General features: G+C 43.4%; 1 protein-coding gene across 3 annotated transcripts; it reads left to right on the top strand.

The window, feature by feature from the left end:
- The first annotated feature begins 456 nt into the window (after positions 1–456).
- On the top strand, positions 457–57,874 carry STAMBPL1 (STAM binding protein like 1). Of its 3 annotated transcripts, none has more exons than XM_029931684.1 (11): positions 457–553; positions 26,922–27,004; positions 32,137–32,354; positions 42,017–42,092; positions 44,057–44,152; positions 46,588–46,939; positions 48,773–48,897; positions 51,104–51,241; positions 55,578–55,690; positions 56,344–56,443; positions 57,551–57,874. In XM_029931684.1, the coding sequence occupies exons 2-11, from the start codon at positions 26,975–26,977 to the stop codon at positions 57,605–57,607; spliced, it is 1,305 nt and encodes a 434-aa protein (XP_029787544.1). In that variant the 5' UTR covers positions 457–553; positions 26,922–26,974; the 3' UTR covers positions 57,608–57,874. The 3 variants fall into 3 exon arrangements, with proteins under 3 accessions (XP_029787544.1, XP_029787546.1, XP_029787545.1); XM_029931686.1 differs by lacking the exon at positions 457–553 and adding an exon at positions 6,649–6,711; XM_029931685.1 differs by lacking the exon at positions 457–553 and adding an exon at positions 9,406–9,645.
- The last annotated feature ends 2,604 nt before the right edge of the window (positions 57,875–60,478 follow it).

Raw genomic sequence — 60,478 nt, 5'->3', positions numbered from 1 at the left:
TCGGGGTCTGCCGGTGAGTGGCCGCGCGCGCGTGTGTGAGTGTGAGCGCGCCCCGGCACGCGCGGGGGTGCACGCGGGGCGCAGGTACCCGCGGGTCCCTCTCCCGGGCACGCTTGGCTGGGAGCAAGCGCGCTATGCCGGGGCTCACTTCCTTCCTGCCGGTCCTGTGCGCGGCCCGTGGGGGTTACTTTCACCTTGACCTGGGAGGCAGGAAGCGGTGGCTCCCGGTGGCGGGGCGGGACTCTGGCGGTGACCTGTGCGCGTGTGCTTCTCATTCCGACTCGGGGTGCAGCCTTGGGGAGGGCGCCGGCTTGCCGGAGGGCCACCGCGCTGCCCCGGGGGTGCGCGGCGTGGGGGCTGGAAAAGCAGACCCCGACCCACCCCTGCAGGGCGAGTGGGGCGCCTTCCTAGATGATGTTGACTTTTATGCCATTTTCCCCTCCCCTGAATAATTCAAGCCTTCACCGAAAGCTCTAAGAAGTGGATTGTCAACTGGAACGTCATTTTCCCCAACTCTCTAAAACAGCCCACACTGCTGACCCCAGAGCCTAAGGTGCTATAATTACTGGCGCGGGGCGGGGGGGGGGGGGGGTTAGTTGTTTAAGTGACTTAGGAAACAGAAGCTGATCAACAGGATTGAAAAAAGTCTTCTATCTGGTTGGCAGTGGGGGTGGGTTGGGGACGGCTTTCTGGAAATCAGTGTCTGATGTAAGACAAACATCTTTCAAGTAAGCTCCAGTGAGCACACTGCTTTCCAAACATCCTGCTAATCTCGGAGAATGAATGAAGTCCTAGGTTTTAAGGCGTGTCCAAGACGATCCTGCATATCACTACAGGGTGCTGATTTACGGTCTCGTGATTCAAGGCCCTGTCAAGGTCAATATGACAGACTGGTTCCAACAGTTAAATTACACCTGGATGTTTGATTTCCTGTTCCAAGGAGGGGGAGGAGTAGTGTTTTTTTTTTTAATAGTTGTTTTACAGAGATTGAGCCACTGTGTTCTGTTTCTTTTCATGCCTGGTTTTGGTTGTCAATCTTATATTTGTAGGATGGATGTTCAATTAAACTTGAAAAGTGTGCTGCGGGATTGTTTTGTACTAGGCGTTGTGCAAGAACGCTCGAAATATCTATGTTTCTTTTTCATACGAGTTAGTGTCTTTGAGAAAGAGGCTCCTTGAACGTTTGCTCTATTAAGTGTCTTCATTCAAAGTCACGAAATGTTATTGGAAACCTAGAAAACGGACTGGCTGCTTGTGCCTGTCCAAGTACATATACAGCACGTTGCTGGCCCCTTGGAATATACTTTAACTATGATTTATGTATCGGCCGATTCTGGGGAATTTTTAGAAGACATGTGTTTTCTTATACTCCTTTGTAAAATACAATATGCACCATTCAAATTACCAGGCAGAAGATTTTAGTCCTTTATTCATATTGCCAACTTTGGGGCTAGTTTCTTGCCTACTTTTGTACCTTTTTCATAGGACTGATTACCAGTGAGAGTCTTGGAGGGAGAGAGGACAGAACCTTGGCCCCAAGGTATGCTCCGAATAGAGGCTTCCAAACTCTGGGATTAGCTCCTGAGAAGGCCGATAAAAATAGTTAAAGGATTGTTAATATCAGCTGTGTCTTTTTACTTTCAGCGCGGAGGACTTAACGGACACAGCTGGGTCATATTCCTCCGTTAAGGACTGTTCCCAAGCCAATTTACTGCTGCAATCCAGGAAGTGAGGTTGTCTTTTACAGGGAAGAAAAGCCTGGTGATTCTTGCTCAAAATATGAGAGGGTAGAAGGAATGTGAGACGTGCCCCCCAAATTACGGCAGCCTACCTAGAATACCTTTATAAATCAGATACATTTTAATCCACTGCGTTTGTGATTCTGTCCAACGCTAGAATTTTTTCTCAACCCTGTGAGAGATTTGTAAGTAACTTCAGTTGAAACGATGAGAATGACTCATGGTCATCCTTGAGAATATTTGAATCAGCTTTTGGTCCCCAAGGCTAATGGATTGCAGCTGCTAAATAACTATTTGTTACATGAGTAACAATTCTAAAATGTTTATCTTCCCAATTTAACTACATCGTTACCTCTTCTGGTTTGGATTCTTTTTAGCCATAACTTGGTATGAATTACTAATCATTTCATCCACCTGAAGTCCAGTTGATACATTCATCTAAGAAGACTGACTTCCTCAACCAAAGGAACAGTAAGAAACCCTCCAAAACAAAACAAAAGCAAACAGGACTGTATTTGTATTTGTACCCGTTGACTTGCTCACTCCAGCTCTCTGAACATGGCAGTTGTCCGGTTGGACATGTGAGTGTACATTCAGGATTCCTGAGTTGACATCAGAATGTTCAACTCTGGAATGATCCTGATGTAGCTACATCTAGACGTGGCTTTTGTCAGAAATTATTTGCACTTCTAAGCAAATCAAACGAACTTCTAGTACAATCCTGGGCCTCCTCATGCTACGTGGAAAAGCCAGCTGCTACTCAGCAAGTTGCTAAGTCTTCAAAGCACATATTGTTTGATTTTTTACATTTTAAATGAAACCCATGTTATGTTTGCCCACTGATGTTGTTGCCTTAGACACATTCATTCAGACTGCTGGTTACCTAGTAACTTACGTTTATTAAAAGCAGCCCCTTGATATAGTACCAATAATTCATATGTTTTGATTTGCGCTAGTTAGCCTTTCAAGGTCCTCTTGGAAATGGGTGCATTGTATGATTTTGAATATTTATATAGTGTTATACCTTTTTTTTTTTTAAATAGTTCTGACTTTCCATCCTCAATCACTGGAGGTTTACTCTGTGGTTCATGATCTAATTTCAGGATGAAAGATTAGAAAGCTGTCTGAAATTTGCCAGGATATTAACATTCTAGTACATATTAGTAGTGGAAATTTTCTCCTTCATAGCCTTCCCTTTATGTCTTTCAATCATGCTTGTTTTATTCTGAACAATCAGAGAAGAGCCTTAACCATTTAATTTTTTTTTCTGTTGGATTGTGTTCAAAATAAATGCATAAAATCAAAACATGGCTTATCACTGTTTTAAAGTGACCTAAAACACTGCTATTCTCTGCTTAATGAAACGTGGCCATTCTCATTAAGTAGTTGTTCGGTAAGTAGGCACTTGAGTACTTGAACAAGAGTTAAAGGCTGTTCCTGCCACGTCTTAGGAAGGCCCTTGAGAGCCAAGGGGTGCAGTGTTGATTGGATGAGGTAGCCAATTCAAGGGAGGTTCCCTGAAAGGAGTAAGTGATGAAACTATTCTTTCAGAAGAGTATTTGGCACTTGAGTATCCGGCACGTGAGTGGATTCGTTGAAGAAGGGGGTGAGGCTGGAATCTAGGGTCAGGTAATGGCTACCTGACGGTGGTGAAGCATCCCAGTGACACTGAGTGGGGAGGGGGAGAATCTCAGGCAGTCAGACCTCATCACGTGCAAGAGGGCTGGCGAAACCAGGCACCAGTGCGGCCACTCATTTCTTCCACATCCAGCTGGTCACAGCATCCTTTCCTGCCGAGCCCTGGTGCAACCTCAGAATCATACAAACATCTGGCATATATTTATTAATAAATATTGGTTATTGAATATGTGCTATATTCCAGACACTGGACAAAACCTTAAGGTGCGTTATCTCAGGGACGATAGAGTAGTTAGACACATGAATTCTTTTTGCTATTTATTAGCTGTGTGTCCTTGGGCGAGTCACCAATGACTCTGAGCCTCTACTTCTTCATTTCTCAATTGGGATATCAGTTTCTGTCTCATAAGGTTTGGGACAGGGTTAAGTAGGTGTAAGTGAAAAGTGTTTAGAAGTTTCTGGCACCAGGCTAAGTGCTACATGTGCTGCTGTTATTATTAATTCATAAAACAACCTTACACAATAGGTATCATTTTGCAGATTAAAAAATGGAGGTACAGAGGGCTAGGAAATTGCCCAGGTTCACAGGCTGCTAAGTGATAGAGCTGGGGGTGACACCCAGACAGTGACTCCGGTGCCTGCTTTCCTAATGTGTGTGTGGCTGTCTCCTGTAACCCACACTAGGAGCTGGGATACTGCGGGGGGCGGGGAAAGTGGGGGCTTCCCATGGACACCAGGGGTTCCAATCATTTCCATTGTGGAATTTACCATCTTTAAAAGAAAACTAATACCTAGATTGTTGTGCAAAATATTTGCTAGTTTTCCTTGATGTTTTGGTATTTTGCAAATTGTGTTTTTCATTAAGTTCTTTTGTATATTTAAATTTTTTTAATATTTATTTTTGAGAGACAGAGTATGAGCAGGAGAGAGAGAGAGAAGGAGACAGAATCCAAAGCAGGCTCCAGACTCTGAGCTGTCAGCACAGAGCTCCATGGGGGACTTGAACTCATGAACCATGAGACTATGACCTGAGCCCAAGCCAGACACTCAACTGAATGAGCCACCCAGGTGCCCCTTAAGTTCTTTAAGAAGTGTTTCAATTTGTGTTTTCACCTGTGCTTAAAAAATAGGTTATTTTTGTTTCTAACAGTTAACATATGCATTGTGTATTCATTTGTTACATCTCCTTATATTCAGTGATTATTTGCTGGAGGCAGAGAGGATAGTTCTCCCTAATGAATGCATGGTATGCTATAGTGCATACATTATATATTTACATAATGCATAATGTGATACTGTGCATTTGTATAATATAGGATATATAAGCTTTCTATAATGTATATAGTATATGTATCATATAATATGTATTACATACACCTGTATATGTCATATAATATATACTATGTAATACATTATATTAGGGAGACACACAGTATATAAGGAGTCACTGGGCATAAGGAGAGATGTTATAGGCGTGCCTGGTAGTTCAGTTGGTTGAGCGTCTGACTCTTGGTTTCGGCTCAGGTCAGGAATCGAGTCCCACATCAGGCTCTGTGCTGGTGAGCCTGCTTGGGATTCACTCTCACTCTCTTTCTTTCTCTCTCTCTTTGCTCTTCCCCTGCTCATACTCTCTCACTCTTTCAAAATAAATAAATAAACAAAAAAAAAAAAAAAGGAGAGATGAGGGGTGCCTGGGTGGCTCAGTTGGTTAGGTGTCTGACTTCGGCTCAGGTCATGATATCCCAGTCCACGAGTTTGAGCCCTGTGTCAGGCTCTATGCTGACAGCTCAGAGCCTGGAGCCTGCTTCAGATTCTGTGTCTCCTTCTCTCTCTGTCTCAAATATAAGTAAACATTAAAAAAAAAGGGAGAGATGTTACAAATGAGTATGTGTACATTGTATTATTGGGCAAATACCAGCAGCCTGGACCTCTTCTATGCCGCTCACCTCTCTCTAAACTCCCGGGGTCTTGTCTTCCATTTGTGAGCCACAGGGATGTTATGATGACATTTCATAACCATTTTTTATTCAGAATATTTCATAGAATAGCAGCAAAGTGATTTTAGCTGTTTTTTTCACTTATTGAAGTTATTATGTCTAATTAGAAGAGGCCAGATTTTAATTATAGGTGGGAAGACTACCATAGCAACAAAGAATAAAAAAATCCATAATTCCTCCAGAGCTACTTTAGGATAGAATATGTCATCACTGATTTGAACATGTTACCATTACATTAGTCCCTGTAGTTCTTTTTGTTCTGATAAATAACTTTCAGAAATCTGTAACTGGCATTTTTTTTTTCATAGGGAGGCAAAAACTGTCCTTAGTCTTGTATAAAGTTAACAGGTACTATTTCGTTGGGGAAATTTTTTAAATCTCATCTTAAAAGATATTGACTGTGTCCTTTGAGTTAATTTTTTGTATAAATTATACATTATTTTACTCAAATTCAATTATTTTAAAGTGACTGTTTTTAATTTTTTTTAATATTTGTCCATTTTTGAGAGAGAGAGAGAGAGGGAGGGAGAGAGAGACATAGTGCAAGCACGAGAAGGGCAGAGAGAGGGAGACACAGAATCTGAAGCAGGCTCCAGGCTCTGAGCTGTCAGCACAGAGCCCAAAGCAGGCCTTGAACTCACAAACCAGGAGATCATGACCTATGCTGAAATTGGATGCTTAACTGACTGAGCCACCCAGGTGCCCCTAAAGCAACTATTTTTAAATTTTGTGAATTTAAACCTGATTTTGAAAAAACAAGATGGTGTTTCTCACAGGCCACCACCTGTGGTCTTGGTGAACCCTGAAGGCTTAAGGGCCTGGGTTGATTCCTGGGAGCCCGCCCGCGGGGTTGGGAGGAGGAACCCGCTCACTTGTACTCTGTTTCTGACCACACTTCCTGCTGATGTGTGTCTAGCATCCCAGGCTGGTGTGAATCAGGCAGCCCATCCTTCCGCTTTGAGTAGCCTGGGTTGTCACCATGCCCAAAAGATGCCAAGCAAGGTGTGAGGTTGAACGAGATGCTTCCTGGCCCTGTTCCCAGGGGGGAGTCAGGGCACATGAGAGAAACATCTTCTAAATTAAAAAAGAAAACCTCATTAAGGATGAAAGAGTTTGAGTTTTGGCAGAGTTGGTGTTTAACTGTATAAACCTCTGCCATACTTTTGTTGCAGTGGTTTCAAGAAACGGAAGCAAAGATCCCACTCACGCTCATACAAGAGGTAACTGTAGAGGGCCCGTCAGGATTGCTCATTTTGATTGTCTGACTTGATGACTTTCTGGATCATCTGGAAACAGGAGGCCAGTGGTGACCCATGATGAACCCTTCCTGGCTCGGGGTGAGCAATGCCAGCCTCTTCTGCCCTTGCCGGTGCTCAGAAACCCACCCGGTGTGGGCCCTTACGAGAGTCAGCTCTTTAGATGTGAGTGGCTCAGGTGGTAACCGGCTGCGCACTTGTTAAAGGCAGAAAGAAAACTGTAATGAGTAATAGCGATTATGGTTAAATTCAGCTCCTCTAAGGACCATGTGATTTTATTCATCCTGCTGCTGGAACCATAGATTTCTTGTACCAGAAATGTGCATTTCCACCACCAAGAAGGCATGGAGACAGGTCTTTATGCCTGTGGGTTCATGCTTCAGTCTTCAAGTTCTTTTTTGAGTCTGTCATGAAAGGCCATTATAGGGGCGCCTGGGTGGCTCAGTTGGTTGAGCGTCCGACTTCAGCTCAGGTCATGATCTCATGGTTTGTGGGTTCAAGCCCCACATCAGGCTCTGTGCTGACAGCTCAGAGCCTGGAGCCTGCTTTGGATTCTGTGTCTCTTTCTCTCTCTGCCCCTCCCTTGTTCACACCCTGTCTCTCTCTGTCTCTCAAAAATAAATAAATGTAAAAAAATTTTTTTAATAAAAAAATTTTTTAAAGGCCAGTATATGAACTATTCCACAGTCGTCTTTAACAGGAGAAACAAATAGACATGATGGGTGGAATGAAGTTAGAAAAGAGAGGCCTGAAATAAGCCCTTTCCTGTAAAAATGGGGCAGAGAAACTGCTCACTGAATCTATATTGTACTTCAAGCAAAGAAAACAAAATGAAAAAGATGGAAATCACTTGGAATCCTTACTGGGTGTGAAGCTCTGTTTTCCTGATTCATGAAAAACCCAAGAAATTAAAATATAGGTTTTAAAAAGAGAAAGAGAGCATGAGTAGGGGAGAGCCAGAGAGCGAGAGGGAGGGAGAGAATTGCAAGCAGGTGCCACACTGTCAGGAAAGAGCCTGATGCAGGGCTCAAACTCATGGATCATGAGATCTTGACCTGAGCCGAAATCAAGAGTTGGATGCTTAACCGACTGAGCCACTCAGGAGCTCCGAAAGTATAGGTTTTACAGGAAATGTAGGGGCCCTCAAATGCCTCTCAGTCTGTTAAGCCTCCAACTTCTGCTCAGGTCATGATCTTGCAGTTCGTTAGTTTAAGCCCCACGTCAAGTTCTGTGCTGACAGCTCGGAACCTGGAGCCTGCTTCAGATTCTGTGTCTCCTTCTCTCTCTGCCCCTCCCCTACTCATGATCTGTCTCTGTCTCCCAAAAATGAATAAACATTAAAAAAATTTTTTTAAGAGAAGAAAGAAATGTAGATGGCCATCGCATTCTTACAGCATAAAGGCAGTTTTTCTTTCAGCAAGTATAACATTATTGAAAGACTTAGGTGAATAACTATGATGATGCTTCTCAAACTGGTGTCCAAAAACCAAAATGTTCTCCACCCCACAGACTCTTATTCAATAAGTTTGGGGGGAGGGCAGAAAGCCTTCATTTCAACAACCTTTCCAGAGTGTTCTGAGGCAGCTGGTCAATAAAGCACACTTTGGGAGGAAAAAAACCCACTAAAGACCTAGATCTAATTTCATTTTCAGATTTGGGTTTTTATTTTTAAGTAATAATGTATACAGTAAGCTGCCTTGGAGTTTTATAATGGTGCTATATACTCTGTTTCATTGTCTTGTCCGTACCAGTTTTTTTAATGTTTATTTATTAGTGTTTTGATAGGGGGGGGGAGAGAGAGAGAGAGAGAGAGAGAGAGAGAGAGAGAGAATATCCCAAGCAGGCTCCACGTTGTCAGCATAGAACCCATCATGGGGCTTGATCCCTCAAACCGTGAGATCATGACCTGAGCTAAAATCAAGAGTCTCTTAAGCGACTGAGGCAGCAAGGCGCCCCTCATACCGGTTTTGTGATGGATGGAATCAGAAAACCAGAGTTGGCAGGAATGTTTGGACCAAGGGTCGCATGTCCTGAATGGCAGGTGTTGGGTGAGGCAGAGAGGGTTTCATCGAAAAGGGAAGTAGGGGGAGACATACCCTGGGAGGCAGTGGGAAACAAAGTCTGTTTATGTTCGTGCACGGGAGAAGGGACCAGATCTCTGGCCCTGAAGGGCCTCCATGGAGGAGTGTTTAGACCTCTTCTGATATGCACTAGCTTACCAGTGTGCAGTGTCCAGCAGGGGACCGACCTGATGTGCATGGGACACACAGTACCCAGTCCAGAAACAGAGGGTTAAGGAAGAGGTGGACGAAGCGAGCTGGTTTGTCACCATAAAGGCATAAGGGAGGGAGCAGGGGTGAGCCCTTGGGACCTTGAATTTGGCAGAACTCACACTGAAGATGTCTGCTAGAAATTTCTCTAACGGTGTTTCTGAAGGTCTATAGCCAGTCCCTTGCTCTTTCCAGCAACTGCATGTTACGTGTGTAACTGTAAGGCCACCCGGCCCGGCCATCAGGCCGGACCAGTTCTTCTGGATTTAAAAAGTCTCTGCATAACCACAACTACCACTACCTTAACAACACTGAGAAGGAAGACAGACACGAGTAAGCTCTGACTTATTTCTGGAGAAACTGACTCAGAGAGAAATTTGCCCAAATGCACACATCTGGGAAGTGGCAGGGCCAGGAGTAAAATCTGGAGCTCCTCAACATTTACAGACTTCACCAAAGTGTAAGTTGTCTGATTATGAAGTGACATCTCCTTGTAACAGACTGTGCGGAGATGAACGAATTGACTGTGCAAAGTCCTTCAGGATCCCATCATTGAGAGAACAGCCTGAGAAAAATTCAGTGTAGCGTGGTCAGACTTTTTTCCTGTAAATGCCTGTATCCATCAACGACCTATGTTTGAGTATTACAAGGACAGATCATACTGTCTATGTCACTCTACAACTTGCTTCCTCCCCCCCTACTTAATCTACACTTCGGACATCTTCCTGGCTCCGTGCACATAGATGTAAGTCTTTTCTCATGGCTTTGTCAACTCCAGATATTCTTTATTTTAAGTAAGTGGCTATTTTTACTTCCTAAATTTTCATATTCTTTAACCATGCTGCAATGAGAGAGAGAGGGAGGGAGGGGTGTGTATGTATGTGTGTGTGTGTGTGTGTGTGTGTGTGTGTGTGTGTGTGTGGTATATTATTTGGTCTAAGGGGAAATCTTAGAATTGGAATTGCTTGGTTAACAGGAATGCATGATAAAAATTGTCACTTTTTCCTCCGGTCTTCATCAGTATTTAGTCTGATCAATCATGAAAATGTTATGAATCAAATAAATGAAGATGTCTTGTTCAAATCTGTAGTTTCTTCATTATCAGTGAATGAAGCATTTTTCACATTACTTAGTGTCCGTGTTTCTCTGATGACTTGTTCATTCCATGTTCCTGTTGTTATTTGGATCTTTCCCTCCTTCTTACTGTTCTGCACATGCTTCTTGTGGAATTAACGGATGTTGCAGGGTCACAGGGGTCGCAAATTATTTTCCTCCTTTCCAAGGGATTGTTAAGGTAATAACTGAACCTGAAAAACAATATTTAAAAAAATTTTTTTAATGTTTTTTATTTATTTTTGAGACAGAGAGAGACAGCACGAGGAGGTGAGGGTCAGAGAGAGAGGGATACAGAATCTGAAGCAGGCTCCAGGCTCTGAGCTAGCTGTCAGCACAGAGCCCGATGCAGGGCTCGAACCCACGAACCGTGAGATCATGACCTGAGCCGAAGCCGGAAGCCCAACCGACTGAGCCACCCAGGTGCCCCTAAAAAAACATTATTTAAAAATAATGTCTGACTTCCAAAAAATTGCAACAATATAATACATGGAATTTCTGTATGTTCTGTAGCCGCTTTCCCCCAATACGAAACCCTTTCATAATCACAGTAGTTGGCAAACTGGGAAGTAATACCGTCACATTGCTCTTGTCTAACGCACAGATCTCAGCTGGCGTTGCTCCAACAGCCTTCTGGCCCAGGAGCCCCTGCAGCACCGTATTCTCTTTCAATCTGAAACAGTTCCTCAGTCTTTAATCATTGTGACACTTTTTAAGAGTGATAGCTTATTGTTTTATGGAATATCCCAGCATTTGTGTGGGTGTGACATTTCTTTGTGAGTGTGTGTGTGTGTGTGTGTGTGTGTGTAGTGGCAGATAGGCTGTGGAATTCAGGAACCATGAAGACTCAGGGTGACTATTTCCACATTTCACCAGGTTTTGTGCAATTGATGAGATGTGGGTACTGTTCGTTGAGGTGGGGGAGAAGTTTACCCCGTGCAAGTCAGAGTCACCGCGGTCTCCAGTTCCCGGCAATGTCAGCATGCACAATATTTTTGCCTATTTTTGTACTTCAGTATGTCCACTTAACTCCTAAGGTCTATAGCTCTTCCTCAGAATCCTCCCAATAACTATTTATTCTCCAATCTTCTTACCGCTCAGCCCGGACTTGGGGTACCTCATCCAGAGTTGCATATCATCCCATGGGCTGCCTTTTGCTCTCCTCTGGAACTTTATCCATTGCTGCCAGACTTTCTTCTTTCACTTTTACTGAAGGGTAACTGGCAGAGATTTCTTTCATTTAATAAGTCTATCCTATATGCCTAGTTTGGACAGATCACCTTATTGGGCAGAGTTGCGAGTTATTTAAGAAATGAAGCATAATCGAAGGGTTTCAGGGCCATTTTGCCTAGTGGTAAAAAGCAACCGTAGCCTGGTCTTAATCCTTACAAAAAATTAATTCCACACAGGTCAAAGGTATTTATTCAAAAATACCCAATCAGAAAAATGCTGGAAGAAAAGATTGGCAGACATATTGAAAAAAATTTTTTTGTTGTCAGTGAGTTTGAAGACCTTCTAAAAAATGATGAAAAACCCAGACCCCATAAAGACTAAAATTTAAATTTTTTTTGTACAAAAATTAACCTTCAACCAAAAACACCACATAAACTAATAAATGTAGAAGGAAGGATGGAAATAGAAAAGTCACCATTTTCAAACACCACAGTAATCTCTGTTTCAGTCAAGAATCATCTTTGGATGCTAAAATTAGTGGGCAGACATGTATTCGTATACTCTCTAACTCCCTACAAGATACTTTATTTATTCTCTTAATTTATTACTTAAGTTTTTAAATTTACATCCAAGTTAGTTAGCATATAGAGCAACAATGATTTCAGGAATCAGTTCCTTAATGCCCCTTGCCCATTTAGCCCATCCCCCTTCCACACTACATGATACTTTATAATTACAAAGGGGAAAATGGTATCTTCACCGGGAAGAAGCCTGGTAGGCATCACTTAACCAAGAGATCAAAGTTCACATCACACATAATGGGGCAAATTGATGCAAATTGATGCCAACTGATGCCTCCTGATGCATTGAGGAAGACACACAGTCATTTCTGAGGCAGCTTTTGTCAAAAAAAAAATGCATAACTCTCTGTTTCCTGTATTCAGTCTTTGTAGCAGCTTCCGCAGTTACCACACCTCTCTGCCTCACCCCTGCCACCAGCAGAATGTTAGTGTGGTAAGATCGGATGTTATCTCTTTAGTCATCATTGTATCACTAGTTCCTAGCACAGACTATTGGTTTATAAATAATCCTGTACAAATGCATGAGGGAATTTACTTGGAGCCAGCGATATTTGTGGAAAAGATGCCTTTAGCCTTGGAACATAGTGAGAAATCCCAGTTGAATGTCTCAGTAGAAATGGATGGAAGACATTTGAAGACACGGTGGTAAAATTCACCTTAAGCTTCAGTTTGAGTCATGAAAGAAATATGCCCTATGGAATAAAGGTATATTCACAGAAAAGAGGGAAGATGAACAGTTGAGAGGCCTGGTGAGAAAAGGCGTAGGGGAACTTTCCAGAGGCCCAGGCTGGGGCTGGTTCTACAGTAGGGAATATTCAGCTGATGAAGGGCAGGCTCTCAAGAGGGTATTTGTAACTGTCTTCGAGTAGTTTTATCTGTTTTTAATGTGCATCAAGGTCTGCTGGGCTGTTTGACAAAAACAGATCTATGGGGCGCTTTTCTCAGAAATTCTGACTTGGTGGGATCTAGAAGTCTGTTTCTTATGACAACCACACCCCTCCTCTACCGAGTAATATGGTGCAGGTGGGCCAGGAACCACACTCAGGAAACTTTACGCCAAGGTAGGGAGGTGTCAGCTACAGGACAAGAAGATAGGAAGGGAGTGAGTGGCGAGCAAACAGGGCCTTACTAACAACTTTGGCAGCACAGGTGGGGGTGGGGGTGGGGGTAGGGAGCTCTTGAAGATTTTTAAATGGACTGCCTGAAAAAGCTATGGAGGGGAAGGACTCAGCCTGTTTTGCTTGTGTGCACTGCCTGGAAGAGATTGTCTGGTGCAAAACCAAAAAATGTGATTGCCGTTCTCTGCAAGGGCGCATAGAACGGTTACAATTGCTGTGGTCAGGGAGCATCCGGAGATGGGCTCTTTGAGAAATATTGCAGCCGGCATAGCTTTTGAGTAGTAGTGCTGGGCTCCATTCATCTTGGTCAAGTACTGCCCTGAGGAAAATTATGAAAATTAAATAAAACTGATTAATCATGCCCAAGGACTGACCTTATCTCTGAGCCTCAGGCAACTGGCGGGCAAGAAAATGATGTTGTTTTTATAATGTATTCTGACTCATTACGCTTCATGAATTATATAACTCCTGGATGGTATTATTCTGTTCCAAGCTTATTGCGGCAAATAAAGGAAGTATGTGAAAATATACATTAAAGTTTAGTGGCTTAGGGATGGCCTATTTTTAGAATGCATCATTTCCAGGAAATCTTAGACTCTCAACAGCAGAAAAACAAAATTTGCATGCTCGTATGGATTTAAGATGACGAAATAATTGAGTACAGATCGTGAATTTCTCCCTGACCCTCAGATTCATTTTCTAAATGAATTCGAAATGTTTTATGATGCATATTAATTGGATCAGCTCATTAAGGAGAAAAAATAAAGAATCCTAAATTAGAACATTTATGAGCATATGAAATGCCTTTTAATACCACAATTTAGAACTTATATTAAAAACCAGCAAATATTTTGAATTGAACTGTGTCTTGGTACAATAATTATGTATTTGAATTTCTAAACTACATCTTCCAGGTGGTTGGTCCACAGACACCCAATCATTCTGCCTAAAAGACAAGTGAGGGGAATGAATGCCCTTTTATTTCTTTGGCAGAGAGAAGATTGTGAATTAAAGATCTGTGATGCTGAACTGAAATTTCATTTCTTTTTTCTTTCAATGCTTAAATACATTTATTGAAAAATCATAAAACATAGAAAACAAGGAACTATCCTCAAGAAGTTAGAAATGGTGTATTCTAAACATGGTGAATGGAATAAAATCATAAAACAAGAAATTAATAAAACAAGGTTGTGAGGATAAATCAAGCCCAAAGCTGATTCTTTGAAAACATCAGTGAAAGCCTCATTTCTGACAATATTAACCCAAAAAGAAAGAAGAAAACCCACCAATAATTAACATTAGGAATGAAAAAAGAGCCCTAACCACAGAACCATTAATAATTTAAAACATCTCAAGAGAATACCATCTGCATTTGAGACACAGATAAAGTGGGAAAAAATTAGAAAACTCGAATTACTAACATTGACTCGAGGAGAAAGTAAAAAACCGGAATATTCCCAATAACCATTAAAAAAATCCAATAAGGCAATTAGAAGTTTCCCCCCAGATACCCCAGCTGCCCCCACACCACCAACCACCTCCATATATATTCCCTGATCAGATGACTCAAAGGCATGAGATTTCATGTCTGCCGTGAATCCTATCATTCTTATCCATGCCCCAAGGATTTGACCTTCCCCTGATTTCACTGTCAACCATCAGATGCTATTTGAGCCTGAACTCAGGAACCCTACGCACCTAGTTCCGAGTCCCTGCTCTGCAGCTGGCTCACGTCCCTTACCTGTTCTGGGCTCTTGTTTCCTAGTCCGTCACTTGGAGATGATGGTGGCCCTTTGTTGACACCAAGCATCATGCTCTGTGTTCTACAGGCATCAGCTCATCTTTCCTCCTCGGCAGCTTTTTCCTTTGTTACTGTTCCCAACCCCACTTCTCAGTCTGAGAAGCTGTGGTCTTGTAGTGAGTGATTGGAGCCAGAATTTGAACCCAGTGGTCTGACCCTGGTGGTGAGTCTCTCAATTCAGCTGCACCTTCCCTGTGAAGGCTCCAGAGAGGGTTAAGATCTGGTGTGTTAGCGCAGCATTCCAGTTAACCAGGGAAGGGAAGCTTTCTGTTACTGGTGCTTACTATGATAATGATAGCTCTTTTGCTGTATTAAAGGTGACGTATAGTCCTAGAGTCATACTTCACCTGCCCAGAGCTCAGCTTGCTCTTGGCTGTGAAAGGAAAAAAAAGAGTAAGAAAATGCTCTCTGTGCAGCCTGTTTGGAAATCACGTAGCACATTCACTGTAATCAGCGTATCATTCACTCTATATATAGATCTCCCTTGAGATCCCTGTCCAGTCTACACTTTAACGTTACAAGTGAGTTTAAATTATTTTATTAGTGATCTACGACTAGAAGGACAGAAAGACTGGGGTGCCTGAAGGCTCAGTTGGTTTTAAGTGTTCAACTCTTGGTTTCAGCCCAGGTCATGATCTCAAGATTCATGAGTTCAAGCCCCACACTGGGCTCTGTGCTGACAGCGGGGAGCCTGTTTGGGATTCTCTCTCCCTCTTTCTCTATCCCTCCCCTGCTTGTGATCTTTCTCTTTCTTTCTCAAAAGCAAATAAACATAGTAAAATAAAATAAAAGGACAGAAATACTGAGATCAGAGAAGTTAAATAAAGAAGTTCTTTTTAAATTCATTCTCTGAACAAGTGCAAATTAGAAATGGAGTGAAGCATTGCCCTTGGTAGGTACATTGAAATAAGGTGGAATCATCAACAGTTAAATAATATTTATATTTTAATCAAAGAAGAATGTAATATCATGGAGATCTTGCCTTCAAAACTGGTTAGATCTCACAAACTTCTACTATTACTATTATTTTTTAAATGTAAAAAAAAAATGTTTATATCTGAAAGAGAGAGACAGAGCATGAGCAGGGGAAGGGCAGAGAGAGAGGGAGACCCAGAATCCGAAGCAGGCTCCAGGCTCTGAGCTGTCAGCACAGAGCCCAAAAGGGGGCTCGAACTCAGGAACTGTGAGATCATGACCTGAGCCAAAGTTGGACGCTTAACCGACTGAGCCACCAGGTGCCCCTACTATTATTATTTTAGTGACTCAGAATCACTACTTTGCCGTCACATTTACATAGCTGGCGAGTTCATTACGTTGCCAGAGGACCCCTACATGAGTTAGGCAGCGGCTACAGAATCCCAGAGTGCCTTCAACCATGGCACTTACACCTGACATGCTGTCAGTTCAGAGGAGAGCTGCTGCAGCTCTGCAGTCACCGAAGCAGGCTCATTCCCCTCCTTGGGATCCTCTACCCACCCACAGCTTCTTGGGCACAACTCCTGCATTGCAAGAAACAAGCTGCATTTCACATCTCGCATGCGGACACATGCCCAGCCGATGAAACGTCACGTATTTTCCAGAATGTCTCCTGGTATTAGGAAAATCTCGCTCAAAATCCTCCTAACTAAATTACCCCTTTTGGTCCCATTGTTCAAGATTTGGTCACTCCCCAGCCAGCCAAGCCCTGCGTGCAAAGGACACTGGGAAGGGAAGATGTCTCATGAGGTTAGGCCCCGCTGGCAAGGAAGACGTGGGGGTGGGGTGAGGGGCAGGTAGCTGCCTGGGAGATCACTGACAGAGTCTGTCGGAAACTAATTACAATGAAGCAAGCCGTTCAGCATCAGTCATTGCTGATGTCTGTAATAATAGAAATCAACACTGAAAGACAGAAGCAGTGAACCTCACTTCTCCGAGCACCCGGTGTGAAGGGACTGATTTTCTCTCATGTTTCCACTGTGCGTTGTAATGGAACTTTTATTTGTTACTGATGTATTACCTCGCATATATCTTATATGCTTAAGCTTCTTCTGGATTAGCGTTCTTCCCTTCCATTTCAGAGAGGAAGATAAAACACACAAAAAGATGTCACAGCCCTCCCGACTCATAAGTGGCGGAAGCTCGATTCTCCTACTGGTGTCTTTGGCCCCAAAGCCTGAGCTGTTGGTGCTAAAGGTGACCAAGCATGCCATTCTGGCATCGGGATAGTAATGATATGGCACTATGAGAAATAATTACTTTACGACCCAGGGGAGACTTGATAGCTTTCAAGGTTGCCTAGACTTACCTTGAAGTAATTTCAAACATGCGTCGGGAGTGGTGATTTGTTTAATAACCTTTCCTGTAGCAACCGCATTCTTGCTGATTGATCTAATCTAAAGCCTGAACTCAGAATGTCCTTCCCTCTAGGGATGAGAGACAAATGCCTAGTCGGTTCTCCCAGACGGTACTTACAAGTAGAGGGAAAACATGCAACAAAATGTATTTCTACTTTTCTTAATGAGTTTCATATTCATCTTATCAGTGTTGTAGGTACCCTCAAATAGGTACCCTCTTATTTGTTCAGCACATTTACTTGATCAAGCATAGTTCTGATTGGCAGATATGCACAGATGAGGATAAAAGAATCATAGTAATCTTTGGCTTCCAGGTCTGGAATTTGTATATATTTTGAAATGGACAGCATTGTGGTCATTGTGTTCCTCAAGCAGGTCCCAATCTCTAAGAACGTGACTTGGAGACGCTTCCACCAGCCTCCGTCATTTGAGGCATGTGAGTGACACTTTGCCTCCTTTTATTTAAATCAAATTATGACACTGCCGCTCAAGGCCGAGGTTATGGTCCTTTCCTTTATTTGTCTCCACCAAACCCCGTGTGCCATGTTGTTCCTGAGGAGCGTGAACTCTAGCCCAGTGGGGACAAGAAAGGCTGCTGGTGGACCAGCTGGGAGTGAGGGTCGGGGGGGGCGGGTGGCACGGGGCGCTCTAGCCTCCCTCCCCACGCCGGCGGGATGCTTCTGCTTTCCAGCTCACACCATGGCCCTCTGGTCGCCAGGTGTGCTCCAGAGAACATGGCGCCCTCGGGAACCTGCCTCGCCAGCTCCTGTGTGTGCCGGGCCTCTAAGGAGACCGTTCACTGCTTGGTGGACTCCTCTGGATTCTGGAAAATATGGTTTTGTGTGTGATAGTGGGTCAGAATTCTCAGCTTAGCCACCGAAAATGGTATTTAAAAAAAAAGAAAGAAAAGGAAAGTTCAGGGATTTGAAATGTCACAAAATAAACACTGTGCTACATCAGATGTCTTTTTCTTCATGCTTGGCAATACTTGTTGCTGGTTTTTTCTTTTTTAATGTTTGTCTATTTATTTATTTATGTTTATTTATTTTGAGAAAGAGAGAGAGTGTGTGTACAAGTGGAGGAGGGGCAGAGAGAGAAGTTATCCAGAGAGAATTCCAGACAGGCTCCCCTATCAGCACCCAGTCGATGCGGAGCTTGAACCCATGAACAGTAAGATCATGACCTGAACTGAAATCAGAAATCAAGAGTTGGACGCTTAACTGACCTCTTATTTATTTATTTTGAGAGAGGAAGAGAGAAGGAGCAAGGGAGCGGCAGAGAGAGAAGGAGAAAGAGAACCCCAAGCAGGTTCCACATCAGCACAGAGCCCTGACGTTGGGGGCGGGGGGGGGGGGGGGGGGGGGGCTCCATCCCACGAACTGTGAGATCTTGACCTGAGCTGAAATCAAGAGTCAGATCCTTAGCCGACTGAGCCCCCCAGGTGCCCCTGTTGCTGGTTGTTAATTCAAAGGCAGATTTGTGGGCTGCCTCTGCACTGTGGTGGGGAACTTGGAACTTGGTGACATGGAATGGGGACCCAAAGTCAAAAGGACTCTGCTCTTGGGCTGTAAAACTGTGTGAACATAGGGAGAGTAAACTCAGAACCTCAGAGCTGCACAGTGCCACCTTGGAGAGGCTTTCTGCCCCTCGCAGGCCACCCTCTTTCCATCGCGTCTGCCTTGGGCAAGGTTGGGAGTTGTTGGTTGGCTCCAGCAGGTCCTCATCTGCCGGCCTGCTGGGCCAGGAGTTGGCCTTAATGCGTTCAGTGTAAATAGGTACGGTGTCGACCAGTTCCCCAAGCCCTTGTGTGCCAGGATTCACGGGAAGAACACACCCCCGTATTCCTCTTTTAAAAAGTCATTTGAAGAGAAAAACGGTGCATCTTTGGAGGTGACAGCCAGGAAGGGGGCTGGGGGTGCAGGCAAACAGACAGGGAAGCAGATAGAACTCTTGAGGGGTGCAGAGTGGGGTAAGTGGGTCTCTGGCCTGTGTTTCGGAGGTCATCAAGTCGCAGGAAGGTGGGCTCCCCTTGGGGGCAGAGGTGTCAGTTTGGGCTGGAAGCAGTCTTATCTGATGAGTGTGCAGTCAGCTGGGGGCCATCATGAGCCCGGCTGTGGACGAGGGAGGTGAGCCTGGGATGGGGTGCAGTCCAGGAAGGACGCCGGGCAAGGGGATGGTGCAGCCATGGCTCCCCACCCCCTACCAGGCCAGCACCAAAGGCTGCACCTGCCCGGGTGCCCCTCGAGCTTCCACTTCCCAAGGGAGCCTCCGTGCTCCCTTACTGGTGTGTGATGGTGAGGACTTTCCATCTGCTTCAGCGTCCTCTGTGTCTTGTTCCCAGTTCTTTGTGATACTCCAAGTTGCAGTGCATGACTTCCTTGTAGCACCTGTGGTCATCTGCCCAGCTTCCCTCCATGGTGGCCGGAAGGTGAGAGGCTGGACAGCATGGTGTGGCCAACGTCTGCCTGCCTCCTGTGCTGTCATCATGCAGGTCACTGCCTTCCCCCAAGTGCCGTCTGCTTCTGGCTATGACACTTCAGTTGTTTGCCTGTCCTAATGTCCTAAGGTCCTCAGCAGAGACTCAACATTCTCCTGGCTTGACGCACTGTCACCCTCTTCCTGTGTCATCAAGACACCATGACCTCCACCCTAGATTCCTGCAGCGACCCCCTCACTGACCGCCTGCTTCTTCCCTTGCACACCCAGGGGGCTTTTTAACTTTATAATGCTGGGGTGCCTGGGGGCCTCAGTCAGCTAAGCATCCGACTTTGGCTCAGGTCATGATCTCAAGGTTGGTGGGTTCAGGTTCAAGCCCTGCATAGGGCTTTGTGCTGACAGCTCGGAGCCTGGAGCCTGTCTTCTGATTCTGTGTCTCCCCCTCTCTCTCCCCCTTCCCCACTCATGCTCTCTCTCTCTCTCTCAAAAATAAACATTAAAAATTTTTTAAAAAACCACTTCTAAAAACTAGTAAAATAAAGTTATGATGCCATTTATATCACTCCTTTGCTGAACTTTCTGAAAAGCTTCCGATTTCACTCCAAGCAAGAGCAGGAGTGGATATGGAGACCTACACCCCTCCTCACCTTCCTCGCCCCTCTGGTTTCATTTCCTTAGTCTCCTCTCTGCTTCAGCTAGCTGCTTTCTTGCTTTCTCTCAAGCATGCTGATGCTTCTACCTCAGGGCCTTTGCACCGTCTCTTCTCTCCTCTTCCTCACCTCCTTCACGCCCTTGCTTCATTTTTGGATTCAGAGTGAGACCTCCCTTGAAAAATCCCACTTCACACTGCTGTCTGCTGCCCAGCCAACCACTCCACAAGGCTCCTGTTTCCAAAAGTATGTGTTACTTTTTAACTTACTATACAATTAATGTAAGTGGTTTATTATTTATTTTTTATTAAAATTTTTAAAAATTTTTTATTTATCTTTGAGAGAGAGAGAGAGAGAGAGAGAGAGAGAGACAGCATGAGCAGGGGAGGATCAGAGAGAGAGGGAGACACAGGATCCAAAGACAGGCTCCAGGCTCTGAGCTGTCAGCACAGAGCCTGACGCAGGGCTCAAACCCATGAACCATGAAATCATGACCTGAGCTGAAGTCAGATGCTTAGCTGACTAAGCCACCCAGGTGTCCCAAGAGGTTTATTATTTATCTCTCTCCCCCAGCCAGAATGTAAACTCCATGAAGGGCAGGAATCTTTGCCAGTTTTGATTAGGTGTCACATGCCAAGAACAATGCCTCATACATCCTAGATGGTCAGTGGATGTTTGTTGAATGAATGAATGATTGAATTAATGAATGGGCATGTATTAAGAGAATTGAATGAGCTACTTATGTGTTCTTGAAGGCTGGTGCATTTGGGGGGCATATTTTAGCACAGATTTAAAGCCAAGTATTTACTTTTGTTAGACCTGGGAATGCGATGGGGTCTATACTGTAAACTTTAAGAGAATTGCTTCTTCATTCACTCAACAAATATGTATTTGTAGCAGGCACTGTTCTAAACTTAGAACAGAAGATAAAAACAAATAAATGTCCGAGGTACTGGGTCTAGTGATGCCAGATCCTCTGATACTTAATGTTTAAGAGAAGCTGAAACCTGAATTTTTATAAGAAATCTCCCAATTTTTAACTATTGATAATTAACTTAAAAATTGTTTACCATAACAACCAAAGGAAACATTTATAACAATCAAATTGCCTTTGGGGCTGTAGCTTATACTGTCTGTTAGCATGAGGGACATACTAACAGAAGGCTCGGATGCTCTAGAACCTTCTGGACTGGTACGAGGGCTCTCACAGGCTGGGCAGGATTTGGGTGAGCTGTGGGGACAGGAGGAGGAAGGGGGATGGTTTCTGCGACTCCCTGTAGCGAGGCCGGAGGTGTGGAGGCAGGACGGTGGGTCGAGGAGGGGCATGGTGGAGTGTGTTCCCACATCCTGGCTGCGCACAGTCTCCCCCAGGCTGGGCTGAATCATCCTTTCCAGGTAAAACACCCGCATCTGTCAGGACACTGCTCCAGCTGCCCACACACAGAAACAGGATTGCACAAGAAGGAAGTTGTCTCTGGCAAGTGTCTGAGCGTGACCCAGCCAGAGGGCTCCTGCTCCCTTCTGGCTTTGCCAGGGCCCCTGCTCCTGATGGGGGCGGCTCACGGGCCCGCCTTGCAGCCAGCAGGAGGGGCGGGAGCCGGTGGCCAAGGACGCGTCCCTTCCTCTGGATCCAGATGGTGATCCCAGCACTTCTGGTCACACCCCATTGGCAGGGCTTGGGGACATGGCCACATCGAAGGCCAAGACAGGCTGGAAAATGTAGACTTTCCCTGGGTGGCCATACATCAGCTAAAAATTATACTTTTCTATTAGAAAAAGACAGTGGACATCACTGGTACCAAGCAGTGGGTGGCGTTTCTCTAGGTCTCTGTGAAGTCAGGCCCCTCTGACTGTGCCCTCTGTTTTTTTTTTTTTTTAATATTTCCTTATTTTTTATTTATTTTCCATTTGAGAGAAAGAAAGAGAATAGATGGGGAAGCGGCAGAGGGAGAGAGAATCTTGAGAGAGAGAGAGACAGAGAGAATCACGCTCAGGATGGAGCCCGATGTGGGGCTTGATCCCATGACTTTGGGATCATGACCTGAGTCAAAATCAAGAGTTGGACACTTAACCCACGGAGCCACCAAGGTGCCCCCATGCCCTCAGTTTTTCAATTATTTTAATAGGACTCCAGGAGCACAAGTAGTTCTCCTCTTTTAAATTCTTCAGGCCCACTATATTTCGGTTAGACTGGAGTAGCCTGGTGAGGTTTGGATTTCATCTTGTGTGTTCACATGGTTGATCTGGAGCCGAAGTTTCCAAACTTCTTGGTTCTAAGATCCTGTGGCACTCTTAAAAATTACCAAGGATACCGAAAAGCTTTGTGTATGTGGGCCATATGGATTCAGATTTACCATATTGAAAATTAAAACAGACATTGACAGGAATATGCAAATAAGTATTCCATCCACTTACACCTGTGAGTAATGGCCATGGGGCAAATAATGTTTTCCTGACATTATGAAAATAATATTGACCTTGCACATCCCTTCAAAGGACGTTGGGGACCCTGGACTGCATTTTGACAGCCCTTTCTCTAGAGAACACAACCTGACTCTGCTGACCTGGGTAGTTGTTTGTACTGAAATTGGTAAGCACTAGGATTAGAGATGAAACAGTAAATGAAGACCAGACCACTGCCACTGAGTAGTGACTGGTCCAAAAGAAAACATGTTGACTGAGTGGTCTATAAACTTATTTCATCTTAGATTTGAAGGGAGTTGGTTTCTAGTTATGAATTAGAAATAAATTTTCACGTGGGACTTAATAGTGAACAGTTTCCGTCTCTGGCAAGTGAATACATTTTGACATTTAAGATCTAGTGAATTAAACGTTTGATACATTCAGAAGCTCATTACGGAGAAGTTGGTTTGAGTTTGGTGCACACTGAGCATTGTTTTTGGCCACTCAGCCCTGAATCTACCTTTTCTTTGTTTTTTTTGTTTTCTTTAATATAGTTTATTGTCAAGATGGCTAACATACAGTGTGTACAGTGAGCTCTTGGTTTTGGGGGTAGATTCCCATGATTCCTTGCTTACAAACAGCACCCAGTGCTCCTCCTAACAGGTGCCCTCCTCCATGCCCAAGACCCAATTTCCCCTCTCCCGCGCCCCCATCCACCTTCAGTTTGTTCTCTGTATTTAAGAGTCTCTTGTGGTTTGCCTACCTCCCCCTCTGTTGTAACTATTCTTTTCCCCTTCCCTTCCCCCTGTTCTTCTGTTCAGTTTCTCAGGATCCACATATGAGTGAAAACATATGGTATCTGTCTTTCTCTGACTGACTCATTTCACTCAGTGTAGTACTTTCCAGTTCCATCCATGTTGCTGCAAATGGCAGGATTTCATTCTTTCTCACTGCCAAGTAATATTCCATTGTATATATAAACCACATCTTCCTTATCCACTGAATCTGTCTCCCAGTGGGATCCAGCTCTCTCACTCCTATGGAAAGGTAAAGTGCCAGATGTCTGTGTTTTCTGGTGTCGGGCTGTAGGCCTGTCACCCAGGCACCTCCATCCCTTACTTTGCAGCAGAAATAGGCCACAGGTAGCAATTCGTGACCAGCCCACCTACTTTCCAGGGCAGCGGTGGGTGGTGATGCCGGAAGCCACGGACTTCTCCCCATCACACCAGTGCTGCCCAGTGATTTGTGATCAGGTCCCTGGGCACGGAGCCTCCAAGCCCTGGTTATCTGGCCTCCCTGAGAATTTGTGATCTTTACATTATCCTGTGACTTCAAGAGTCTGTGCCTTTGCTTGCAGCTAAGAACCCTGCTTGCTGCTTCGCAAATCCTGTCTCAAAATACTGTTTGGAAATCTCATGAATCAGATATACCTGGGCCCCATCCTAACAATCAGTGCCTATTGGTGAGCTTAAAACTGATGGGTTCAGAATCCTTGTGGGTAAATTCTAGGAATCTGCATTTTAAAAAGTTCTTTTAATGTTTATTGATTTTTTGAGAGAGAGAGAGAGAGAGAGAGAGAGAGAGAGAGAGGGAGAAAGCACGAGTGGGAGAGGGGCAGAGTGAGAAGGAGACAGAATCTGAAGCAGGCTTCAGGCTTTGAGCTGTCAGCACAGAGCCCAATGCAGGGCTCAAACCCACCAACCATGAGATCATGACCTGATGCTTAACCCACTGAACCTCCCAGGCCCCCTAGGAATCTGCATTTTTAAACAAGCTTCAGGTTTACATAACTTTTAGGTACAGTAAAGTTTAAGAACTGCTGTGCTAATGTTTTTAACTGTTAAAATTATTTGTTCTCCGTTTACAGATCTGAGTAACCCCTAAAAAATATTCTAGGTTTTTGCAAGTCCCTAGTCAATGACTAACTAGCATTTTCTTGTCCCCTTCCCTCCCTTCCTCCCACCCAGCCCCCAATTCCCCATAAGCCTTTTTGTTTTGTTTCTTTAACTCTTTTCATGTTTTTCTTCGTCCCTCCCTGCTTTCCTTCCTTCTTTCCTTTTTATTTCTTTCTTTCTCCCTCTCTTTCTTTCTTCTTTCCATCCTTCCATCCTTTCTACCTCCTTCCTTCCCTCCCTCCTCTCTTCCTTTCTTTCTTTCTTTCTTTCTTTCTTTCTTTCTTTCTTTCTTTCTTTCTTTCTTTCCTTCTTTCCTTCTTTCTTTCTTGGTTTATTTCTTCTCACTGAGGATGGGTAATTCCCTGAATGGGGCTGCCTACATTCAGTGCCACCAGAATTAGTTAGGGTTTTACACGACACTTAGCCCTCTCCCGGCTATCTCTCTCCCGGCAGTCTCTCTCCTGGCCGACTGTCTTCCGGCTGTCTCTCTCCCCGTCTCTCTGTTCTGCAATCTCAGATCTCAGTGTTACTCCAGGCATCACTGGAGAGAATGAAGGGGAAACATTAGAACCTGCCAACCTGACTTTCCTTGAAAGATTTCTTGGGCAAGGATTCAGGCCAGAACAAAAGGACAGGAGGGTTGAATGATCTAGGTCTGAGATTTCTAGAATTACAGAATGCTCTAATCTGAATGAATATAGGTTAAGCCCCTCATATCATAAATGAGGAACTGCAGAAAAGACCCATGTCCAGCATCACATAGATGATTAGTGGAGTAAATGGTCAAAATAAATTTAGAAGTGGGAGGTGGTGATGCATTGCCTGACCTACAGCAGCACAAAAAAGAAGGAGACTAGTATTCATTGAGGGACTTTGAACTTGAGCCCATTCACGTAACATCTCTGAGCCTGTTTCCACAACTGCAAAATAAAGATTCTAATAATAGCTAACACTTTATAATATTGACTGTGTGCTAAGCACTCCCCCAAGCACTTTCTATGCCAACTCATGAAATCCTTGTCACCACTCTATGACATAGGTCAGCTTATTTCCCCCACTGTCAGTTTGCACAAAAAGGCTGTAAAACTTACGTGCAGTCGCGTATCTCCTGCTTTACACATCACCACAAGCTTCGTGGCTTGCGACAACATATATTTATCACCTCAGAGTTTTGTGGGTCTGGAGGCTGGGCACTGCAGACCTGGGTCCTCTGTTTAGGGTATGACAGGGCAGGACTGGAGTTGCTGACCGGGGTAAGGACCTCATCTGAGGCTCCAGGTGCTCTTCCAAACTCACATGGTCCTGGTGCTCTGGTCCTTAGGGCAACTGAGTCTTCAAGGTCAGCAGGAGAAGATCTCTCGCTTTGAAAGGTTTTACCTGATTAGGCCAGGCCCACCCAGATACACTTTCTTTGGCTTAACTGAATGCCAACTGGTTAGATGTCTTAATATATCTGGCAAATCTCTTCATCCTTGCCATGTAACATAACATAAATATGGGAGCAGTATTCCATCCCCTTTGCTGTGTTCTGTTGATTAGAAGTTAGTTATAGGTGTCATCCACACTGAAGCAGGGGGATCCCACAATCCCATGGATACCAGAGGGCAGGAGTCACAGAGTTGTCACAGTTCCACCTTCCAAAGCTTAGCTTAGGCCCAGACTGACTGCACATGTAGGAGTCCATGGCTCCAGTGTCCATGCTCTTAGCTCTTAAGACCCTTGGTAGAAAGACCCTTTTTTAACCATGGAGTCCTAAGTAAGAAAACACCCAGGGGCACCTGGGTGGTTCAGTTGGTTAAGTGTCTGACTCTTGACTTCAGCTCAGGTCAAGATCTCATGATTCGTGGGATTGAGCTCTGTGCTGATAGTGAGGAGCCTGTTTGGGATTCTCTGTCTCCCCCTCTCACTCATTGCTCCTCCCCTACATGTGTGCCAGTTCTCTTTCTTTCAAAAATAAACAAACATAAAAAAAAAAGAAAGAAAAGAAAACACTTAGAAGATACACCAGGTGCTAAGCTATAACTAATCCTCTTCACACTCCCACTTTTAGAGGAAGGTCAGCTTTTTAAACATTTATTCATTTTTGAGTGGCAGAGGGAGACAGAACATGAGTGGGGGGCGGGGAGCCGAGAGAGAGAGAGAGAGAGAGAGAGAGAGAGAGAGAGAGAGAGAGAGGGAAAAACAGAATCCTAAGCAAGTTCCAGGCTCTGAGCTGTCAGCACAGAGCCCGACTCGGGGCTCAAACGCACAAACATGAGATCATGACCTGAGCTGAAGTCAGACGCTTAATCGACCGAGCCCCCCAGGCGCCCCGAGGAAGGTCTGCTTGAAAAGCAGCCATAACAACCTGCAGTTTTGTATGTTCAGGAAGGGATTTCCAAAGTCTCTCCAAACACTCAGGTTATATAAGTCATTTCAATTTGTTTATATTCTGAGCCAGAAATAACCCTAGGGTCTGAGATTTGAGACTTGAATTCTTAAAAAATAACTGTGGTTCTGCTTTTTGTCTTTGAAACAGATGAAGTGATTGGGAAGAAGCCGTCGACACCTTCATACCGTGGACTGGACAGCATGGATCAACCATTTACTGTGAATTCTCTGGTAGGTAGCCCCCACTGAGAGTTCACATATGGTCTGAAACCCACAAAGAAGAACAGAAACGCACCAAATGTGAAATGAGTCACCGTTACTTCAAGAAGTTTAGCAGTTGTTGCAATTCATCCATCTGTGTGGTCCTCTCCTTTGAGGAAGTGACTAATAAAGCCGTCTTTGCTAGAACTAAAAATAATTCTTTGGTCCACAAAAGTGTGAAATTTTAATTGCTCTGGTCAGACTCCAAGATGCGGTCCTTCAGCAGAACACCAGGAAAGGAGACCATCAGGGGTGATTTTGCAGCAGGGACCTCAGCGTCTCTCCAGATAAAAATTGGAGGCTTACCTTGCGTGGTAGGGACCCAGGGACACATTCTGTATGTCACGTGTAAACACGACTTTGGGATCCTGTGTAAATGTCTGCACACTTGAAACTTCCGTCCTCTCACTTCTACCCTCACAGCCCAACACCATGTACACCTTCTCCAGATCCATTTTGGCAGAACAAGATGGCGGAGAGGAAGTAACGGGGCGCTGGGATCACGGAGGCATATTCTGTGTCCCAGATCGTTCTCTGGGTGAGAATGTAGGCACATTATATAATCTCCATGGCCCCGTTTTTGTACTTTATGCCTTATGACAATCGGGAACAACATTTTTAATGTTCCCAGCCTGTCAGAGGGGCTTGCTAAAGGGGACCGTTACCCTTCTCCCGACGAGCCTCCCCACCTGTTGCGGCAGCCCCGTGGCCCCGTGGCCGCGTGGCCAGCAGGGTACTGAGCGCCTGGCCTCCACAAAGTTTAGCACCAGAACACAGAGAAGTACAGGGCCTGGTTCTTGCTCCGAAGTAGGTTAGGACCCAAGTCCTCGGGGCCAGGAATGCCCTTCACATGCCCAACCGCTCGGAGAGGGCGAGGAGCAGAGAACTGAGGAACTTGTTCACTTTCCGGCCCCACAAGGTCAGGGTGCTGTGGGGTGATCAAGGCGGCCTCATTCCGCCTCTTCGAGTGTCTCGTGTGTCTTCAAGAACATTATGTAGAAATGATTAAAATCTCAGTGGACATGTCAATGTAGAAATGAACAGAGGGGCTTTTTTCAGCTGGAGAATTTGTATGTCCGCCCAAGACCCTCACGCAAACTGAGTGTTAGAGGTTGATGAAGGCGTTAGGCTCTTCCCAGTTTACTTCTGAAACCAGTTTTGAGTTTGGGAAGAAGAGGACCACTCAGTAGAGGAAAACTAAATCTTATTTTTACTTTCAGGGAAAAAGATACTCTAGTTATAATCATACTGCACCTTTTTCTCTCTCCTTTATGTGGTACATTTATTGATCATCGTCCGTGCCACAAGGAATACCTACATCCTAGGGAACGAGGTTGGATGGCCAATGGTTCTTGCCCCTCAAGGAGTTTCTACAGAATTGAAAACACTGTCCACAAATAATTATAACTCATTGTGGACCATATAGTAATAAAAAGCGGACAGATTATTTTTGCATGCACAGGAGGCCAGAAAGCCCTTGTGGAAAATGTGCTAATTTCTGTAGATTTTTCTTTTTCCCAATCATTTGCTGATGTCCCCAAAGCCTTTCTCTTTGGTGAAGAGTGACATTTTCCTTTAATGCTGCTGAGCACTCCAGGTGACGTTGGTGAGAGAAAGGTGGGGCGTCATTTTCCTGTCCTGGGGTGACAAGATGGCACATGGTCAGGCCCGAGGCTCAGGATCCACAAGCTTTGATTCCTGTTTCTGAGGAGAGGAAGCTTCCGACGGCTTCTCTGCAGTTAGAAAGTCTTTTCGAAAACCAGAACGGGGCAGCCGAGTTTGGCTAGAAGGAAGTGTGCCTTAATTTAAGGTGAAGTGCTTAGGAAGGGCTGAGTTCCGTCACACCTGTCTAATCTCAGAATTCTGGGCCACGTGAGAATCGATTTAAGGTGCCACAGTCAAACATCCAGTGTATGAGTTATTCTTCATAACTTGGACCCGAAGATAGGCTCTGGGAGCTGATATGTCTTCTTGTTGTTTCTGCTTTTAAAAAATGCTTATTTATATATTTTGAAGGAGGTGGAGCAGGGAGAGAGAGATCGGGCACTGTACCTTCGGCCCAGAGTTTGACGTAGGGCTTGATCTCACGAACTGTGAGATCGTGACCTGAGCCGTAATAAAGAGTCGGATGCTAAGCGGACTGAGCCACGCAGGCTCCCCTTATCCCTTCTGTTCTAAATTGAACTGCCACCCACTCCTGGGAGCCATAGCTGGAGACCTTCAAGGCAAGGAAGCCAAGGCCCTGAGAGCTTTCTCAGGGAGAAGGAAAAGAGGGAACATGTTAGTGCCTCTCTGGTTGGTCATAGAGTACACCTTTCAGAAGAATGATTCCAGGTCTCTGGGGTCCTCTCTGCTACAAAACTGCCACCAAAGCAGTCCTCAGGGCATTGCAAGACCTGCAAAGGTCCAATTCATTGCACCCTGACCTTGAACCTTGGCTCAGTAATTCAAAGCCAGACAAAAATTGTATCTACCTTGATTTCTTGTTTAACTATCTACAGACCCTTTCATCAAATGCTCAGCCCAGACTGTAGCCCACCTACCCTTGACTGACTGAGGCAGACTTGGGGAGCTAAGTCTGCTCTGGGCTGATTCCATTCTTGCATGGAAGGATGGTGAGTGGTCTTAAACAATGATTCCCAACCCAGCATGTGTAAGTGCCTCTGGGGACATCAGTTCAAACCTGGGATCTTCAAGCCCGACTCCCATCTCTAGATGCAATGGGAGGCCTGTTAAGAATTTGTACCTGGGGCACCTGGGTGGCTCAGTCAGTTAAGCATCTGACTTCAGCTCAGGTTGTGATCTCATAGTTTGTGAGTTGGAGCCTCATGTTGGGCTCTGTGCTGACAGCTCAGAGCTTGAGCCCATTTCAGATTCTATGCCTCCCTTTCTCTGCTTTACCCCCTCCTCAAAAATAAATATTATTTTGAAAAAAGAATTTGTACTTGTAAGAAACTCCCAGTTGATGCTGATATTTCTGGTACCTGGATCATGCTTTGAGAAGCATCAGACTAAATTTATGTTAAATGTTCATTTATTTTTGAGACAGAGAGACAGAGCATGAGCAGGGAAGGAGCAGAGAGAGAGGGAGACACAGAATCTGAAACATGCTCCAGGCTCTGAGCTGTCAGCAGAGTCTGATGCGGGGGTCAAACCCATGAACTGCGAGGTCATGACCTGAGCCAAAATCAGATGCTTAACTGACTGAGCCACCAGGCGCTCCTGAGAAGCATCAGTCTGAAGCAGGGGTCAGCAAACTATGGTCTGAGGGCCAAATTCACCACTTGATTTTGTAAATAAACATTTTTCAATATAACCAGGATCATTTGCTTGCAAGCTGTTTCCGGCCGCTTTCCCCCCAGAAGAGGTAAGTGGCCGTGATGGAGATTATATGGCCTGCAAAGCCTAAAACATTTGCTATGTGGCCTTTAACAGGAAGTAATTTGTTGACTTTTTTGCCTTTCTGAGGCGCTGACCTTTTTATTGAATAATCATATAATTATCCTGAATGTGTATGTTCCGTGTTTTCTCAGATGTGTAAAGATGCTGTTTTTATTAGGAAAATACAACTGTACTGATTATATGACTGACTTTTCTTAGTAATCATTTTCATTATTTTCTCCATCAGGTACTAATTAACAGTGCCTATTATGTGCTATAACTATGATGGGCAGGTCTAAGAGTCTTTTTATGTTAAATAGAAATGGGAGGGGTCCATATGCTTGAAAAGGCTTGTCTAGGACTTGTTGGTGGGGTTTCATTCACTTAATAAAGAAGCAGGGAGATCCTCAAAGCTTCTTATTAAACTAGATATATTCTGGAAGAGAACTGAGTGCTTGCAGAAACTTTGAATCCAAACCATCTCTCAGAGACCCTTCAAAGTACAATGATATGGACCCCACCTTGGGCAGGAATCCACCTGTTGGTGTCCCTCACGTGGCCTAGGATGGAAATATCCATGAGCAAATAAGGGTCAATGATACTTTACTTAAAATGGCCTAAAATAGTTGCATACTCAGGAACTGCCCATAATTGGACCCTGAGCCCTAAAAGAGACTTACCCCAACACAAAGGTATGTTTAGCCTGGAGATGTGTGTCGAGTGTGTGTGTGTGTGTGTGTGTGTGTAACCAACGTGGCACCTGGGGGGTTCAGTTGGCCAAGCGTCCAGTATTGGCTCAGGTCATGACCTTGCAGTTCGTGGGTTTGAACCCCGCACCGGGCTCTGTGCTGACAACTCAGAGCCTACCTGCTTCAGATTCTCAGTCTCCCTCTCTTCCTGCCCCTTCCTCACTCACAATCTGTCTCTCTCTCTCTGAAAAATAAATAAAAACGTTAAAAAATTCTCTTCAACTATGACATTCAAGGACAGCAGTACAATGTTTTCTTTATACACAACTAATATTAAAACTTGCAAAGGCAATAAATTCATGGATAGGCTGTGATGTTCATCCAGGCATGTCCTTAGATTCTTTCCATTCTTTCTTTCTTTCATTTTTTTCCAGAGGTATTTTTTGTGGTTTGCTTTTACTATACCACTGCATGCAGTATCTTGATCATCCTTTCCAAAAATGATTTTTAAAGACCTACAAACAAAGTTTATTCCATATGACACCATGATACAGAGGCTGGGAACTGCAAATATGCAGCATATTACAAAGTCTTACAAATCTGCATGCTTAAGAATTTGTCACATGCACTTGGTGCATCGCCCACGTGCTTCCATACAAAGGTTTTGCTATTTCATATCATTAACTCTTACAGAACATTTTCCTTTGGTACTGGTGTCAGGGACATAGTACAGAAACTACATCCAGAATCGCAGTCCTGTTCCTTTCTTATTTTTTTTAATTTTTTGATGTTTTATTTATTTTTGAGAGGGAGAGAGAGACAGCGTGAGCAGAGGGGGTCAGAGAAAGGAAGACACAGAATCCAAAGACAGGCTCCAGGCTCTGAGCTGTCAGCACAGAGCCCGATGCAGGGCTCAAACCCACGAACTCGAGATCATGACCCGAGCTGAAGCCGGATGCTCAACCGACTGAGCCACCTAGGAGCTCCTGGTTCTTTCTTACTGTAACCAGAGATTCAAATTTTGCTTTGCAGAAAAAGTTAGCTGCTATGCCCGACCATACAGATGTCTCCCTCAGCCCGGAAGAGCGAGTCCGTGCCCTGAGCAAGCTTGGTTGCAACATCACCATCACTGAGGATATCACTCCACGCCGCTACTTCAGATCTGGAGTAGAGATGGAGAGGATGGCTGCGGTGTATATGGAAGAAGGCAATTTGGAAAATGCCTTTGTCCTTTATAATAAATTTATAACGTAAGTCTTTAATTTTGGAGGCCTTCAAATGAGAAAATTGGTGAAATGCTTACAAGCTATTTTGGTGAGGCAGTTTGGGCGCTGGAAACAGTTTCATATTCAGACCAATTTTGCAATCTCCAAAAGCATTGCAGGTCCAGGCTTTTAAGTTACCAAGGAATGTTTTGAAAGATATCCTCACACCATCTCTGAGGCTCAGGGATAGGAGATACCTTCTCTCCAGGCCAGTGCAGGGACCCGCATCATTTTCTTGCACACTCCTCACAAAGCAAATGTTTTGTTTGTTGCCATTCTCCCCCACAGGGATGTAAGCTTTGTGCCACTGGAAGCCGTATTGCAGCTCTGTCGACAGTGCCTAGAACATGCCATTAACAGTTTTTAAAAATTTTTTAACGTTTATTTGTTTTTCAGAGACAGAGAAAAAGCATGAGCAGGGGAGAAGCAGAGAGAGAGAGAGAGACACACACACACACACACAGAGTCGGGAGCAGGCTCCAGGCTCTGAGCTGTCAGCAAAAAGCCCAACACGGGGCTCGAACTCATGGCCCACTAGATCATGACCTGACCCTGAGTCACAAGCTTAATTGATGGATCCACCAAGGCGCCCACCATTATCGGTTTTAAAATGTGATTTGATGGGTTGGGCATGGGGGATAAGTTGGTAGTTATATGAAGGATTTGACTCAGGGATAGAAAGTAGCAAGCAGATTCACATTGTTTTGTTTTTTTTTTAAATAATGGATACGACTTCAGCAAATATTTATTTTAATAGTTTATTGTCAAATTGGTTTCCATACAACACCCAGTGCTCTTCCCCACAGGTGCCCTCCTCCATCACCACCACCTCTTTTCCCCCCTCCCCCTTCCTCTTCAACCCTCAGTTCGTTTTCAGTATTCAATAATCTCTCAGGTTTTGTGTCCCTCTCTCTCCCCAACTCTCTTTCCCTCTTCCCCTCCCTGTGGTCCTCCAATAAGTTTCTCCTGTTTTCCTGTTAGACCTATGAGTGCAAACATATGGTATCTGTCTTTCTCTGCCTGACTTATTTCACTTACCATGACATCCTCAAGGACCATCCACTTTCCTACAAATGGCCATATTCCATTTTTTCTCATTGCCATGTTATACTCCATTGTATATATATACCACATCTTCTTGATCCACTCATCAGGTGATGGACATTTAGGCTCTTTCCATGTTTTGGCTATTGTTGACATTGCTGCTACAAACATTGGGGTACATGTGCTCCTATGCATCAACACTTGTGCAACCCTTGGGTAAATCCCTAGCAGTGCTATTGCTGGGTCATAAGGGAGTTCTATGGATAGTTTTTTTGAGGAACCTCCACACTGTTTTCCAGAGCAGCTGCACCAGTTTACATTGCCAGTAACAGTGCAGGAGGGTGCCCATCTCTCCACACCCTCATCAGCATCTATAGTCTCTTGATTTGTTCATTTTAGCCACTCTGACTGGCGTGAGGTGGTATCTCAGTGTGGTTTTGATTTGTGTTTCCCTGATGATGAGTGATGTTGAGCATTGTTTCATGAGCCTGTAGGCCATCTGGATGTCCTCTTTGAAGAAGTGTCTGTTCATGTCTGCTGCCCATTTCATCACTGGGTTATTTGTTTTGTGATTGTGAAGTGTGGTGAGTTGCTTGTAGATTTTGGATACTAGCCCTTTATCTGATATGTCATTTGCAACTATCTTTTCCCATTCTGTCGGTTGCCTATTAGTTTTCTTGATTGTTTTCTTTGCAGTGCAGAAACTTTTTATCTTGATGAGGTCCCAAGAGTTCATTTTTGCTTTCATTTATTTCCCTTGCATTTGGGGACGTGTCGAGTAGAAAATTGCTGCAGTTGAGGTCTAGAAGGTTGTTTCCTACTTTCTCCTCGAGGGTTTTGATGGTTTCCTGTCTCACATTCAGGTCCTTCAGCCATATTGAGTTGATTTTTGTGTATGGTGTAAGAAAGTGGTCTAGTTTCATTTTTCTGCATGTTGCTGTCCAGTTCTCCCAGCACCACCTGCTAAAGAGGCAGTCTTTTTTCCATCGGATACTCTTTCCTGCTTTGTCAAAAATTAATTGGCCGTACATTTGTGGGCCAAGTTCTGGGTTCTCTATTCTATTCCATTGGTCTATGTGTCTGTTTTTGTGCCAATACCATCCTGTTTTGATGATGACAGCTTTGTACTAGAGGCTAACATCTGGGATTGTGATGCCTCCCATTTGGGTTTTCTTCTTCAGTATGACTTTGGCTATTCGGGGTCTTTTGTGGTTCCATACGAATTTAAGAATAGTTTGTTCTAGCTTTGAGAAGAATGCTGGTGCAATTTTGATAGGGATTGCATTGAATGTGTAGATTGCTTTGGGTAGTAATGACATTTTCACAATGTTTATTCTTCCGATCCATGAACAGGGAATGTTTTTCAATTTCTTGGTGTCTTCTTCGATCTCTTTCATAAGTTTTCTATAGTTTTCATCATATAGGTCTTTTACATCCTTAGTTTGGTTTACTCCTAGGTATTTGATGGTTTTTCGTGCAATCGTGAATGGGACCAGTTTCTTGATTTCTCTTTCGGCTGCTTCATTTTTTGGTGTATAGGAATGCAACTGATTTCTGTACATTGATTTAGTACCCAGCAACTTTACTGAGTTCATTGATCAGTTCTAGAAGGCTTCTGTTGGAGTCTGCCGGGTTTTCCATGTAGAGTATCATGTCATCTGTGAAAACTGAAAGTTTGACTTCTTCTTTGCCAATTTTGATGCTTTTTATTTCCTTTTGTGGTCTGATTGCTAATGCTAAGACTTCCAGCACTATGTTAAACAGCAGTGGTGAGACTGGACACCCCTGTCGTGTTTCTGATCTCAGGGGGAAAGCTCTCAGTTTTTCCCCATTGAGGATGATATTAGCTGTGGGCTTTTCATAAACTGCTTTTATAATGTTTAGGTAAGCTCCTTCTATTCCGACTTTCTCAAGGGTTTTTATTAAGAAAGGGTGCTGTATTGTGTCAAACGCTTTTTCTGCATCTATTGACAGGATCATATGGTTTTTATCTTTTCTTTTGTTAATGTGATGGATCACATTGATGGATTTGCAATTATTGAACCAGCCCATAACCCAGGAATGAATCCCACTTGATCATGATGGATAATTCTTTTTATATGCTGTTGAATTCGATTTGCTAGTATCTTGTTGAAATCTTTGCATCTGTATTCATTAAGGACATAGGTCTGTAGTTCTCTTTTTTGGCTGGGTCTCTGTCTGGGTTGGGTATCAAGGTGATGCTGGCTTCGTAGAATGAGTTTGGAAGTTTTCCTTCCATTTCTATTTTTTGTAATAGTTTGAGAAGAATGGGTATTAGCTCTGCTTGAAATGTCTGGTAGAATTCTCCTGGGAAGCCATCTGGCCCTGGGACCTTATTCGTTGGGAGATTTTTGATAACGGATTCAATTTCTTCACTGGTTATCAGTCTATTTGTGCTTTCTATCTCTTCCCATTTGAATTTTGGCAGTGCATGTGCATTTAGGAATTTGTCCATTTCTTCTAGGTTGTCCAGTTTGTTGGCATATAATTTTTCATAGTAATTTCCGATGATTGCTTATATTTCTAAGGGATTGGTTGTAAGAGATCATTCATTTTCATTCATGATTTTGTCTATCTGGGTGCTCTCTCTTTTCTTTCTGAGGAGCCTGGCTAGAGGTTTATCAATTTTGTTTGTTTTTACAAAGAACCAACTCTTGGTTTCATTGATCTGCTCGACTGTTTGGATTCTATATTGTTTATTTCTGCCCTGATCTTTATTATTTCTTTTCTTCTGCTGGGTTTGGCGTGCTCTTCCTGCTTCCTTTCTAGTTCCAGTAGGTGCTCCATTAGATTTTGAATTTGCGCTTTTTCTAGTTTGTTGAAATTGGCCTGGATTGCAATATACTTTCCTCTTAGGTCTGCCTTGGCTGCATCCCAGAGATTTTGGATTGTTGTACTTTCATTCTCGTTAGTTTCCATATATTTTTTAATTTCTTCTCTAATTGCCTGATTAGCCCAATCATCCTTGAGTCAGGTGGTTTTTAACCTCCACATTTTTGGAGGTTTTCCAGACTTTTTCCTGGGGGTAATTTCAAGGTTCATAGCATTGTGATCTGAAAGTGTGCATGGTATGATCTCTATTTGTTTATACTTATGGAGGGCTGCTTTATGCCCCAGTATGTGATCTATCTTGGAGAATGTGCCATGTGCACTCGAGAAGAAGGTGAGTTTCCTATCTTCAGGATGGAGAGTTCTAAATATATCTATCAGTTCCATCTGTTCCAATGTGTCGTTCAGGTCCTTTGTTTCTTTAGTGATTTTTCTGTCTAGTTGATTATCCATTGCTGTCAGTGGAGTATTAAATTCCCCTGCAATTAGCACATTCTTATCAATAAGATTGTTTCTGTCTATGATTAATTGTTTTATGTATTTGGGCACTCCCGAATTTGGCGCATAGATATTTATAATTGTTAGCTCTCCCTGATGGAGAGACCCTGTAATTATTATATAATGTCCTTCTTCATCTGTTGTTACTGCCTTTACTGTAATGTACAGTTTGTCTGATATAAGTATGGCTACTCCGGCTTTCATTTGTCTTCCAGTCGCATGATAGATATTTCTCCATCCCTTTACTTTCAACCTGAAAGTATCTTTAGGTCGAAAATGAGTCTCTTATAGACAGCAAATAGATGGATTTTGTTTCTTTATCCATTCTGCTACCCTGTGTCATTTGGTTGGAGCATTAAGTCCATTTACATTAAGTGTTATTATTCAAAAATGTGGGTTTAGAATCATTGTGTTCTTCATAGAATTCCTGTTTATAGTGGTGTCTCTGGCACCTTGTATTCTTTGCAACATTTCCCTCATAGAGTCCCTCTTAGGATTTCTTGTACGGCTGGTTTGGTAGTCATGAATTCTCTCAATTTTTGTTTATTTAGGAACACCTTTATCTCTCCTTCTATTTTGAATGACAGGCTTGTGGAGAATGGATTCTTGGCTGCATGGTTTTTCTGTTCATCACATTGAAGATTTCCTGCCATTCCTTCCTGGCCTGCCAAGTTTCATTAGATAGGTCTGTAACCACTCTGATAGGTTTCCCTTTGTACATTCGGGCCCTTTTCTCCCTAGTGGCTTTCAGAATTCTCTCTTTATCTTTATATTTGGCCAGTTTAACTATGATATATCGTGCCGAAGGCTGATTCAAGTTACGTCTTAAGGGGGTTATTTGTGCCTCTTGAATTTGAATGTCTATTTCTTTTTCCAGATTTGGGAAATTCTCAGTTATAATTTGGTCTAGTATCCCTTCAGGAACTTTCTGTCTGTCTTCCTCTTTAGAAATTCCTATGATACGGATGTTGTTCCATTTGATTGTATCACTCAGGTCTCGAATTCTCCTTTCTTACTCCTGTATCAATTTCTCTCTCTTTTTTTCAGCTTCCTCTTTTGCTATAACTATATGTTCTAATTCACCTATTCTTCTCTCCGTCTCATCAATCCTTGAGGTGACTGCTTCCATTTTATTATTCACCTCATTTATAGCCTTTTTTAACTCATCACACCTATTTTCAAAATTCCTAGTCATTGTCTTAGTTGTGTCTTTGATGCATTTTTCAACCCCAGTGATTAATTTTATGACAAGTTTTTTAAATTCTTGATCTGGTATGTTGTCTAGGTCTGCCTTGAGCAGTTCTATGGCTGTGACTTTTTCCTGGAAGTTCTTCAGGGGAGAGTTCCTTCATTTTGTCATTTTTGCTAGTTTTCTGTCTCTTGTCAGCTTTAAAAAGCTTGTTGTGCACTGTGCACCTGTTAGTAGTACTCTATTAAAGGATGCTTATTGACTGTCCCAGGCCTGTCGTTTCAGGAAATATTCTTTTAATGGTGTCTCTCAGTTTCTCTTGTTGTGCCTTTGAATATTTTATTTCCCTACCCAGCAATATTTGGGTCTCACCGTCATGCACACTTTAGCTTGTTTCTTGGTATAGCCCTAAGAAGGAAAACAGACAGACAAACACAGAGGGAACAGAAGCACACAAACACAAAGACAAATCAAACACACAAACAAATTAAAAGGGGAAATGGAAAGAAAATTGAGAGGAAAGAGACGAAAAGAAGAGAAGAAAAAAAAATAACGGGGGTCAGAGACAACAAAGGACAATGGACAGTCTAAAAGTATATGACCAGTTGAGGGGAGAGATAAGGATGAGATACAGGAGAATATATCTGGATTGCAAGAAAGAAGAAATGGAGGGAGAAAGGAGAAAGGAAAATAAGGAATAAAAATTTTTTTTAATTTTAAGTAAAAAAGGTAATAATAATAAAAAATAAGTACAAAAAAAGAAAAAAGAAGAAGAAAAGAAAAAGCAGCAGCTCACCCTTGCACATAGGCATGGTTTGGTGTAGTTGGTCTCAGCGACTGTTCTCAGATGCTCTGCCTTGGTGGCTGCAGAGTGTAACATGATGGCACACCAAGCTCCGCTGGAACTAAGCACTGTAGGCCACTCTAATGAGTCCGATCTCCTTGTGCCACAGCTGAGCCGTGCTGTATTTTCCAGGCCTGCCTCAGTTCAAAGTCCTAGTCCATGCATTTTTATGCTACCACAGATGAGATGTACTTGCTTTGGAGGCTGGCTTCTTAGGGGGAGGGATCAGTTTCTCTTGGCTCAGGCCGAGATTTTGGCTGCCACTGCCTCAGGCGAGGTGTGCTGCCCGAGGCAAGTTGCGCAGCAGGAGGCAACGTGCATGCCCTCTCATACACCGCTGTGGACTCCCTGCCCTCAGTCAGGATAGGGATTGTGTAGGGAGGGCAAGGAGCAGTTTCTCTTGGGCTGGGATTTGCACTCTTGTTGCCCGAGGCACCAAGCACTGCCGGAAATGAGCTGTGAGCTCCTGCAGCTGAAAGCATGAGCCCTGGCCTCCACCACAGCCAACTCCCTGCCGGGATCGCGTAGGGGTGGGGGCTATTTTTTCCCTGCTAGCACCTGGGATTCGGGATTCACACGGCCAATGCTGGAGGTGAGATACACCATGGAAATGAGGTGCGTGCTCCCACTCCTGCAGCGGAGGTGGAAGTGAGCACCCCTGTGTCCGCTGCCACGGCCGCCGACTCCCCACTGGGATGGCGCAGGGCTGGAAGCTGTTCTTTCCTTTATGCCACCCCGGTTCGGGATTTGGGCTACCCAACAGTTATATACGGAGTGAAAGTTTTTCTCTCCGAGCACAGTTAAACATTCCTTATCTCTTCCCCACAGACAGTACTATGAGTGTGTTCAGTTTCTCTTTCTCTTCCCTTTGTCTCTCAGGGGCTCCGTGTGCTTGCCCCATGTTGGGCTGGGGCTCCCACCTCCCCTGCCCATCTCAGGCTGGCCCATTTTCCAATCTCCCCAGTTTCCACTCACTCAGGTATCTTTGAGGTTGTCTTCTTTCTGGAGTCTGTATTTTCTCCTTCTGCTCTTGCAAAAGAGAGTAACGTCCTTCTCAGTTCGATAGATGGGGCAGACAAAGTTTACAGAGCTCCCTTCCTCTCCACCATCTTGGCTTCTTCCAACTTCAGCAAATATTAAGCCTACTTGGCTCAGAGCAGAGCTGTTCTTTTTTTTAAGTTTATTTATTTTGAGAGAGAGAGAGAACATGCGTAAGCAGGGGAGGGGCAGAGAGAAAGGAAGAGAGAGAGAATCCCAAATCTCATGCAGGCTCCTCACTGTCAGCCCAGAGCCCAATGTAGGGTTCAGCCCCATGGATCTCGACATCATGACCAGAGCCACAATCAATAGTCAGACGCTTCACTGACTGAGCCAACCAGGTTCTCTAGAATTAGAATTTTTTAAAAGTCAATTTATTTAGCTCTGTAATAATGTTTTGTATAAAAGAGCATGTAGAAAATAGCATACTTCCTGTTAGATCCTTTTTAGTAACATGTTCTGGTTTAAAAAGGAACAGAAGTGAGATTTGGATTTTCCTCACTAATTTGCCGATTTACTGGTTAGGAAGATCTGTTACCAGTAATTGTTCCGTCTAAGCAGAAACTCCTTTTGTTTTCACTGAAAGTCACATTTGGTTGATTTCCCTAGTTCTGCTGGGGACTTAACCCGAGGGCATCTGGGGAGTTGGTGGCTGGCCATGCTGAGCCTACCCGGGAGAGCCACTTGTTTCTAGAGAGCCAAATAATAAATATGTAATCGGAAGCTATTGGGCATCACTGACAGCACACGTTTTCCAAAAATTTTAATTTCTGAACTCTAAGTTACCGATTGATAATATTTGTTTTGCCTTCCCCATGTGTGTTCGCCCACACTTCTGTGGAAATGGAAGTGTGGTAAAACTGAAAGGCCTCTATACTGCATCATCAGAGTGTGTGAATTCCCTTCTGTATTCACCACGTGACAAACTATAATTCACTTGTCCTCTGCGGGCCTCAGTTCCTTATCTACAAATGGAAGACTTTTGGGCAGAAATCCCTACGCTCTCTGCAACTCTAAATGCTTGTGATTTTATTCTATTTATAAAGCTTTAGGCCACAATTTATGTAGCCTCTTTAAGCCATAATTTTTTTATGCAACAAAATGAGGGTTATGGGTGCCTGGGTGACTCAATCAGTTAAGCATCTAACTTCAGCTCAACTCCTGATGTTGCAGCTCGTGTGTTCAAGCCCAGAGTCTAAAGCTTGCTTCGGAAACTGTCTCCCTCTCTCTCTGCCTGTCCCCCACTCACATTCTGTCTGTCTGTCTCTCTCAAAAATAAATGAATATTAAAGGAAAAGAAATGACAGTTATTTTACCATTCTGGTGTTACCTGTAGGCAACATGATGAAAGAAAGCATGTGTGATCTGTAAGGAAGGGAACGAACACCTATAACGGTAAGGTATCAAATATTAGTTCACCAAAACGAGTGTTTATAGTCCATCATGATCTCTCAAGGAAGGACTGTTTCTTTATTTAACAAATATTTGTTGAGCACACATTATCAGCTGGATATTCTTCTACCAGCTGGGGATACATCAGTAAGAAAAAAAAACACCTAAAATTCCCTGCCCTTGTGGAAACAAAAAGTTCATTTTCTGTGAAAGTGCTGCATCTTATTTACTCGGGATTTCCCTTTACGTCCACTGTCCCTTGTTCCTCAAAAAGGTGATGAAGAATAATTAACTCCTAATGAGCACCTCCTAATCCACTAGGGATCCTGGCTGTTCTTTCTCTTAGTTGTGAATTTTCAGGGAAGAAGTTTTGATCTAGGTACATACCATGGTGCTACGGTCCCTTGAGTCTTTTTCAGTGGTGAGAAGAGATTACATTGATCTTTCTAAACTCTTAATGTGTTGACCCTCTGTGTTGCCATTCCCACAGGGAGTGACGATGGTCCTGTGGCAGGATTGAGCCCCCAGGACCTTGAGAAGGATCAACACACCATGGTCTGTTAGGGACCGTCCTCACCTCTTCCTGCTTCGTCCTCTGAGCTTCGCCCCCTGTAACTCCAAAATCATAGTCATGCCAGCCTTTGGCAGAAGGGCCGATGGGAAGTATGTAGGGTGAATAATAATGTAGGAAACATGTCTGTTTTGAAAAGGAGCTTCGTTCTCATACTAGAAACCACTGCCAACCTGCTTTTTCTGTTATATAACGTAAGGATGTGCTTTCTCTCTTTCTAGCTTATTTGTAGAAAAGCTTCCCAGCCATCGAGATTACCAGCAGTGCGCGGTACCTGAAAAACAGGATATTATGAAGGTATCGTGGGGTCGATTCTCCCCGGAGGGATCAAATGTTCTGCAAGTCTCCGTTATCGATCTGCCCCTTCCTCCCTTCCTCCCTCCTCACATCCTCTTGGGAGTTTGAGCACAGAAAATTCATTCCATTAGCCAAGATGTTTCGATTTCTTCTTGGACCTTTAATCATTGTTACTGAGTCCGTGTGAGATGTCTAATTGAAATTGGGAGGTGGGGGGAGAACAGAAAAAGATCAAGAATGTGTTCAATTTGCTTTGTGACATGAAGGAGGAATTCCTCACTTCTTCCCGGAGGCTGTGAGAAAGCTTGTGCCATTCCCCACATTTATTCGAGAGTCATTTTGACTGGCTTAGATTATCCCATGTAGTCCTGATCCCCAAAACCGTTTGAAAATCAGTGTTGATTGTTAAGGTGACCACAAAGTTCTAGCTATTCTCTTCTTGTAGGAGTCACCCAAGGCGTAACAAAGGGTTTAGGGATAGCCTGAAATAGATAGTTGTTGTAAAGCTATCGCAATTGATATAGCTTCAAATAATTTAAGCTTGATAATATGTCCTTTTAAATACCATTTTTTAAATGTTTCTCTTTTGTCTTAAGTAGTTTGGGTTGAACTTATATGAAGGAAGACAAAATAGTATATATAAAGCCAATCACTGCGTGGAATTTTAAATAACTCTCAAAAGACACGTGACCATATAATAGAAGAAAGGCACTTACCAGTTATATCTGGCCTGTGAGAATCCAGATTTTGTCAAAGGACCATCAACATTTTTAAAAATTTTTTTATGTTTTTAATTTATTTTTGAGAGAGAGAGACAGCATGAGCAGGGAGGGTCAGAGAGAGAGGAAGATGAAGAATCTGAAGCAGGCTCTAGGCTCTGAGCTAGCTGTTAGCATAGAGCCCGATGTGGGGCTTGAACCCACAAACTGTGAGATCATGACCTGAGCCAAAGCCAGATGCTTAACTGAGTGAACCACTCAGGTGCCCAACATTTTAAAAAATCTCTATACACACTTCTCTGAAGGGGCACTCATTGCCATGCCTTATATGAAATTTCTCCTCAATTCTTGTGTTCATTCAACCTCAGACAGTTGTAGGGGACCCAAGGGTCCAGCCACTAGGCTGACTCTTTTTTTTTCTCATTTAGTGTTATTCTTATTTTTGCTTGTAGGAAAAAATTCTCCAAAAGCATATACATTTTCTTTGTTTACGCTTGTTGAATAAATGGATGGATGGATGGTGGATAGATGGATGGATGACAGAAAATTAAAAGAAAGGACATTTTAGTGGAAGAGTCTGGGTAGAGTTAGAAGATTTGGATTCTGGGAGTAATGGGGGCACTAGCTAGTTATATGATCCTGGAGAAGACTTCTCATCTCTGTGGGCCTTTGTTTTGTTCCCTCATCTCTGAAAAGGAGGGTGGTGCTTGGACTAAATCCGATTTCCCAGATTTTCCAGCCGCAAAATTTTCTGAGAAGTTGTTTGAGATCCAGATTCGCCCACCCTTTCCCTAAACATGTTGATTCTGGGAAACTGGGATTCCGCCTGGGAATCTGTATTCGTACACCAAGTGCCCCAGTTGCCAGTTACACTCTGTCAAGCCCAGCGGCTCCTACCCACCTTGCTTTTGAGTGTCCTAACCATGACACCATATCATTTGTACCCAGCGCAATGTGCAGTTACAAACCCACTCCCTAAACACTGGGTAACTACCTAAACAGAACCCTTGTCTAACTAGTAGCGTCAATAAGCATCTTACAAAAGCGATAATCCTTTCCCGTCTCTACTGAAAAGTTGTACTTTGGAGCCACAGCAAAGAGATGTTTATATTTCTGCCATCATCTTTGGTTACTTGTGTCTTGATTTCTAATACACATACCAGCTGTTTTTCTTTCTCAGCTGATGATCTGAAAGACTATACTGAGAATCCCACTAATCAATATGTATATATATATTTTTAAAAGAAACTGAAGGAGATTGCATTCCCAAGGACAGATGAATTGAAAAAGGACCTTTTAAAGAAATATAACGTAGAATACCAAGAATATTTGCAAAGCAAAGTAAGTTCAATTGGTACTTTTATTTCATAACTGTTTTCTGTGCAAATATTTTTTGAATTTCATTTTCATGTGAGTTTTTCAAATGTCATGTGCATTTAGATTAAAAATTAAAGATCCAGGGATGCAAAACCAATAACAAATTCATGTCGATATGCAGGTGAAGCACTTGCACCAAAGATGTGGTATTTTTATTTCCCTACGACATCTAATAATGTGATGACATAGAATATGCATTTCTTATGGTGATTTAAATAGAGCTTTTTGACCAACTCTTGCCAATGTAACCTTGAGGCAGATAACTGCTTTTTGGTCATGAGCGGAGGCAGGAGGAGGTAGGGAAAACTGTGTATAGTTTGCGATGTATCTAATTATGTGGACCTTGGAAATGTAAATTTGATTCTTAAATATTACAGTCAATATTGCACTAAGATAGATTAATAGCTACCATATGAATGAAATGTTATATCACCAATGGATGGTGGCTTCTGGATCATTATTATGTAAAGAGTGATCATGATAATGATGTCTAAGAGATTGAAAGGCACTGGAAGAAGAAATTGACCAGTCTATAAGACCTCAAGTTCAAACCTTGAATTCTTAATGTTTTTAGCGTTGTTATAAAAGTGGCATTGCTTTTTTTTTGTTTGATTGTGTGTGTCTGTGCTTTGGGATTGTCACTTGTAATATCCTTCACTTCAGTTCAGTGTTATGAACTCTGAACATGGTCACAGAACATCTCTGCTTCCCGGGGCATAGCTATGAGTCAGGTTTGAATGCAGAGTTTTGACTAAGTGACAGAGGGGAATGTCGAGATCTGAAATGTTGAAATTTCTCAAGTGTGCATATTGCTGATTTGACTTGAACTATGAAAGGTAAGAATGATTCTGGGGGCTCAGACAAAGCAACAGTAAAGGACAGAAAAGCCCAATCTGGTCTTCCCTCATGTCAGCAATGCATGGTTGCCCTCCCCCCACATCAGGATGTCCCAGGGAGGAAAGGCGTGGGCTGTCTCCGATGATGCAGTTATATCACAGCCCCCAACAGTCTCCCGAAGTAGATGTCACTTGGAAATCTCTGCAGAGACCGAGGGGCAGCCTTTATGCCTAGGAGAGATGAACACACCCATCAGTAAACTCTGCTATAGGCAGCCCTGGAATCATCTAGAAGCTTATTAGAAATGGGAATCTCAGTCCCCACCCCACACCTGCCAAATCAGAGTCAGCCCTTCTAATGAAACCCTGGGTGATTCTGGTGCACCCCCAGTGCTACTGTAAGCTGCGTGCTCCACCCCACCCCTACCAAAGTTAGTTTTGCTTTTGTTTCTGTTTTTTTTTTTTAATAATTTTTAAAAAGTAATCTCTACTCCCAGTGTGGGGCTGGAACTCATCACCGAGATCGAGAGTCCTATGCTCTACTGACTGAGCCAGCCAGGTGCCCCCCAAAATTAATTTTTTTAGTATTTATTTATTTTTGAGAGACAGTGGAGGGTCAGAGAGAGAGGCAGACACAGAACTTGAAGCAGGCTGTCAACACAGCCCGATGAGGGGCTCCAACCTACAAACTGTGAGATTGTGACCTGAGCCAAAGTCGGACACTTCACCGACTGAGCCACCCAGGTGCCTCACCAAAGTTAGTTTTCATCAAAATAAAATCATTTGAGAAACTTCTTAAAGATTTATATTCTCTGACCTAATAATGCCTGGACTTTTTTTTTTTATATACTAGGGAACCTGGGAATCTTCATTTTAACAAAATTCCCGATTCATTCTGATATAGATGACTGGACCATGTTTTGAGAACCATTTCCTAGGGGTTCCCTGTTCTCCATAAAGTTCCAGCAGAATGAGTTCCAGAGTCAAAGGCGGAAGGTTCTAGGGCAGGATCTTCCAGGAGAACTTCCTCCGATGATAGAAATGTTCTGTGTGCTGCTCTGTTATGGGAGCCACTAGTCACCTGGTGCTTAAAAGGTGGCTAGCATGACAGAGGAACTGAATTTCTAATTTCATTTCATTTAACTTGGTTTAAATTTAAGTAGCCCATGTGGCTGTGGTTTTGGATGGTGCAATCTAGGGTGATATAAGCATTTCTGAGATATTTTGGTTTGGTCCATCAGGCCAACTGGACCATCCTGACCTTGATTTTGTAATGATTTTTAGAAGTATAAGGGTATGGAGGGAACTTGCCCGTCATAGCCTGCCTCTGGTAAAACATGATCCAAGTGCCTTGATCAGGGTAAGGGACTTCTGCCGTGATGGTTCGCGTTTTCCTCACTGTCACGCGAGTGTCCCTGTGGGCAGACCGCAGCGTCTGTGTCTCTGTCTGCTAGAAGCCTACAAGTGTCTATCCCACTTTGACGCTGTTGCCTTGGAAACGAACCTCTGATTCCGTCGTTGTTGTTTTTTTTTTTTTTTTGGTTTTGGTTTTTGTTTCTCCAGAACAAGCACAACGCCGAAATTCTCAAACGACTGGAGCATCAGAGCCTGATCGAGGCTGAAAGGAAGCGGGTGGCTCGGATGCGGCAGCAGCAGCTGGAGTCGGAGCAGTTCCTGTTTTTCGAAGATCAGCTCAAGAAGCAAGAGTTGGCGCGGGGGCAGGTGCGGAGCCAGGAGCCTAGGGCTTCAGGCGAGCAGACGGACGGGAGCGCCTCGTCGTGCCTGTGCCCGCGCCGGGACAGTCCCCTGCTCCCCGCACCTGCAGAGCAGCCCCGCAGTGCGGCCGGTACCACTGGCCGCTCTCCTCCCGTGAACCGGGCATTGAAGCCTGCGGCCACGCTGAGTGCCGTTCAGAGTGAGTAAGGAAACGCTGCTTGTCTGCCAGAGCCGTTTGGAGGGCGCTCCTCTTGTCTTTTATAAAAAATTTTTAAAATGCTTATTTATTTTTGAGAGAGAGAGAGAGAGAGAGAGAGAGAGCGAGACAGAGTGCGAGCAGGTGAGGGGCAGAGACAGAGGGAGACAGAGACTCCGAAGCAGGTTCCAGGCTCTGAGCTTTCAGCACCCAGTGGGCTTCGAACCCACAAACCATGAGATCATGACCTGAGCTGAAGTCGGAGGCCCCAACCCACTGAGTCACCCAGCACCCCTCTCTTTTGATCAGGTAGGGCCCCTGCACGAGACAGTGGGAGCAGTGCCATCTGGCTCTTCCTGTCCCAAACCTTCAAGTTCAGGGAAGCATGATTTGACCCCTGATAGAGCAGCACACAGTAATAAACAGGGCTGCATTTGGTCACTGTACAGAGATTTGAAATGAGAAGAATTCTAAACACTTTTTTCCTTTCATGCATTTTAACCAAGAAACTCATGCATCTTAAAGGTAAACACCTATACGAGAGAGGAAAGAAGATGCTAAGAAAATTATTTGCTTAAAAATGTAAATATAAAAGTTACAGGCGCCTGAGTGGCTCATTTGGTTAAGCGTCGACTTTTGACTTCAGCTCAGGTTGTGATCTTGCATTTGTGAGATCAAGCCCCACATGGGATTCTGTGCTGATAGCCTGGAGTCTGCTAGGGATTCTCTCTCTCTGCCTCGCTCCTGACTGCTCTTGATCTGTCTCTCCAAATAAATAAAAATAAACTTTAAAAAAACTGCATTTAAAAAAATGTAAGCGCTCCTGGGTGGTTCAGCGTCTGACTTCAGCTCAGGTCAGGATCTCACAGTTCATGAGTTCAAGCTCCACATCAGTGCTATAGCTCAGAGCCTGGAGACTGCTTCAGATTCTGTGTCTCCCTCTCTCTTCGCCCCTCCCCTGCTTGTGCTGTCTGTCTGGCCTGACAGCAGTTAGTGCTGCTCCATTTGGCTGCATCCCTGCTGACCAGCTCCCAAAACCAAATGCAAGAATGTTTCCCCCCACAGACACTGTCGGATGGAGTGCTTCTCCATTTATTTTCAAAGAGTTATGATAAACAACTGTTTTATAAATTACCCTATTGCTAGTTAGTTCTGAAAACAGTGCTTTTACTTAACGATCACCAGCTTTCCTGAAGCTCTCAGAAACACACGGAAGACAGTAAAGAGTATCTGTCCTATGCTGGATGGTCTGTGAGCTGTGCAGCCCATGCAGCTGAAGGTATATTTGCTTGGTGTCTTCCAAACACCTCACACATAGGCAAATGGTTGATCTAAGGCACAAAGATGGAATAATGTTTGGACCTTCCCCCTCATTCACAAAATAATTTATACGCAAAGTGGAATTTTACTTTGCTTCTGGTTAATGTTTACTTTTAAGAGTTTAAAAGTAAAATACAGGAAGTGGAGCACCTGATAATTTCATTATATATATATATATATATATATAATGTAACATATATTATATATTAAATTTATTCATTTTGAAAGAGACAGAGTGAGTTGGGGAGGGGCCGAGAGAGAAAGGCAGAGAGAGAATCCCAAGTAGGCTCCCCACTGTCAGCACAGAGCCCGATGCAGGACTCCAACTCACGTACTGTGAGATCATGACCTGAGCCGAAACCAAGAGTTGGATGCCAATGCACTGAGCCCCCTGGGCGCCCCTCATTTTTTTATATTTATATTGCCCTACAGTTGTTTGCCAAAAATAGCTCTGATGGATGGGATGTAAGATGTGTTTTTTTTTGTTTAGTTTTTTCTACCTTTTCTGTTTCTTAGATTTAGTGGTTGAAGGACTGCGCTGTGTAGTTTTATCCAGAGACCTTTGCCACAAATTTCTGCTGCTGGCAGAATCTAATACAGTGAGAGGAGTAGAAACCTGTGGAATACTCTGTGGAAAACTGGTATGGTCTTTGTTTCATATCTTTCTGCCCAAAATACATTTAGTAGTAATGGCTTTTTTTACAATAAGCAGAACAGAATAAAACATCCTACGAGTTGCAAAAATTATGAAATTATCTCTACCTAGATTAATGACACAAGACTATTGTCATTATTAATGCAGTGATCCTTCTGGAAAATGGGTTGTGAAATTTCAGGGATACCGTGCAAGCTGGTTATAAAGAATGATTCAACCCGCATATTAAACTTTTGTTTAGAAAAATTATGTATTACAGGGTTTAGAATTTCCAAAACCATCTAGTTTTCTAAATCAGAGTTCCATTGCCATGGTCAGTTTCACATATATTTATGTAATTAACTCTACTGGTTTTGATCGATGACATCTTGCCACCCTTTTCCAGACATATGTGTAATAAAACTAGAGTTTCAGACAGTAGTCTCAGGAAGCTGAAATCTTACAGCACAGGTTCTATCCTTCTGTTCTTGTCAAAACAGAAGGAAGACAGAAGAGAGAAGATTCATAAGCATGACCTTGCCTACTTTCAGGAAGGGTGAATTACGCTTTGTAGAAAGTGCCCTTCATAGTGTCATTTGGATACCAGTTTTTATGTCTGGGTCCAGGCACATTTCCTACCCTGCACATTCAGCTTGGGAACTGCTGCTTAGTTGAATAATATGCTTTACTCAACACACATCCTCTTACTCTATTCCAGTCCTGTATCTTCACTTTTCCTCAAGGAGAGGGGAAGCACAGATAACAAACGCAAGAGCATGACCTGCTGTGCTCTTCCCACAAGCACGCTGTTTGCCCTTGGGAGGGGGTGCAGTGAGCCACGGACACTTCCTCCTCATGACCATATGCTATTCCTAGTTTGATGGGTTGACTGATTGATTCTTCATTCATTCCTCCATCAGACAACATGTGCTGAGTTCCTGCATTTGCCAGACACTGTGCTTGGTGTCGGAATTCGTAGCCTACAATAGCCAGAGTCTTTGCTGTGTGACGCTCACACGGTGCCTATGAAGAACCAGACAGATGACTAATTATCCGTGGGGCTGGTGCTCTCAGTGCAGGTGCAGGGTGTCATGGCCAGGTGCAACTGGGAAACTAACCTTGTCTGGGAAGGTCAAGAAGGGCTTCCTGGAAAAATGTTTACACCAGGCTTGAAGAATACGTAAAGTTAGCCCTGAAGGGTGGGGGTGGGAGGATGGAGGAAGGAGTTATGCCCAGGCCGATCCAGGCTGAAGGCACAGAGCTCCGTTTGCAGGCAAGCCCTCAGACCGGAGAGAAAGGGGTGCTTGGCGGGGGGGGTTGGGCAGCCACTCTCTGCATAGACATCTCCCCTCTGAAGATCCGACCCACTCTTCCCAGCCCTCTTCCTTCAACTCTTACCTTTTACCTGAAGGGTGCGGTTTGTTTTTCCTCTTTCTTTTTCGAAACGCAAATCCAAAACATGACCTTAATCACAGAAAGTCTCCGAGAGTGCCCCCAGTAGCAGAAGAAAATTAGGTCTGGTAGGGACATGAAACATAATTAATAAAATAAAAACAAGACCATCCACCTCGACACGCCTTAGAAATGTCCTTCAGTGAAACCACAAAATCACTTAATCTTCCACATAAATCTGCTGCTGTTTTGTTCTGAATTTCTTCTATTGCAAATGTAATATATCAAGATATTATTTATTAACTATGCTACCATGGACCAGCCTGGGATGCTAATAACTCCTATTTATTATACATCTTCCAATGTGAAAATAGGTTTTGAGCTCCAGAGAGCTGAATCTCAAGTTTTTGGCTAATAATCCATTTTTAAGAGTGAGGCTTTGGTTTTGAGTGTCAGTGGGCTGGGAGGTTGCAAGTAGAAGGAGACACTTCTATCTAGTCTTTTCTTTTTTTTAATATTTTTATTTATTTTTGAGATAGGCAGAGTGTGAGTGGGAGAGGGACAGAGAGAGAGGGAGACAAGAATCTGAAACAGGCTCCGGGCTCTGAGCTGTCAGCACAGAGCCCAGTGTGGGGCTTGACCCCGGGAGCCGTGAGATCATGACCTGAGCTGAAGTCAGATGCTCAACCACAGAGCCACCCAAGTGCTCCGGGCACTCTCTAGTGTTACAGCAAAACATTGTACTTCCAATTCAGGTGGTGGGCTGTTTTGTTCTTTTTCCTTTCAGATGTTTGTTATTCTTTTTGCCAATTGTTTTCTAGACGCATAATGAGTTTACTATCACCCATGTAATTGTGCCAAAGCAGTCTTCGGGCCCAGACTACTGTGACGTGGAGAACGTAGAAGAATTATTCAGTGTTCAGGACCAACATGGCCTCCTCACGCTGGGATGGATCCACGTACGTGTGAGCTGTTTTCAGCTCCAGCTTCTGCTTGAATTTCCCTGGGTTGCTGTTTTCTGCCTTGAGGAAATGTAGTTTCCTTCCTTCAAATGGTTTCATATTTTTAATTTTTTCAAGGGTAATCAATGTCATCATATTTAAGCATGGTGAAGAACATTGAAGAATGTTAAATCTGTCTAAATCTTAATTTGGACAGGGCTCTTTTATGCTTTTTCCTTACCAGCCAATGTTAAAAGACCAACATTTAGAAATCAAGTGACGTGCCTAGATGATTTATATAGTCTAATGGAGACCTAGTCAGAATTTTAATGTGACTACACTCTTATTATTCTCTCTCTGTGCCATGGGTTAAAAGTAGATTATTTTAAGAAAATTTCTGAAAAATATTTCTCTCAAACAGATGTCTGTATATGTCAGAAAGGGACCATACATTGTTCCGCATCTCCCTTATAGGCCAAGGAGGAATTTATCACTGCATAAACAGCCATGGTGGGGCCAAGTATATTGGATTCTAACATCCACCAGGCCATCAGACCATCAAGAAAGAGCTTATGAATTAAAAGATATGAGTGTAAATGTCAGCTCTGCTAAGAATTCATTACAGGAATGTTGGCAAATGAAGCAACCTGGACATCAGCTTTATCAACCACAGAAGAGATGTCATATTAATTGACTTCATGTGATGGTCTTTATTAGAGATCATGTCAGTGAATTCTGAAGCACATTTTTCTAGGAACTCAGATAATTATAGCCATTGGTTTGGGTGACTGTGCTTTTCCTACCCATGGTTTAATCTGTCTAGTGGACACTTTTTCATTCAGTCTTACACATTTGGACATGGGGAAGGGACACCTCATCCCACGATAGTGCGAATGAGGTATGTCCAAGATTTTTATGGCACATACAAGAACACTTGAAGAGAGATTAATGACCTTTGAAAAAAAATTTTTTAACACTTTAGTTTTGAGAGAGAGAGAGAGAGAGAAAACATAAGGGAGGGCCAGAGAGAGAGGGAGACCCAGAACCTGAAACAAGCTCCAGGCTCTGAGCCATCAGCACAGAGCCCAATGCATGGCTCGAACCCATGGACCATGAGATCATGACCTGAGCTGAAGTTGAACGCTTAACCGACTGAGCCACCCAAGTGCCCCAATTAGTGACTATTTTTATACTTTTACTTCCCTTTCAGGGCTGCACTAAGTAGGGGCAGGACACATGCTTAGATCCCCCGCCACACGCACACACACAAATCACCAAGCACTTGGTGTTATATAATTTCAGAAGGTAGAGGAGACTTTATTCCCAGCTCTGCCTGTAGGTTACTATGTGCTCTTAGTCACCTCCTTGTTTCCAGGGTCCCTCTCTCCCTCACTGGACTCATGGGAGGCATAAACAAGACACCAAGTGTGAGAGCCCTTGGAAAAATATAAACCATCTCTCAAATGAAATAAATTATTTATAATGAAGAGTTTGCAAAACTTTCCATATGTCTATTTGTTTTACTTAACAGTAAGTAATGTGCCTTATTTTGTTCTTAAATATTGTTAAATTTTTGAAAACTGTTTATTTATTTTTGAGGGGGGGAGGCACAGAGAGAGAGAGGGACAGAGGATCCAAAGCAGGCTCCTCCCTGTCAGCATAGAGCCCGATGGCGGGAGAGGGAGGAGCTCAAACTCATTAACCATGAGATTGTGACCTGAGCCAAAGTCAGACACTTAACCAACTGTGCCATCCGGGCGCCCCTAGAAATTGCTGAATTTTAAAGACGCTGTTTAGTTTAATGTGATTTTCTGCAACAGGAATGCATTTTAAAGCAAAATAAATTGTAGCAAAGAAATTCTAACATAAACTAAGAAGGAATGACAATTCATTAAATTATACTTACATTGAAGAGTCAATGTTAGTTAATCTTACAAAACATTTGCCAAATTAAAAACTGGTTTTCCCTGTATGACCTGTGTATACAGTTTATGCAATATGGAAATTATGTCATTTAAATTATGGATTTGGCAAAATTTTAGAATTCCAGATTTTTGCTTTTTGATTCATTTATTTCACCATGTCAAATCCTTGCACCTCCATAAAAACGTGTTTAAAACGTATTTCTAAATTGTAATGGCTGTAAATGATGTTTTGTGATTTTTTTTTTATTGACATAATGGTCACAGCAAATTCCAGAGCTAGCTTTTTCTGGATATAAATTAGTCATAGGAAAGAAAGGCTGAATCAGAATCAGATAGGGGGATTCCAGTGTGGCCTTCTCAGCCTAACTGCCTCCGTGAACTTCTGCACATCATTTACTCTTCTTGGTTCAGCCTCCTCATCTGTAAAATGGAGATAATTATAGCACTTTTCCCATGTTGTTGTAAGAGTAGAAGGAGATGATATGTGGGAAGTCGTTTGTTCAGTGTCTGGCACCTGATTCAGTTGCAGTAAATGACATCTGCAGCCATTATCCTCATCATGGTCATGGTCATGGTCATGGTCATTTTTATTTCCATAGAAGGGGTAGGGTGGGAGCCCCATTCTCCCATGGAAGAGCTGCTATTATCAGAGTAGAAGTGATTCTCTTGGCAGAAATCCAGGGCTTAGGATGCTCATAGTGTGCATTCAGTCTGCAAATAAATGGACAGGCTGAGTGATTTGTCTGTTTGACAGTCTGCTTGCTGTCTCCGTAGCCCTAGAGTCCCTCTGAGTAACTTACTTTCTCACCAAGACTCGGACGCTTCTGCATAGTAACAGAAGGTTTGCACTAAATCAGATTGACAGGCAGTCACACCTTCCTACTCAGACCCTCTCCAAAGATTTGGGTTTTAAAGAGTAAGATAATTGCCGTAGTTATGTGGAAAGGCATGAAGTGATTTTTATGGGCCCATGCCTTTCGGTTAACAATGGTGATATTAAAATGACAACAACAACAACAACAGCTAATGGTTTTGATTCTTTTCATGCAGTAGGCACTGTTTTAAGAGTTTTACATGGATAGACTAATTTAATTTTAATATAGCAACCCCATGAAGAAAATGATTGTTGTCCTTATTTTATAGCTGATGAAGTGGGCATGAGAGGGTTAAGTATCTTAGTGTCATATAGGCAGTGAGTGACGGGACCAGGACCCAGACAGTGCATACCAGGGAACTTGGTTTCCCGCTTAAAATGGTCACGTTCCATTTTTAAGTGGAATTGGGGTTGACTGTGCATCAGCCACAACGTGATGGTGTATATATTTTTCATACTCAAGTGTGAACCTCTGATTTGTCTCTCATAAACACAAGTATGTATAGAGCCCAAAACCTGGAAGATACTTCTTTTGGTTTATAACCTCCCCTTTCTCCTTATCATTTGGATATTTACTTGCTGTGAAAGATGAGTTCCAAACCTCTTCAACAACTCGGAGAGTCCTGTTCTCCCATTTGTAGGGAATGACGCATCCACGAAAAGATACACAGCAAAATGTGGTAAATCCATTGAAAACTTGACTTTTGTGTCCACATTTTTGTATAAAGTGTCTCTGGGTTTCCAGTCACAGCTCTGCTCCTGACTAGCTATGTGACCACAGGCAAGTTACTTAAAGGAGCCTCGGGATCCCTGAGTGTAAAATGGAGATAATAATAAAAGTATCTCTAGCTGCATTGTCATGATTAAATAAGAATCTCTTTTGTTTTTTAGTTTTTATTTATACAGTGTTAGCTAACATTCAGGATAGTCTTGACTTCAAGAGTAGATTCCTGTGATTCATCGCTTACATACAACACCCAGTGCTCATCCCATCAAGTGCCCTCCTCAATGCCCGTCACCCACTTTCCCCACCCAACCCCCACCTTTATCAACCCTCAGTTTGTTCTGTGTGAATCTCTTATGATTTGCCTCCCTCTCTGTTTTTATCTTATTTTCCCTTCCCTTCCCTAGGTCCATCTGTTGTGTTTCTCAAATTCCACATATGAGTGAAGTCATATGATATTTATCTTTCTCTGTCTTATTTCACTTAGCATAATACATTCTGGTTCCTTCTACATTGTTGCAAATGGCAAGACTTCATTCTTTATCATCATCAAATAGTGTTCCAATGTGTGTGTGTTTGTGTGTGTGTTTATCACATTAATTTCTGGTTGTCTTTTCAATAAGCAGAAAGTACGTGAACACTTCCAAGAGCCTCTTCTGAAAGTCTTGGTTGTCCCAAAGGTGCACAAAAGGAAGAGTGATGTCAGTGAAACATTCTAACATCCTTGTTCAGTTCATGATGGATAGTTACTAGGGTTTTCTCTGGGAATGGGCTGTGGCCTTGGCTACGACTCCACTACTCCAATGTGATTGTCCTCTTTTCCTTTTCTAGACACATCCCACCCAAACTGCATTCTTGTCCAGCGTCGACCTTCATACTCACTGTTCCTATCAGCTCATGCTGCCAGAGGCCATTGCCATTGTCTGCTCACCAAAGCATAAAGAGTAAGTGCACTTATCCACTGGGTCCAGGTAAGGCCTTCGTGTGGGGCTGCCGGTGGCGCTGAGATAGGCAGATGGCACCGTGCCCTTGGGAAGAAGAAATATGTGCCAGCCATCTCCCTTCTACCAGTAGCTCTGCTGTCCTTTGCTTTTTAAGTTCCTTTCAGCAGTAGAATCCCTGGCTCTTTTAGTGACGATGTTCTTCCACTTTGCCACGTCAGGATTGATGTGGAGGAGAAGCTAAATGATAGTCTATGTAAAGGGCTTGGCATAGTGTCTGCCACCACAGCTAGCGCTCGACAAATATTTGCTGTTTCTATAAACAGTATTCGCATTATTAGAAAAAGCAGAAATATCTGCCACCTGTAATTTCCTCCCATGGGGCCTCAGTTTTCCACTCTGGTTGCACCCGACAGTTCAGCTGCCTGTTCCTCATTATAGCCCAGCAGGTGCGTGGAGTGGGCATTGGCCCCTAGGGGCTTTCTCTCTGGGTCAGTTATTGCAAAATTGGTGCAAAATACCACTGTGGAATTCGTTGTTTTGTGGTTGCTGTCTCATCCCGTTTGAGGAATATGTATCCTTGTGCCATTCAAATAAAGCCCCTGGAAAACCAAATGACCTTCAAGTTTGGTACCTTTTGTTTCCACCCGGGACAGCACCGGCACCTTCAGGCTCACCAACGCTGGCATGCTTGAGGTCTCTGCTTGTAAAAAGAAGGGCTTTCATCCACACACCAAGGACCCCAGGCTGTTCAGTGTGAGTAGACTGTGTTGACTATTTTTATTCATGTTTTATTTATTTTTGAGAGAGAGAGTGTGTGAGCAGGGGAGGGGCACAGAGAGAGAGGGGGACAGAGGATCAGCAGCAGACTCTGCACTGACAGCACAGAGCCCAACGCAGGGCTCGAACTCACAAACTGCAAGATCATGACCTGAGCCAAAGTCAGATGCTCAACCAGCTGAGCCATCCAGGTGCCCTTGTGTTGATTATTTTTTTACAGATACTTATTTTTCACCTCTTCCCTTTTTTTTTAAGGAGAGAAACAGTAGGAGTATGATATGGAAAGAACACCATACTGCTTAGTTGGTTGTTTTCTTATCCTGAAAATTAATCAATCTTTGTAGTCATTTCTGATATCTTTGCACTATTTGTTTATTTATAAGAGAATGCCAGTATTTCTATAGCAGAGTTGATATGCCTAAAGTTACTTTTCGATTTGTGTATGGAAATAGAGGTTTCCTCAGACTCCTTACAACTAAAAAAATGATATTAAATACCTTATGAATTATTTCTGTTGGGTGTGGCCACATTAATTTTATCATAATAGTTCAATGGAAGCTGTAGTCCTAATTATTTTTAAAAAATTTTTTAATGTTTATTTACTTGTGGGGGCGAGGGGCAGAGAGAAAGGGAGACACAGAATCTGAGGCAGGCTCCAGGCTCTGAGCTGTCAGCACAGAGCCCGATGTGGGGCTTAAACCCAAGAACTGTGAGATCATGACCTGAACCAAAGTCAGATGCTTAACCGACTGAGCCGCCCAGGCGCCCCGTAATCATACTTCTTAATTAGCTTTGGATTTAACCTGAAAGAAATATTATTTGACCATCTCTTCCTCCTAACTGTGGGCGTGCTGGTTCCGTGGCTGGAACGTCAGAGAAACATTATTTTGAAGTTAACATCTACTTAAAAACTACTAGGCAATCTTTGTAAGTCTGTTCATGTCAGAAATGAATAAATATGATTGTTTGTTCTGATTGGAAACATTTTCAAAATTAGGAACAGTTTTAAAGGGAATTCCTATTCCCTCTCTAAAGAGAACCATGTTAAACATTCTGATGTAAAACCAATTTCTTCTTACCTAGATATGCAAACATGTGTTGGTAAAAGACATAAAAATAACCATGCTGGATCTAAGGTGATGTGTTCTGAAGATTAGCACCATCAGCCCTGGACACCTGCCCGTGGACGTGTGGTTGCCGAATTTTCTTAAGCTGTTTCCTGAAGTGACTGATATTTTATATTTATACATTTTAGATCAGAAAGTTTGATATTTATTGCTCTTGCACATTTTGAAGTTTTCTTTTTGAGTTGCCCTGTCTCCAGAGAGGTCACAATGCTTTGACATCGGTACCTGTGAATGTACTTATATACTGTGACCAGATAATAAATTGTGCTGCGAACAACAACATGTCCGGTATTTGTAGAGGTCTCTGTGCATGTTCTCAGAGCTTTAGATATTTCACTGCGTTTTTTAACTTGTTCCTAAAACATGTAATTCCAAACAAGAAATTCTGAGTACCAGGTGGTCTGCTAGACGGGCCATCTGGTTCTGCAGCCATTCCCCATGGCAGGAGAAGGTGAGTAGTCTTCACGTGTGGGAAGAAACATGGCCGCAGCGGAGCGAGCCATCTTGCATTCAACGTCAGCAAGTCCGGCTCAGAGATATGTCTGCGGTGGATCCCAACGGACAAGACCAGAACAGTGAGCTCAGAAAGCAGGTGTCCGAGGGTTTGGGGTAGCAGACGATTCATTAACTTGATTTAGGTGACAAAAAGCAGAGATGCTTGAGACAGGAATAAAAAAAGACTCAGATTAAAGTGGACAGCTAGTTACCATGAACGTCACTGGGGGTAATGGGGAAGAGAAATGAAGTGTAGGGAATACCTGATAGTTCTCAGCCAAAAAGGATAAATAAGAGAATAATTTGGAAGTGCACTTGCATGAAAAGTATCTATATATAAATGGAGACATGGGAAATTGGAAGACAAATCTCTTTAAACTGAAGAAGGTAACATAAATACATGTTTCAGTGTAACATTAGGATTTGTGACTGGTATCTGGAGAGTAAAAGCACGTAACTGGGTCAAAAGATAGGGATGAAATATAAGGAATAGGAGATTTGTGTACTATGTAGGCAAATTAAATTAGTGGGAAAATCCTATGAATGGAAACAGCTGTGGAGACAGAATGTAACCTTATTGGGAGGTGGAACATTTGAAGAGGTAAGTGAGGTAAGAAGAGGCCTCTAGAGGGTCCTAATCCGATATGGCTGGTGTCCTCCTGATGTGAGGAAGAGATTAGGACAGGGACCCAGAGGAAAGACCAGGGGAGGACACGGGGACAAGATGCTTCCCCCACGAGGAAAGATGCTTCCGAAGAAACCAAACATGCTAACGCCTTGACCTTAAACTTCCAGCCTCCAGAACTGTGAGAAAGTATGTTTCCGTCCTTTTCACCACTCAACCTGTGGTATTTTCTCATGGTGGCACACTAAGACAGCACTCAGTGAATGCTTGCTGAAGTTGTTGGTTTTCCTTTTTCTCACAGATGGAATTGAGAATGACTTTCTTTCCTTTCATGCAGAAATGACTTTCTTGTCCGCAGACCTTGTCAGTCGTATACGAGCAAGGGCAGGATGTCTGTGGGTTATTCTTGGCTCCTGAAATTGCTCCTGGATTTTGAGGAGGGATTGGCATTATCCTGAGGTGTGGTGTCTGTTAAGGTTGTGTCATAGGGTTGGTCTGTGTCTCTCCTTGCTTCATTCCGTGCTGTGGCCACACAGGTCATGCTAGAGAATACATCGTCACAACCTCTTGGTCGGGGACTGAGGTTTTCATTAGGAAACCAGCCACCGTGGCCTCAAAACGTGGGACACAGGTGTTTGTCGCCTGACATGTCTTAGAGAATTATGTAACAGGAGAATGTCTTCTGTGAAGAAGATGCTTGAGAAATGTCCTGGGTTTGGCACTGATCAAGGAAGAAAGGCAACTTTTAGCTCCTTGTTGTTCTTAGAAGAATTCAGCTGGTTATTTGTTGAGGAAACAAATAGACGAAGAACTCCTTTCTGTTCCTGTAAGAGACGTGTTTCCATTTTGAGTGTTTCAGCTTGTCTTGAGGCAACAAAAGCATTGCGTAGTGGCTTTTAGAGGTTCATTGTGATGTCCGAGAAGACTCTTGTTTTAATTATCAAAAGGCAGGTCTTCATTTGGGTTGCTCTCACAAAAATACTGCAAGCTGCGTGGCTTAACCGACTTTTACTTCTCACAGCCCTGGCGGCCCAACGTCTGAGAGAAAGCCATGCGGCTAGGTTCTGAGTGAGGGCTCTCTCTTCCAGGTTTACAGACTGCTGCCTTCTGGCCATGTCCTCATGTGGCGGAGACACCTCTCTCCTCTAGACTCTCTTATAAGCGCTCATCATAAGCTTTGTGCCCTCATGATCTAATCACCTCCCGAAGGCTCCTCCTCTAGACACCATCCCACCAGGGATTAGACTTCAACGTAGGGATTTGGGGGGAGGGGAATACAAGATTCAGTCCATAGAAAGGAAAGTGCCAGAAAGCTAACAGTTTATCCATTTGCCATGCTTTATGGAAGCTTTCCTGTTCATCTCCCAAAATCCCATAATTACACTAAATAATACCATTCATGAGACTATGAATCATGTTATTCTGTTCTCTGTGATCTGATGTTAAAATGCCTTCGCATAGTTTTACAGAGTTACTCATTATGAAGATAGTTTTCAAAAAAGAATGGCCAGTTGATTAAGTCATACAACGTATTAGATTTCAAGAACAGACTTCTTGAAAAGAATGGTTTTTTAATTGAAGTAATATATTTTATATTAATGATGATTTATAATTGTGCTTTTAATTTTATAATAAAAATTTTAAATGTTTATTTATTTTTGAAAGAGAGAGAGACAGAGCATGAACGGGGGAGGGTCAGAGAGAGAAGGAGACACAGAATCCGAAGCAGGCTCTAGGCTCTGAGCTGTCAGGATAGAGCCCAAC

Source organism: Suricata suricatta, chromosome 2 (assembly GCF_006229205.1).
Source record: "Suricata suricatta isolate VVHF042 chromosome 2, meerkat_22Aug2017_6uvM2_HiC, whole genome shotgun sequence".
Taxonomy (NCBI): Eukaryota; Metazoa; Chordata; class Mammalia; order Carnivora; family Herpestidae; genus Suricata; species Suricata suricatta.
This window is presented reverse-complemented; position numbering and strand designations above follow the sequence as displayed.

Bases quoted from the DNA above. Each gene is read 5' to 3' on its own strand.
- STAMBPL1 (XM_029931684.1), top strand. From the start codon at position 26,975: ATGGATCAACCATTTACTGTGAATTCTCTG. The intron at 44,153-46,587 runs GTAAGTTCAATT...TTGTTTCTCCAG, and splicing joins AAGAATATTTGCAAAGCAAA to AACAAGCACAACGCCGAAAT. The intron at 56,444-57,550 runs GTGAGTAGACTG...CTTCTTACCTAG, and splicing joins AGGACCCCAGGCTGTTCAGT to ATATGCAAACATGTGTTGGT.